Source organism: Paroedura picta, chromosome 8 (assembly GCF_049243985.1).
Source record: "Paroedura picta isolate Pp20150507F chromosome 8, Ppicta_v3.0, whole genome shotgun sequence".
Classification (NCBI taxonomy): domain Eukaryota; kingdom Metazoa; phylum Chordata; class Lepidosauria; order Squamata; family Gekkonidae; genus Paroedura; species Paroedura picta.
In genome coordinates this window covers 45,260,538-45,321,485 of record NC_135376.1, presented here as the reverse complement: position 1 = coordinate 45,321,485, position 60,948 = coordinate 45,260,538, and the positions used below count along the sequence as shown (strand labels likewise).

The 60,948-nt window shown below is 44.2% G+C and overlaps 2 protein-coding genes across 15 annotated transcripts; one reads left to right on the top strand and one right to left on the bottom strand.

Annotated features, from left to right (window-relative positions):
- Positions 1 to 353: 353 nt before the first annotated feature.
- On the bottom strand, positions 354 to 12,663 carry LOC143843455 (proton channel OTOP2-like). 6 transcript variants are annotated; one of them, XM_077349515.1, is made up of 7 exons: positions 10,433 to 12,663; positions 9,124 to 9,427; positions 8,039 to 8,175; positions 7,637 to 7,695; positions 6,897 to 7,024; positions 4,306 to 5,225; positions 354 to 750 (listed from the first exon to the last, which is right to left on the bottom strand). In XM_077349515.1, exons 2-7 carry the CDS (start codon positions 9,371 to 9,373, stop codon positions 496 to 498), a joined length of 1,749 nt encoding a protein of 582 aa, XP_077205630.1. In that variant the 5' UTR covers positions 9,374 to 9,427; positions 10,433 to 12,663; the 3' UTR covers positions 354 to 495. The 6 variants fall into 6 exon arrangements, with proteins under 6 accessions (XP_077205630.1, XP_077205631.1, XP_077205633.1 ...); XM_077349516.1 differs by having other exon boundaries at positions 11,215 to 12,663; XM_077349518.1 differs by having other exon boundaries at positions 11,230 to 12,663.
- Positions 12,664 to 12,862: 199 nt separating this feature from the next.
- Positions 12,863 to 34,810, top strand: SFXN3 (sideroflexin 3). Of its 9 annotated transcripts, none has more exons than XM_077349523.1 (13): positions 12,868 to 13,007; positions 15,966 to 16,006; positions 17,502 to 17,576; positions 18,798 to 18,964; positions 20,308 to 20,478; positions 22,255 to 22,353; positions 23,226 to 23,301; positions 24,524 to 24,609; positions 25,711 to 25,838; positions 26,614 to 26,663; positions 28,202 to 28,251; positions 29,719 to 29,766; positions 31,272 to 34,810. In XM_077349523.1, exons 3-13 carry the CDS (start codon positions 17,508 to 17,510, stop codon positions 31,366 to 31,368), a joined length of 1,041 nt encoding a protein of 346 aa, XP_077205638.1. In that variant the 5' UTR covers positions 12,868 to 13,007; positions 15,966 to 16,006; positions 17,502 to 17,507; the 3' UTR covers positions 31,369 to 34,810. The 9 variants fall into 9 exon arrangements, with proteins under 9 accessions (XP_077205640.1, XP_077205638.1, XP_077205637.1 ...); XM_077349522.1 differs by having other exon boundaries at positions 15,966 to 16,043; XM_077349528.1 differs by lacking the exon at positions 17,502 to 17,576.
- Positions 34,811 to 60,948: the final 26,138 nt, after the last annotated feature.

The window sequence follows — 60,948 nt, the reverse complement described above, 5'->3', positions numbered from 1 at the left end:
ATGCAAAGCAATAATTCTATCTTCACCTGAAACAGTAGGAAGATTGTCCCTGGACTCCATGGAATTCCCATCTCTAGGCCAGCTGTCATCATCAGAGCTACTTGTACACAGAAATTATAAGCACGATCACATTTTCACCACATGTGAAAGAAGTCTGCCTTCTTCTCACTGCAGTACCAACATTTGGTGTTATTATTTTTATGAATTTTGGATAACCTTAAGGGTGTCAGATGCCACCTATGACCCATCTTTAGCAGATTCTCTCTTAATGAAAGGCTAATTGTGAAAGCTGTGTCTTGGGTAAAAATGAAGCTCTTGGGTAAAAAAAAAGAAAAGAAAAAAGGAATCAAATGTTTCTTAGACATACTTGGACCATGCTGCTAAGTTTTGCTTACCAATCAAATGTGCCAGATAACCACCTGATCTAAAAGGTAGACTAGGCTTTAAGTGTGAGGGTGTTATTGCTTGTGGATGGTTAGATGGCATAACAACTCCTTATAAAGAACAGCTCCTTTGGGCATTTCTTGCATGTCCACCTGTGCGTTCCTCCCCTTGAAGCTGTCTTAAGGCTGGAGCTCCACAGGTCTTGCAGTAGACTTCAAAGAGACTGGCTACCGAGTGCATGCGGTAGAAGATGCCCAGTGGCAGGGAGATCTTAACCACAATGGCCCAGAGTGTGAAACCATAGAAAGACTGCTCAATTTGGCTCACGAGGTGTGGGCGGGTCCCATAGGCATAAAGAATCCACACCTAGCCAAACAAGAAGGGGGAAGGGACACAATAATTTTAGTGATTTGCAAAAAAATACTGATGATACAATGAAAAAAATCCATTCACTGATATAACGCACAACATGTTTCATGCATCTGAAAACACACGATACATACAACCAACCTCTAGAACTGCAACTGCATGCAACTGGCATGCATATCCTATATACATATATCCCCTTCATCCGTTACAGCATTCACGGTGGGGGTCAAATGGAAACTAGCCTGAAGGTCTTTTCTTCTCTGAGCTTATGTGCCAATTCCTCTCTATTAGCAACTCCTCCTTTCCTGATAAAAAGGTGCAATTGGCAATGTACCATTTGGGACATTCTCCTACATAGTGCCTTTCCCCAAAATTCTGATAGAAAAATAAGAAGTGTAAGAAGACTAGCTAAGAATCTTTCACAGGGATTGAAGTAGATAAAACTGAAAGGAGAGCTAGAGGAGAGCGACGAAGATGATCTGGGGCCAAGGGACCAAGCCCCATGAAGATAGGTTGAGGGACTTGAGAATGTTCAGCCTAGAGAAAAGGAGGTTGAGAGGGGACATGATAGCCCTCTTTAAGTATTTGAAAGGTTGTCACTTGGAGGAGGGCAGGATGCTGTTTCTGTTGGCTGCAGAGGAGAGGACACGCAGAAATGGGTTTAAACTACAAGTACAACTATATAGGCTAGATATCAGGAAAATATTTTTCACAGTCAGAGTAGTTCAGCAGTGGAATAGGCTGCCTAAGGAAGTGGTGAACTCCCCCTCACTTGCAGTCTTCAAGCAAAGGTTGGATACACACTTTTCTTGGATGCTTTAGGATGGTTAGGGCTGATCCTGCGTTGAGCAGGGGGTTGGACTAGATGGCCTGTAAGGCCCTTCCAACTCTATGATTCTATGATTCTATAATTCTAAGTCTGGCAGTAGCAGATCACTGTGAATAGGTGGAGAATTCAGGTGTGTGAATTTTTCTTCTGATAATGCTTGTAAGTTTTTTTCATGTGCCCTTTCTGGACATGCAAGTTGGCCACATAATTAATAGTGATTGTTAATTCCTGAGTCACAGCTAATTGCTTAAAATTGCCAAGTTTCCAGAATCAGACACACTGAACTATGGAAACTCTCTTTAGCCACACTATTTAGATCTTTGATTATGCCTACAATCTTACAAATTTACATAAGGTAGACTCTGGAATTCCAGTGATATATTTTGAGAAATTCCGTGGAACAAGCACAATATAAGAAGCACATGCTGCAAGTCTGCATCTACTTGCTCAGAAGTAACTTCAATTATCTTAGGACCTGCTCTTCCAGGACCTGGTAGAGAAAAGCAGCATATAGGAACCACCTCCACCTCTTCTTCCTCCTCTTATTCTTTTTCCTGATGAGTAAGTAACTTGTTTCTCAATAGTGCCATTTCAGATTGAACAGGGGGTGAGGTGGGGCTAACATGACTGATTGGTTCCCCACACAAACAATTCTCTGAAGACACAAAGTTAAATATTAGGTGGAAGGGCTTCAAACCCCCCAAGATCTAGATACCTATGTGCTGGAACCCCCCAAGATCTAGATACCTATGTGCTGGAAATTTTTGTTTTGGAAGGGCATTCAGTCTTGTGAGACCCCAACACATTGGCTGGAGCCACACAGTGCAGAAACAGTTCACATCCTAATTTGCTGTTTAGGAGACCTATGGATGTAGGGTTGGACTGCATAGACATTGATGGCTATGTCATTGCTGTGGCATTTCCCAGAGGCAGTTTCCAAATAAAAGAGATCAAAGTTAAACCAAACATGTTACCAGCAGGGATCTAGAGAAAAGCATCTGATTATATCAAAGCTTATCTTAGCTTCTGAAAGCATAATTGGTTAAAAATGCAATTTACTGGGCTAATGTCAAAAGCTAAATATAGGAATTGTTTAAAAGTGCAAGCAGCATCTCCCTTCAGCTGATTCACTTCCACCCTCTACTGGTTACAGAGCACCTAGCACATCCTAACCTTCCCACATGCTGAATCTTAAAAATACACTAGTTGCAGAAGCTATGCAAAAATCTATTTTGCAGAGATGTTATGCTTTCCAAAGGCATGAATCCAACAGGTTAGTATTTTCAGCATTCTTGGGGTGCAGCAATGGGAAACTACACATGTTGAGCTTTTGCCTATTACACATTCTTTTCAGGTTCCCCAGACAAGCCAAACACTTAGCTGTAATGCCAAACATATTGTAAGCATTCCTTGCTTGGCCCTCATCTAAGAAATGCAGTTTTGACATCCAGGGTTATTTAAACATTTATTTATAATATATTTATGTCCTGCAATTTCCCACTAAAATTGATATTCAGGACAGCTTACAACAGAATGTATGAAGCACACCATTAAAGTAACAGAACAAAGTTTGCGTCCAATGTCACCTTTCAGACCAACCAAGTTTGATTAATACAAAATTAAACTTGGTTGGTCTGAAAGGTGCCACTGGAGTCAAACTTCATTCTGCTCCCTCAGACCAACACGGCTGCCCACCTGAATATACCCATTGAAGAAGAATAAGAGACTGTGTATCCCAACCCTTTACATAGTTATTGAAATAAGTCACAAATGGACTTTCTCCTAAATAAACAAACATAGGAATGCAGTCTTAAAAATCTGCCTGTTTCATTTCCTAGTCAAGGACATGCTTCTATTTTTGTTGCTTCTTCTAGTTTCAACTGTCTCATTAAAATCTCTTTTTCCAAGCTGCTTGGCCAATCATACCAACTCAGGAAGGACTGAAGTGCTTTTTTAAAATCCTCGGCTTAAGAATGTCTAGAATGTTTGTTCTTTGTGAAACATACTTTATAAATGAAACAGAATCACACACTGAATGTCTGCATTTTATTTCTCAACTTCCTTTTATCCTACTACTGACCACCAATGAAGGACCAGGCCTAAACATAAAGAAAAGGGATTCTGGGGACTGAGGGTATGTTTATTTCAAAGCAGTGGCCCTGCAAAACACACAACACACCCATAATCCTGCCAGTTTAATACTTGGTTCCTATGACTCCCTCCACTTTTGACCCACATATGGAACATTTTAACTGAAAGCAGAAGTGAAAACTCCATAGCACGTTTGTGCTACTTGAACATATTTTTAGAAACCACTCACACCAAACGTCAGCCAAGCTCTAGCGAGGCCTAATGCATGGAAAATGAAGGTCAGTGATTTGAAGAACCATTTCCAGAGTCTGGCAAGACTCCCATTCCCTAAATCTACAGAACTGGAATTCACTTTTCCCAGACTTTGGCAGCACACAACAGCCAAGCCTGGTGAGAAAGCCTGAAGAGTTTCCAAGGATTTGGAGTTCCACTAGGGTCTGGACTAGCTCTAAACTAGTTGCATGTATAATTTATTGATGACATTTCAGACTAGTGTTTCTCTCATGGTTAATGATGAGACTGGGATCAGGAAGTGTAGAGGAACCCATGTAAGAAATTTGTTCTAAACCTAGAAATCTTCTGTTTGAGCCCCATTAGCTCCTCTCAACTTGACTTGAGCCTAACCAGCTTACCGAGATATTGTAGAAGATTAGGAGAACAGAGATGTTCTGTAGAACCTTCCTCCTAATGCTTGGCTTCTTAGACTCACATTGCATGTGTGAAATATGGAACAGGGATGGGTCGGTACCATAGTCTGTCAAGCACTGTGGTGGTTGATGTTCCAAATTGGCCATGATGTTGGTCAGTTTATTGGTTTTTGAGAAAGGTTGATTGCTATACTGCTCAATGTGGCCTCCAGAGATGGAAAAAATCCAGCTGGTACCATCAGTCTCATTACTGTCTTGGGCTTCTGGCTCATGAGAGAGACTAGAATACAAAGCTTCAGTAATGAAGAGATTCTGCCCTAGGATCTGGATAGTCTTGCAGAGAGAGAAGCAAAAGTCCAGGAGATGGAGGCTGCCATTGACATGAAGGAAGAAGATGGCCACCAAAGAGAAAATGGATACCATAAGTGGACCACAGGAGCTGCCCAGAAGCAATGTGACATCTAAGTTTCTTACCACACTCTTGTCAGAGGAGGGCGTTGTAGCCTTTTTCTTCACTCTATAGGTGATGATGCCAATCAAGGTTGCCAAAAACATAGCAGATAACAACACAGAATTGAAGATGTAGTATGTTCGAAGAGCTTCAGGGATAGTTTTGGGAGACTTAGCAAGCACTCCAAAGGAGATCATCACCCCAAACGTTGCTGAAATGGCCAAGGCTCCTAGTACCAAGCCAACGAAAGCTCCACTGAGATGGAAACGTACCCTCTGAGTATGTAAGGGCTTTTTGTGATGGGCTTCTCGACCAGTGTTCTTCCAGATGATGTACAACATTGTAGAAGAAAAGAGACTGAACTCAATATTGAATGGATGTAGGTATGCAGCTCCTTCTGAAAAGATGTGACAAAGATTGGTGGTACAGACACAGCTGTTACTGTAGAAGTCACCTGTAGTGGAGAATCAGCATGTTCATTTTTAGCTACTGTCAAAACTGTGGCCTACTTCTATGAGCCTGTTTTCTGATGTGCCTTTAAAACTATTTCTCCTAATTAATGCTGTGCCAATTAGTCCTTGGAGCAGACCTGCAACCATGAGCTCAGCTTCAACCCAACCTGGAATGGGCACATGACAATAAGGATTTCTCTCAGCTTTTGCTAATTAACACTGGTCTTGCTGGCATGAGAGTCGGACCTCTTCAATACTGCAGAGCAATCAATCAAAATTTATTTAGGGTCATTCAGACCAAAATTATTGCAGATCAAGTGATGTCAGATTGTTAGCATCTCAGCAAGTCTCTGATTGGGTATTAAAAGTGCCATCTTGTTGCTATGAGTTTAACTGGCTTCCATCTAAATTAACATAACATTTTGATTGGGTTTTTGGTGGGCTGCACACGGGAGATTGTCCATAAGTATTCTCCTACTGCTTAACAATTTTGTCTTACCTTTTGGGGTCTAACTACTCTATGCTGTTATCCTGACCCTCCTGGATGCCATGTTCTTTGTGGGTCAGACCCTCTTGTGTTTTGAACTTTGTCTATGTTCCATGGACATTCCCCTTTTTGTATTGAATATTATAGCCAGATATATTGTATACTTATTATTTTTCACTGAGCAGTATAGTTTGTCTTTTTGTGCACTTTAATAAACATTAATTATTAACCCTTTGTTTGATTCTTAAAGATATTACAGAGACCACCCATGCAGTGTCTTTCTTGGTTACAGCTCCCCAAAGCCTTTTGTTTTGGGGTCTCTCATCCCAGGCTTGGGTCGAGACACCCTGCCTTAGTTCTAGACAGACTTTTGAAGTTGCTCCTGGACCGCCTAGGCCTTGGGACAGACTCAGGGGTGGTGACAGACCATCAAGAAAAATATAAGGGGTGATCCTTGACCTTGAGGCTGTCCTCCTGTATACTACATCACCTGCAGGAATAGCATAAAACTGTGCTAAATATTAGCAGGGCTGAACAAGTAGGATGGCTCCTAGACTTCCAACTAAGGAGATGTTCATCCCAATCCCACCACATGTAGAGTGTGCATACAATTTCGCCAATGCAGCATGGTCCCTAATTATAGCTCTATGCCCTTCAAAATGGCAGGTGTGGGTTAAGTGGCTTTACAGCAACTGCAAAGCTTGAAGTATTGTGGATTTTATACCACCATTTTGGAAGGATAGAAGTTTTCAGTCAGAGGCATGAGATAAAACTTACAAGGAAGCCTAGGGAGCATGGAGACTATGCAGGAAGGGATAACTAAACTGGAATGTACAGAAGGAAACCTAATAGAACAATGCATTGGTAAGGGGAGAAGTTGATCAGGGACAGGATGCAAAGAACAAATAGGTGGCAGGTGCAAGGGACAATGAGCATCTACAGCATAAAGTACCATGGGTCTCTCCATGATACATAGATCAAGCCTATCACCTATATGTTGATCACAAGGGAATAAGTCTGAATTGACTCAACAATAACTGTAGTAAGGAGAAGAGCATCAGGAAAGGCCTGTGCTGTCAGAACACTTCTTAGTTAAGCTCCTGGTCTGACACAGATTTAGCCCTCCTCTCCAAAGTCACTATGCTTAATGTATCCTTCCTAGACAAGAAGACGGAAAAGATTGTACCATGTGAAGTTTGGAGACTCTCTCTTGAGTGAGTATCATAAAACTCTTCTAGCTGCTTCATGGATTCATCCAGCACCACACTCATCCACAGGAGGACATTGGTGGCCAGCGTATGCATCAGCCCAAATCTAGAAGCCACACAGAAAAGGCAGGAATTACTCTGTGAAGAATCACATTGCAGCTCACCCCTTCTCTATCATCCTGGTTCAACAAAGTAAGATAAACTCTCCATAAGCCCCCTTCTCAATAATGATATTATGCCCAGCAGCTTTAGGCATTTTCATACTTGTTCCTTCATTGCTCCATCCTATAATGGCAGGAGTATAATAGACTGTTTGCACTCTGTTCCTATTTTCCCTCCATAGTTACACCATCTGCAACTTTTGACCCTTCCCATGGTTTCTCTTTAGCTTTACATACTCATTTATGCAACTATTCCCACCATATTTGGCATGGTTGCACCACTTCTAGGGGTTCTCAAAGCCTGAAGAATATTTCAGGGGTTTCTCAATGATAAAACAGTCAAGAAAGGCTGTACTAGGGGAAGCATCTGCAGTGCAGAATATGTTGGCAACTCCATTCCTCTGTGGTCTCCTCCCCATGGCCCCTCATACTCCAGAAACCTTGTATGGAGAAGCTTGATGAAATGAGGAAACATTGGCTAGGGGTGATAGTACTAAAGTTCTGCCACTAGGTGACAGACCTGTCTTCTTTTTGCACCGCTCAGAAGACAGTCCTACCTATTTAGATGCTGGTATTCCTGAACACACACCTTAGCATTAAACAGCAACAATGAGACCTGCATGAAGGAAAGAGAATGAGTAGGGGGAAAAGACATTGCATCACTATTAATGGAATAACATATTTCTCAGTCCCTCTGAAATTCTGCCTCATGGTATGTAGTCCTGATGGCAGCCATTGTGCAAGGAGAAAGGTGGACACACCAGATGGAAGGGGGAACCTTACTAAATTTAAGTGTAAGGAACTGGGGAAGTAGGAAGCCATGAAAAATGCTCACTTATTCAGGTACAGCCACCTTGGTGGCCCTGATAAGAGCTAAAAGACAGAGTATAAATTTTGTAGGCAGCTTAATAAAGGTTGTTGGGTATGTATCCCCAGCAAGTATCTGGACCAGAGCTCACCTGGATGATGGTGAAAACAGCTTGCACAATAGGGTATGTGGTAATCAGCATGGAGGCACAGTGCTGCAGCTCATAGTAATATCCCAAGGAGAGGCAGTCCAGCACCAGCGTGGCCAGTGCAAACAGAGACAGACCACCTGTCATGATAAGACACCCCAGTTATCCCAGCCATGACACATGGCACAGCCACTTGATACTTCCCTGATGACTTTTTCAGTTAGCGAAGGGGCAGGAGGGCATCATTTCAAAAGTGTTCATTTTGTAACACAACAAATGGTCATAACATTCCAGCTGAGGGAGGGTCTGCAACCAGACAACCTGTAGCTTCCAACTCTGGAATGTCGGACTCATGTGAGAAATAAACAAGACAGAAAGTAATTACTGGCATAGTAAATAATAATAATAATAATAATAATAATAATAATAATAATAATAGACAAGAATTGAAAAGTATCAACACAAGTGTCCAAGACTGAATGTCCTCTTCCTTCAAAAGGAAATTTACATGGCAGTCGCTCGAATAATAAAAAAGAACTGGAGTTCTCCTTTTCGATTATAGTGCCTGTAAACAATTCATGAGAAAATGGGCTGAAATGGGGCCTGGTTTTACTCAGTTGAAGACCACATGCTTTTCAAGTCTTCTGTCCCAGCCTGGCATCTCTACTTAAAGGATCTCAGGTAGAAGATGCTGGGAAAGATCTTTCTCTAAAGCCCTGACTCTAGAGAGCCAATGGGATTAGACAATCCTGGTTAGACCAATGATAACTGAATAACCCTAACCAAACAGAATAATTCAAGAGTAGAATGTGAGTTAAACTGCAGGTCAGGGTGAGGCATGTTAGCAAAGCTGTAGTCTAGGACTAGAATACCAAGACCATCTGGTTGCATCGTATGCACAGCGGTCGACCCATGTGTATCAGCTGTGTAGGATTACACTGTATACAGTTGAAATGAGTTTTGGAGCCCTTATACTATAGTGGTTGATTCCCTTGGAATCTCAGGTCAGAATGTCTCTTGGTTAGTGATTACCTCCCAAGTTTGTGATTCTATGAATCAAAGGATATGATTTCTGTAGCACCCTGTACCTTTGAGCCAGCTTGCTCCAGCGTGGTAGTCCTGATGCATTTTCAGCTGCCTGTTGCCAGCAGATCGCCATCCAAACCAAAGCATCCAGGTGCAGGAAGAAATCATGAGCATCGCCAGAAAAGCATGGACGTTGTAGCTCAGCAGGCTGTGTTGGTGCATCTCAGCCAGGAGCACAGCACTGCCCACAAATGTCAGCAGGGCCAGATAGAGCAGTGAGAGCAGTGAGCTGGATCGGCCGATTGATGCCATGGGGAGAAGGAGCACTTTACTGGGTGAGGAAATGTGCGGCTCAGAATGCCAGGGCTGTGGACAGAAATGGCCAGAGAGGAAGGCAAAGCATCTATACGCACAAACATGCCTTGCATGAAGTTGACACTATATAATGATGTGCATATAAACCTTTTACAGTATTCACACACAGAAGTCAGTGTCTCAGTTTGAAAAGTAAAATTTTTAACGGTGAAAAAGACATATCTTTGGTTAGCATATTCCAAGTGGTAACTGTGCATACTGTTTCTACAGATGCTTAGCCCATGCTGGTAATTACGGCACTGTTTTATGTGAACTGCCCTGAGCCTTCGGGGAAGGCGGTATACAAATATATAATAAATAAATAAATAATATCATACATTTGAAGCTGGTTTTTAGCATCATACTATATTGCACTGTGTAAAGGTTCCCTAGTATATAAACACCTTTGAGCCATAAAAAGAAGTCAGTGGTCTAGCCTTATGGGAAAGTCCCAGGAGAAAAGGCATACATCTTTCCCCAAGCCCTTAATACAACAATGTCAAATTTGGGACAGGTGAGCTGCTGTCGGGTACATTCTGAGATATTTCAGCTCTTAAAATGCTAGTTTTGTTAATTCACATGTTCCGATCAGCCACAGATTTTTTTGCTTTTGTTGCTCCATCATTTCTCTCACAACCATCCCAGTCTTTTTGACTGACTCTCAGTCTATTCACATAAAAGGTAAAATTCCTCTTATATCTCACTCTACTCTAATTGTGTTCACAAGCATTTATCTTTTTTACCAGGTAGGAAAAGAAATGAGAAATGCATCACCATGAGTGATGATGGCAGAATCCTGATTCCAGTGATGAGAACCATGTTCAGCTGTCACAGACAGGCCAAACATCCACATTTCTTTTTATTATCCCTTTACCAGCAATAAAGAGGTTAAAGCCTGGATGGGCATCTAGCCACCCTCAGCAGTTCTCCAGCCTTCAACGCACCAGCACAGCTTTTGGGCACTAAACTATAAGAAAAAGTTCATCTGCCACCCCCACGGTTAGCAGCCATCCTTACCTTGAACCCAAATGATGAGCTGGGAAGGTAGCCTTCTTTGCACAACTTGGTGAATCACATCCCTCCCCCTTAGTTTGATGGGAACAGGTCAAAGAGGCTGATGACCAAATCTTCCAGCTTTCCATTTGCTCTAACTCACTCTACTTCATTTCCCCCAATACTCTTTTAAATAATCTGACCCCCGTAGAGCCTCTTCTAACCCAAGGGCATATTTTTACATATTGCTTATTAAGCATGAGAATGAAAGTTCTAGCTAAGATGGGACAAACCCTGTCAAAACTGAGAAATGTAGTGAATGCCAATATGGCATCCAGATCGGAGGAATGGGGGGGTGGGGTGGGGATCTAGCAATAATGGGTCATCTTCTAGGACACGCATGTATTTGGTGGGAGTAGTGCTACTCCCTCCTTCCCTGCTAGCTAGGCAAAGGAGTCTGGTCCTGAGACGATAATTCTACAGGGTGGATAACAAACAAAGGAAGCCCTGAATCGGATTGTGCCATAGAAGTAATCACCAGAAGAGATGGATTTTACTCTACAGAATGGATCCTCCCTCCCATAATGCCAAGTATTTCAGTTGTCACTCACCCAAGAAATAACTGGAACTGAAATATTCAGGAGAAGGGAGTAAAAAAGCCTTGTGAAAACTATTTTTGAAACTAGAAAAAAATGACACTCTAACCATCTCATTCCTCCCTTTCTGTAAGAGCTTTGGAGATGGAGTCCTGTCCCCCCGCTCCAATTACAGTGAACACCTTAGAACCCCTGTTTAGATAATAATACCTGGATTTGCAGTACCTGGATTTGCTGCTCCAAGCTCTTTCTCACAACCTCATATTCACAGTCACATTGCTGAGATCTCAAATCCCTCACTCATTCGAGCCAACAGAGAGCTGTGGCCAAATGCCTTGAGGAACTGGAGCAGCGATGCATTAATATACCAGGAATAATGGGCCACTCCCACCAGCATAATCAGAGGCTGAGAGCCCAGGGCTTCCACCCTCGCCTCTTCCTCTCTTTGGCCTTTGCCTAGTTTTCAAGGGCCTCTTTCCCAGGTAATGGCATTTCAACAGCAACATCATTACTTGAGCGATCATCATACATACCTTCGAACATCGTACAGGAAAACAGAAACATATTTTTTGCATTGAGAGAAAAAAGTGTCTCTAGGAACTATGGGAAGCAAGTCAGGTAAGAAAGCAATTTCTACAGCACCCGACTAAAGACATTTTGAAATGCTTGCTCCAGCCTTGATACTGTTTTGCAACCCACAGTTCTCACAGCATTTAGATAGCATGAATGTGTACCTATATTTTTGTCTGGCAGCATCTGGGCCACTGGAAACTAACACCCAGGCTCCCAAGTAGACAAAAAGTGCTGCTCCAATCAGGTCAAGAGGAATAGTAAATAGCAAATAGTAAACACTCTTTCTAGGTAAAAATGTACTGGACACCGGCAATCCATTCCTGTCCCCCAGTCTCAATTTCCTAGCCAGGATTTATGACATTCTAAAGGTGCCATGGGGCTCAAACTTTGTTCCGTTAGTGTGGACTAACAGGGCTGCCCACTTGAACTCCTCTACTGTGTTCTCAAACTCATTCCAGTGGGTTTACTACATTAAGAATCTTATAGAAAGGCCATAGCATCAAGCTGCATAAGAGGCCAGCACGGCGAAGTTGTTAAGAGCAGTGGTCTCCAATCTGGAGAATCCCCATTCCTCCACATGCAGCCAGCTGGGCTAGTCACAATTATCTTAGAGCTGTTTCTGCAGGGCAGTTCTCTCAGAGCTCTCTCAGCCTCACAAGATGTCTCTTGTGGGGAGAGGATGGGAAGGCCACTCTGAGACTCCTTCAGGTAGTGAAAAGCGGGGTATAAAAACCAATCCTCGTCCTTCTGTAGAAGGGAATCAGTATGACAGAATCTACAAAAGTGGACCAAATTGCGGACCACCTTGATAGTGTGGTGTAGTGTCCCACCAAGGTCAGAAGCTCTTGTCCGGACCCCTTCTGCAGCTACAGATCCGCGAGGCGAATTGTGCGGGGGTGGCATATGCACTTGAGAAAGAGGGCCCGGGGGGGGGGGGGGCTCTGGGTCCAGCTACTGACAAGCGGGTTTCGGCACCAGCCAAGCTCTGGGCTTCTGCTGCCTCCTTCACTGGGCTGGACGGTTCCCGGGAGGGAGGGAGGGAGGGAGGGAGGGAGGGAAGGGAAAGCGCTCGCAGGATCTGCCGCTTTCCAGCCTTTGCCACCGAGCCCGTAGCCCCGCTGTGGCCCGAGCGCGCCCCTCTGCGCCGAGAGGCCGGGGCTGAAGCTCGCCTAAGCCGCTCCGTGCCGGCGAGAAGCCCCCCGCCGCCTCGCCTCGCTCCGTGCCTCCCACCCCGGCTAAGGCTCAGAAGAACTTGCTAGGCCCGAGCCCGGCCTCCTTCTCCCTATTGGCTGGCGGCGCCGGGCCAGCTAGCTTGGCCGCCGTGACATGGCAAGGGAAGGGGCTGGGCTTGGGACGCGAGCGAGCGCCGCTGCTTCAGAGCCGCCCAGGGACTGGATTGCCGCCGCCGCCGCCGCCGCCAGTAGAAAGCAGTGAGTGTTCCAGATCACGCCGGCCGGCCGGCCGCCCGGACAGCCAGGCTGCCGGGGGTCCTTTCCCTCCCGGGGTCCCCAAGCCCTTCCATCACTTGCCCTCCGTGCCCCTTCCCGGCAAGGGAACGGCGCTCTCCCGCCCGCTTCTGGCTTCGCAAAGCCCGGGGCGGCTCTGCCTTACTCACTCGTTCCGTCCCCCCCCCCCCCCCTCCTTGTATGAGTCAGGGCGGCGGGGTGGGCGCCAGTCACGGCCGCGCGCACCGCCCGGGGAGTGGGGAGCATCGTGCCCTCGTCCCAGCGGCCCGGGTGGAGGTGATAGGATGCCCGCGCCCCGCAGACCACGGGCCCCGAAAGGCAGCCAGCCAGCCAGGCAGCCCTCTCCCTTCCGCCCCACTCCCGGGAGCCCGGCAGCCCTGGCACGGGCAGAGCGGAGGAAGCCCCGGGTCTGCATTTCTCCGATAGCCTCTGGGGCTGGGGAAAGGCGCGGCGCCGCGCGAGGCTGCCTTCGGCTTGGGCGCGCATTCCCTCTGTGCTTCTTGCCAGGATAGGACAGTTGCAAAGCAGGCTTCATTTTCGGTTATGAAGGATCCTGCCAGAGCCTCACAGAACATCAGGGGGCATCACTTGTAGAGCACAGCCTTAGAACAGCTGCCAGGCCGGGCTGTCAGCAGACTCCTTTTCTTTTTAGAGATGGATCCAGTGCCCCAAAGTCCCACGGAATTCAGAGATTAAATAAACCAAAAGCCCTGTGAAATTAGGGGAAGCAGGAGCCTGGCTGATAGTGAGTCAGACCAATGGTCCCTCTAGTGCCCTGCTCTGCCTTCTCCCATCCTGGGGTGCTCTCCAGGGTGTCAGGCAGAGAAATGTTTCCTGGCACTTTCCAGAGCACTTTGAACTGGAGTTGCCAGGCATTGAACCTGGGGCATTTATGCATGCATGCCCCCCCCCCCGTGGGCTGAAAAGGGTCTGGCTCTAGGAACAGGGCTGCTAACAGGACCCTACCACTTTGTGAACGGAATGGTTTATAAAGCTCACAGGACACCTTGTATGCTGTGTGAGCATACAGATTTTTGAATTTCTTTTGTGGATAGTTCTGAGCTGAAGTTGACTGAATCAGCTGCTGACCCACAGCTGGGAGCATTGATCTTTGTTAACTGGCGTAGGGGGCTCAAAGGCTATAAAGAGGGGTGCGCTTCTGGTCCCTCAGAGACCTAACAGGGCGTAAATGAATAAAGCTTGATATCTAAATTAGATTGCAATTAGCTTACTGGAATCCTCCCCCCCCTAGTGCTGTAGCAATTACTGATTTTTTAAAAAGTCATCAAAATCCTATCTGATGGCACAGCAAGTAAGCAGCCAAGGGGAGGGGGTTGATGGGAGGAAGATGGCACAGATGTGAAATGCATGCCTTCCTAGGCAGACCGTATGGTAACATGGTGGAACTGAACTCTTCTCAAAAAGAATGTAGCCAAGCAGTTTTGGGAAAGAGCCAGCCAAGAGCTTGGAATGGATGAAGCACAATTTGAGCATGATATCAAATAGATGTTCCAAAAAGCAAAAGAGCTACAGTTTGGAAGCCAAAGCAGAGAAAAATCTCTGTGTGAAAGGAGCCCATACCAAACTCAAGGGACAGCCATATTGGCATAGAATAGCCATATAGTGCAGCCAGCACTTGTTGTAAAAGGAGGTAGATAATGAAGATGGAACAGGTGTCAGACATGTTTGCACTGAGATAGACTACAGGGTGAGTAAGCCCATAAAGATAAACTACATCTCTGCTCTCCTTACAACTATGCCTCGCAGCTTATCAAGGAGCCAAGGACACTTCCTTTTTTGCTTCAGGATGAAGACATGCTATAAGCTCTCCATTGGCAGCTGAGGATTTTGGGATCTCAAGGGGAAGGAAACTGTGCTGATACTTAACACAGATTCATAAATCACTTGGTTTATTGCTAACCAAAGTTGTTGAAGCTGTTCGGAGAGATGGTCCAGTTCCATCCAGTTCTGAAATTGTCATAGGCACCAGTGACACTGGGATGGCTGGTATGTTTCTTCAGCTGTAATGGAGACCAAGGCACATAAGAAGAACCATTCAAAGGGTCTATCAAGAGATTCGTCTAGTCCAGTTTTATGCAGTGACCAACCAGGTGCCTTGGAAAGCCAACCAAAAGGGCATAGAGACCAAGATCACGTCCACAGTGTTGCCATTAGAGATTACATTTGTGGGGTTTGCATTTGGTTGTATCTCACTCTACTGGATTCTTCTTGCAAGTAGGTTTGATGTACTAAAATGTTTCTCCTGTCAGCCTCCAGATTGGTGAAGTTTCTTTGGTATTTTACAGATCCTACAGTAAGGAGACCTTCCCACTCCCTCATTTCAGTATCAGTTTATCACAGTTTTGCCCTTTTGACTTATATCAGTACATCAGAGCACCCTCCACTATTCTGGTGGCTCTAAGCCATCTTTGTCAGTAGACACAGGGAGAAATTTGAAAAGCTTGAGCAGAAGAAGGGCAAATGGTAGGGCAATCCCCAATTCTCTTACTTTTTTGCTCTACTAGGGCCTCTGCTACAATTAACAGTTGCTTAAGTTGAAATGGATTCCTGGCAGGTACATACAGGGACTCCATTTCCCTCATCACAGATTATTTTTTAATTAAAATATTAACAGTTAATTAACTTCTACTCAAGTGGGAAACCTTTCTGGGGTCATCAGGAAAGCCCAGAGTTTTTCAAAAACTCCTGTTGAGAACGCAGGGCATGAGCCTGTATTATTATTATGGAAACAGTATTATGCAAACCGATGATTGTAGACTTGCTCCAGATCTACAGGCTGAATTGGTCATCTACTTTTAGCTCAAGTTAAAGTGATCTATCAACTAGCAAGCAGCTGAGAAAGTCTTATTAAATGGAGCTCATTTTCCACCTACCAAATCCATCTCTCTCTTTTCCTTGTAGACCAGCAACAGGCATAGAAATCGGTCATCTTGTTTGAGAAGGTATAAAATTCTCACCTTGCTTGTGAAGTATTTCCAGGTAAACAAGGAAAAGAATGATGACTCCTTGATATGGTTGTTGGGCTCCTTCCCCAATCCCCACCCTTCCCCTAAAACTGACTAATGTGCTTGTTCATGCCACTTTCACCCTGTGACTGGAATAACCTTTAAATCCGTGAAATTGTAGTCTGTATCCTTGCATGACCTTTGTATGCAATCTCTATTGGAGACCTTCCAAGTATTTATTCTAATAATACTGAAGATAAAGGTTTTTTTAAAAGTGCTGCCATTTCACAGGGATTTTATTCAAAAGGATTATCCCTGCTAGTGTGAAAATGTGAAAATTGGAAGCTGACATCTTTCTGTGTTTTAGACAGTATGACATTTGTTGTTTTTCTTATCGCCTGGGTAACATGCTGGACATGAAAAATGGGATTTAAAGGGCAATGCTTCCTCGGAAAATTCCCCCACTGCAGGAGCTGGTTCCCTCTCTTACTGGTGACCTCATTTTGGTTGCTTCTTAAGAAAGCATCAGAGGAAGATACAAATAATTTTGTGTGACTAAAATCATTCCTCCTCTGGGGATATTATATCTGATTTGCTTTCAGTTACTTTGGTTTTCAAGATTACAAACCTTGTATATTGTTGAAGGCTTTGATGGCCAAAGTCAACTGCTTGAGGTGGGTTTTCCAGGCTCTGTGGCAATATAGAAAACTCTATCTAGTTCCTCTTTATTTTAAGGCTCAGTTTCAAGTGTGAAGTAATAGGCAGCTAAAACTACACATCATCTGACATTAGAGGCAATCTTAGTAATTTGGGGGCCTGGGCAAAAGCCCAGGATAGGTCTTTAGAATCCCTACCACCACCTACAGCTCTGCTGCTGGCCAAGCAAGGGACAACCTCCACTCCCATGTGAAGCGGGTGCAAGCCGTTGCAGGAATCTGCCTGCCCAAGCCCCAGATGGAATAGGCACCAGTAACTGCTGTTGAGTGGACTCCCTGGGTGGAGCAAGCCTGAGCTGCTGTTGCTGTGAGTAGGCAGCCCCAGCACTGGGTGTGAGTAATGGTGGTGGGAGTCTGCTCTTTGTCTCCCCCCTCCACTGGGGAGACAGGGTCATGGATGGTCAGCCCCCCCTCCCTACATAGGGGCTGAGGTAGCTGTCCGTGTTGCCCATTGACTAAGAACACTGCTGCTTGGCATGTGTCTGGAATAACTTTTGCTTGACACATTCTTGCCAAAAGTAGGAGGCATGAGAGCTTGGGAATCTTTTCTAGAAGACCAGATAATACTTTGATATTTCAAGAATGAGTACTATAGATATGGAACGTCACCTGTGAACAAAACACCAGATCATCAGATAAGTGGCAGAGGGAGAGAGGAAGTCTCCTTCTCTATGTACATGTAAGAATTGTGCACCCGTGGGGTACAACAGTGGCCTTGTTTAGTTCTGATATTAGAGGAAATCTTATGGCCACCTTCTCTATTTACATGCTGGCAGGGACTCATGGGAATTATAATCCATGGACATCTGAAGAGCTACAGTTTGGCCACCCCTTTACTAGATGGAAGAAAGGTTAGCTTTATTTTTTGTTTTTTCAAACTTTCAACCAATGGGCTTTAGGCAGAGATGGGAAGTGGTCATCAGCCCAGATTCAGAGCGTTTACTTAGAGAAGTTGCTGAGTCGCCTTCATCTAAGGCTTTGAAATTGGTTAAATATCCAATGAGGTTGTTAGATTTAGTGACAATTCCTGCTTCATTAGGAATGGCATTAGATCACTGCTATTCAGTAGTAAATTACAAGGGACGAGTTCGATATGGGAAAGTTAATTGCATGAACTGATAGTTGCCCTGATCTGGATGGCTCAGGCTAGTCTGATCTCAGAAGATAAGTAGGATCGGTCTTGGTTAGTCTTTGGAGACCACCAGGGAAGGCAGGCCATGACACAGAGGCAGGCCATGGCAAACTACATTTAGCCTTGAAAACCCCATGAGGGATTACCATAAGTTGGCTGTGACTTGCCATTCATCAAACAGATAGTTGCATGTAGTTCAAATGTAGCTATGTCAGCCCTTGCCACCAACTGGGGTAAAAAGGACAGTCTATGGGGCAACATAGGGAAGCATTGGAGAACGGGTATTTCTGAGGCACAGTAATAAAGGCATTGTGAGGTTTTTTTAAAAGTCCATTTGTATATCAGGGAGGTATAAAATGGTACAGTGGGCTTTATGCCCCTGAACCTGTGGGATTTGTCCCCATCACAGATCTCCTTTGTACTTTGAGGATCCCTCTATAATCCTAGATTGGAATCAGTCCTAATCCTTTGTATATACTGCATCCTGGACAGTTGTCACTTACTACATTTTGGCATGCAAAAATGTTCTAAGCCAGCTGCTGTCTCCTAAGGAAGACCATATGTGCCTCTACTAGGTGGAAGGAGGATGCAGATGAAGTTATCATGAGCTTCATTCAGTCCCTGGGAATACTCCTGAACCAGATGACCGTTTGTATTTGTAGCAATGGCGGTGTCTACTCTGCGTGTTTCTTCTTGCAGAGAAAGTAAGCAAATTACTGGCAGAAGTATTTGGTGCCTTTCTTGGGAGTCTCCTGATTTGCATCTAGATCCCAAGTCACACTGGCTGGATAGGATGCTGCACAATATGAAATGGCAGAGGCTCCCAAGTGAGTGTGGATTTTGCAGGCTTGATGCCCTTGCATCACTTGCAGATAGGGGTGTGAGTTCCTGTGTTGTCTTGCAGAAATGTAATTTCCTCCCTCTCTTTGGATCCCTGCAGAGGATGTCAGGGGAATTGCCCTTGCACATCAACATCAAGGAGCCACGATGGGACCAGAGTACCTTCACGGGGAGAGCAAAGCATTTCTTCACAGTGACGGATCCCCGCAACCTTCTGCTCTCTGGCAAGACCCTGGAAGAGGCCCGGAGAGTGATTGAGGATTACAGGTTCTCTTGTTAGTCTGGGGGTTACTTTGGTTTTTAGGGGATGTGATGACAAGTGGGATTGCAGATTAGGTGGTAAGTGTGATATCCTGCAAGATATTATGTTGTGAGGGGGAATGTCTTAAAGCACATGGTTTCACTTTGGCTCTCAGCCACCATAGCTGTCCTTCTGGTGCTTTTCATGTCCTCCAGTGGCTGTCTGCCATTCAGCGATGGTTAGCAGAGGAGGCACAGCGAAGCAAACAGAGAGCAGTGAGTGTGTGGGCTGGAAGGACGGGTTGAAAAGGTGAAGCTCAAATGTTGAGAAGGCTTCTGGGGGCTCACCAGACTAGAAGCTGCTGCTGTTAACCACTCCACCACACTGGCAACCCCAGGGGTAACCTCAAGGTCTATCTGGGGACAAAGCAGAGCATCTTAACCCGATCTAGGGAAAATACAAGCAAGAGAAATTTTCATAAATAAGAGTCCACATAGTATAGATGAAGCGCAAGCACAAGAACTCTGACCAGCAAAGTATTTGGCATCCAGGAAAGTTAGACATAGCACAGAATCATCAGACCCCAAAATAAGACAGAGGTAAGACTCATGGGGTAAAAAAAAAAATAAGAAACCAGTGACAAGGACCCTCAAATCAACCTAATTGGCAGGAAACTGCAACACTGATGCCCCAAATATCCCTCTCATCTGTTAGGCTGTTCTTTGTGATCTGTTACATGTTATATATTAGTTTTATTTCCTTGTTTAAATTGGTTGCAAATGTTATAATGTATTTTCCTGTTTCTGCATTCTGTGTACACCACCCTAAGACGTCAAGTGAGCCAAATACACATTCATGCTCACATTTTTCTGGATAATTTCCCAGGTGAGGTCCAATCAAAATGTTCTGTTAAACCAGTTAGAATCTTTGTAACCAGATTTCAGGTCACTCTTGGTGTTCAATCAGGAACCACTGTTCTGGTGTTACCAGTCTGACAAAACTTGACCTGCAGTAACACGAAGATCAACTCTCATGCCTAGCAAGGCCAGAGTTAATTAGAAGACGCTGGCAGAGGTCCTTATCTTCACAGGTCCACTCCAGGGACTGGCTGATGTTGATCTGCAGGTGCATTCCAAGGACATCGGCACCATGGTAATCACAAGCAATAGTTTGAATGACATGCCATAGAATAGGTATACAGGCCAGGCCAGAGCAAAGCCTGAACTAAACTTTTAGCAAAAGGAAAAATGAACATGCTGGTTTTTCACTCTATATCATGAATGGATGCTTCTTGCAGTTAATTCCACAATACGATTATCTCCCCACCCAACCTACTGTCAATCTTCTTTGCTTTTGTGGCTCATTCCAGGGTGGGCAAAGTGTCACCTGGCTTGACCGAGGACCAACTATGGCAGGCAAAATACATCTATGACTCAGCCTTCCATCCAGACACAGGCGAGAAGATGATCCTGATTGGGCGCATGTCTGCACAGGTGCCCATGAACATGACCATCACTGGATGCATGCTCACCTTCTACAGGTATGTACACAAATTCCAGTGTCCACACTGGCATGGGCACAATGCAGGACAAGGGCAAGGGCTCATTGCTAAATCTGAAGATGAGAAGAAATTTTGTGTAAGGGGGTGGAAATGACATTTGCAGGCCTGGACTGATCTAAGCTCAGTTTGTTAAGGCAAGGGGCTCTTTTAGGCTGTATGGTCTAAGATGTTATGACAGCTATATTTGTGTGTTTATGCCTGTGATACTCACTTAGTAGCACGGGAGCTATCTTTGGTCCTTCTGAGCACCATTTCCCAATGTGGACCAGTTAATTTGACTGTGGGAGTTTGCAAGTTTCCACCTTGAAAAAGTGCCAAGGGAACGGATAAGCTGTAAGCCTCCTGGAAGGGCAAGCTTCATGCCTGGGATGGAAGTAAATATGGATCTTTTTATTATAATAATTGTAAATGTGGCTCTCCATGAACCACAGAGTGAGTACCATTGGTATATGCAGGGGCGTGTGTGTCTAGCATATAAAAGCATGACTTTTGCATGTGCAAGTGAACATTACAGAACATATAATTGTGACTGTCCATGCTCAGAACTGCAAGATAATTTTTTAATTCTGAAAAGCTGCATGCATGCATAGTTGTGTAAATTGGCAGAGGGATTTGTGTGCAAAATGTATATTTAGATATAAACATGCAGATAAAGCTAAACCTTATTTAGGTAAATGCAAGAGTAAGCACATTGTTGATGGTGTGTGAAGAAGCCATATGACACAACGTATCGTGATTGTATGTAATACCTTGTATAATGAGAGATTCCTTCCTGCATCCTATTAGAGGATCTGATCTAAACATTTTCCAGGGGATTTGCCTTGGGTAACTGTTTACAGGAGAGTTCTTCAGGATTTATCTATTAAATAATGATTATCAACCTTTAATTCTGATAATACAAAAGAATAAGGGGAGGAATTCTGAAATACCAGCAGTAAATCAGTCAGGCAACCTGTAGATAATCTTTCATTGAGATAAGGAATTGTCCTCTTTATTGGGCAAGACAAAAAAAAGTTACAGGTGTGAGAAAGTTAATCCTAAAAGATTACTGTCAAGATAAATGCTAAAATTATCAAAGTTCCTAGCATTGCTTAGTCATATTATAGCTGGTAATAGTTTAAAAAGCAAACCAGCTTTCAGCTTTTGTTACACTGCTATTAGGGATTATCAAAAAACCCAAGTTACCCACCCAGAAAATCTCACAGTCTTCTCCTGAGACTTCCAATCAAAGGAATTTGATTTGCTTGTCACAGTAGTGCATATTTATAGAAAAATATCAGTATTATCTTTAATCAGTATGAGTGCAAACAAGCCAATCAGCATGTCCATAAGTTACATTTGATATAGCAGGATAAGGAGGCAATTTCAGAATCCCTATTAAAAAGCAGTTGATCTAACTTTTCTGTAACTGCTTCATTGAACTGATCAAGATGAAGATAACTTTAAGCAAACACAGTTAACTGACTGTTGAAAAGTGCTTGAACTCTTGGTTAGCTTTCAAACTCAGCAAGAAAAGGCTTGTGATGTCATAGCTACTGCAACACCTTTGTGCCCAGAGCTGTGTAGAAATGTGAATATGTGGAGAAAGAAATATTAGAGTGTCTTCAGAGCTCTGCAAATGTGAAGCTGAGAATGTAGGAGAACCAAAGAGAACATGAGTGGGCTGGGGCAAGCGCACCCTGAATGATCTCTGTGACAGTGGCCTTTCTTTTTGTCTCTGTGCGTCTGAATCCATAACATTCTCTTTTCTTGCAGAACAACACCTGCTGTGCTATTCTGGCAATGGGTGAACCAGTCATTTAACGCCATTGTCAACTACACCAATCGGAGTGGGGATGCTCCTATCACTGTCAAGTAAGAAGGAACCTAAGTCCTGCCCACTGGGCACAAACTCAAGCATCTCTGTGGCTTTGAAAACTATTTTAGGATTCATGCAGGGAGGCCTCCTGTCTGACCCAGAATGCCCTGGTACCTAACCACAGAACCCTGTGGAGGGGAACTCTGGTCATTCTTATTAATACATTAATTAATTATATCTCTGAGGATTCTGCACAACCCCAGAGAGTTCTGATTGTTTCCTATAGCCCAGAGACAAGCCTGGGCACTAAGAAATTGTGCTTTGCTCCTTTGGTTAGATGCAGAGAAGAACTGTGGCTCAGTAGCAAAGCATCCACTTTGCAAGGAGATGATCCAAGGTTCAGTCCCTGGCATCTTCAGTAAAAAAGGATCAGACAGCAGGTGATGTGACACGGCTCCACTTGTGAACCTGGAGGGCCATTCTCTGTCAGGCAATGCTGACCTTGATAAGCCAGTGGTCTGATTTTGTCTGAGGCATCCTTAAGTGTTCATGTGCCTTTGATAAGCAAGCAGTAATTCTGGGGTTCATGCCCTCAGAGCTGAGAGTCGAGCAAAGGAAGTGATGGGGAGCCATGATGGTGGAAAGCAAGTTAGAAAGCAATACTGGGCCCTGAAGGGTGAAACTACAGTACGCAGAGGCCAGAGAAGAAGGATAGGAGAGGGACAGGTAGAGGAAGGTGGTAGTGCTAGAAAGGGTGTGAAGGAGAGTGGCCATACATCCTCGAGGGAGGGACGGCAGTCTGGGGGTAAGGATGCATTCTGCCCAAAACCTTCCGGTATTTCCCCAGACTAAGGCTGGAGTTGACAGAAAGGTATTTCTGTTGCTAGAAATGTCTTAGGCTTGCTAAGGTGCTCTACTTCGTTTCCAGCCAGCTGGCCACTGCCTACATCAGCGCTACCACTGGAGCTGTAGTGACGGCACTGGGACTCAAGTCCCTCACTAAGGTAAGGTGCTGACCGGATCTGCCTGCCCTGCCACAGAGAAGCATTCTCCCAGGAGGAGACCTAGAGGGAAGCTCTCCAGGGCAGAGTCTGCACTTACTTTTTTTATTCCATTGTAAATCCTGTTGAATTCAGATCGCTTTGAACTCGAGTCTTCCTCTTCCCCCCCTCCCCATTGAAATAGGAAAGTCTTCTGCACGTGGCTAGGGAGGCTCAGAAGAGGGGGGGGCAAATGGGGACTCTTTCTCTGTTTTCTTGAAGGGGGGGAGAGGATCCAAGAAGTCAGAGGAGGGAGGAAAAAAATCCTTTCTTTTCTTGAAGGGGGGGGGGAAACGAAGAAGGCACAAAAAAAATCCAAGGCCGACAGAAGTTGAGAGAAATTAGGGGCTTCTCCTTTGAGGCAGGCTTGTCACATGACCACCTGTAGCCAGTCATGGGTCCTCTACCACGGAGGAGAGCCCAGATTCAAAACAATGTGATTTTCTGAATATATTCAGGATTAGCAGCAGTCTGAGATATCCCACAATAAAGGTAGGGTCACTCCGGATCAGTCCTCCTTGCTGCAGAAGGAAAATTTAAATCGCCCAAAATCCAAATGGAAATCGCATTCTGTGTAGAGGGCAGGGACTGAATCAATCTGGGGTTGGAATAAAAGCTCCGTGCAGTTTACATCCTGGAAGGATTGAGGGACCGTTCGAAGGAGATTTCTGTGCAATTAAGTAGACTTGCTGCCTTATTAGAAATATTGCCTCCCTCCTTGTTGCATCCTCACATAATCTGCCAAGTGGCATTAGTGTACAAGCTCTATTTAATTCAATAATGGGGTCGGTCCTCCTTTGATGAGTGCATGTAAGTTTTGCAATATGCACATTTGTAGATACTGTAGAAGCTTATAATGGAATTCATTTACATATTCCTAGGACAAGTCAATACTTTCAGTCCTTTCTTCATGTGGTCTAGTAGCATGGATGCATTAGTTTATACTGGAGCTGGCAAGGCAGGAGGACTAGGGCTGAGGCTTACTGTATCAGTGGAGAACTGCAGTCAGAAGAGAGGAAGGGACTTTTCCAGAGTTGCACAGGCTATCAGTGGCAAAGATGAAAGTCTGTTCTTGATTGCCAAGGGCTCTGAATATTTGCAAAATGTAATTCTGTTTGCCTCCATGACTGATTCAGTTTATAATATGGATCTTTCTTTCTCATTTTTAAACCTTCCTCCTTGGAAGCATTTGCCACCAATCATTGGACGCTATGTGCCTTTTGCTGCTGTGGCAGCTGCTAACTGCATCAACATCCCATTAATGCGACAGAGGTAAGATGGTGTTTTGAACTGAGCTGGGAGTGTGAGGGGGACACTGCCCCACAGTTCCTGGCAATTTCTCAGTTATACAACAGTTTTTAGAACTGCACCATGTCAGCTTAACAGCACAGTAGCAAAGAGTGTCTTTCCTCTTTGAGGTCAATGGACTTAGGAGGATGCAACTCCTCTTGGGATAACACTGTAGGCTGTGTGTTCACCTGTCAGTTTGCTTGCTCCCACTGCATGTTTAGAGGAATCCATGATGTTTCTTGGACATGTTGGCATGACATGTTCCCACCATGTCCTTGCTATAGTGGTTTAGAGTGGCAGGCTTTAATCTGGTGAGCCAGGTTTGATTCCCCACTCATTTCCTAGAATCATAGAGTTGGCCATCTAGTCCAACCCCCTGCTCAATGCAGGATCAGCCCTAAGCATCCTAAAGCATCCAAGAAAAGTGTGTATCCAACCTTTGCTTGAAGACTGCCAGTGAGGGGGAGCTCCCCACCTCCTTAGGCAGCCTATTCCACTGCTGAACTACTCTGACTGAATTTTTTTTCCCTGATATCTATCCTATATCATTGTTCCTTCTCCTCTGCATGCAGCCAGTTAAGTAACTTTGGACTAGTCATGATTTTCTTAGAGCTATTCTCACAGAGCAGTCCTGTCAGAGCTCTCAGCCCCACCTACCTCAAAGGGTATCTTTTGTGGAGGGAGGAAGGGAAGGCGATTATAAGCGACTTTGAGACTCCTTTGAGTGGTGAAAAGTGGGCTATAAAAACCAACTCTTCTTCTTCTTGTCCCCACACTGGAGCAGTGCATGTAGCCAGGGATGGTGGCATTGTCTGATTGTCTTTGCACCATACTAGTCATGGCCATCTTATTTGTGAAACCAACCAGCAGACATGGCTGAAAGCTTTGGCGAGCTATGTTATTCAGTTATTCTGTGACCTTGCGAGGTGCTTTTGGGTAAATCATGGGATTATACATAATGTATAGCTGTGCACGAGAAAGACAGGAAGAATGGACAACTGGCTCTCAGAAGACTTTTCTGGCAAGAGGGAAAAAATTGACATTAAAGGGCTGTGTTTTTTTCCCCCTGAACCATTTCTACAGGGAGTTAAAGTTTGGTATCCCCATTTTAGACGAGAATGAGAACCGGCTGGGTGAATCCAAGAAGGCAGCTCAGCAAGCCATTGTGCAGGTGGTGGTGTCCCGTATTGGCATGGCTGCACCTGCCATGGGTAAGTGTTCCATCTTGGCATGGTGGCCGTATTGACATGGCTGCACCTGCCCATGGCTTGTGCCAAAACAGATATTTCCAATTTAATTTTTCCCCATTTCCACTGGTCAGGGTTTTGAATGAGATGTTTTGACGCAAAGCTTGAATGGGAGCATTGCACTTTGATTTGCTGGCATCTCCTGAATGCTTTTGATTTTGGTTTTTGATTGTGGTAAAAATGCCAACGGATATAACCTGTCTAGTTCAGTGCTATTTTTACTTGCCAGGCATCAAACAGCCTTGAATCAAACAGCTTGGAGTCTGTAAACTGCCATTTGGGGACCCTGACTTGTTGGCATTTTTTAAATGTAGGAATTGTCTTCAGGCCTTTAGTGAGGCAAAAAGGTATGAGCTTTCATGTGATCGCACATTTCCTCGGATACAATGTCGAGGAATGGAAATAAGCAGTTCATACTTATAGGTAAAGTGTGAGAGTAAATTAACATACAGCATAATGAAAATGGTTAACAGATTCAAAAGATAAATAGGAAAAAACAGCAATTTGGGTTTGTTTATATTCACTCAAGATTGAATTATGTAGGAAACCTTCTGAATACAATACAATTCTATACAAGTCATCCATTATTATGCGAGTTGCATCGAACCCCAGCAAGCCTAAGTGAAAGTAAAAAAGTCTAGATGAATCCAGAAATACAGATCTCTCTTTCTGTCTTCCTTGGGAGACAACCAGATGGGGGAATGTGTTTCATACAATTTTCCCCTTTCCTTCTGCACAGCCATACCCCCTGTGATCATGAATGCGCTAGAGAAGAGAGCTTTTTTGAAGGTAAGTTCTTCTGGGTCTTATATGAACTCACAGATCTCCTGGTGTTTCATCCCATGCCTGCAAGCTTTTCTGTTGCTTCTATTTTTGAAACACTGGGATTGGTTAAACCCATGTAAACAACAACAAAACCACTAAGGGTGTCTTTCTTCCTAATTTGCAAGCAGAGAATCTGAGGTAAAAAGGAAATAAAATCACTGTAATAAACATCATGTTTAGTTTAGTTTATAACATGTTTATAACATGATGTCTGAGGTTGCCATGAGATTAATGTGGCATGCGTATAGGATAACTAACACTTCCCCAGTTCACTTGTGTGGGATGCAGCCTGTAAATATCCAACATCTCTAATGATTCCTTATTTCCTCAAATAATCATTAGTGGGATGTACATTTGTTCAGGTCTTTACTAACCTTCCCTTTTCTTGTATGCCAGGTTGGGATGTCTTTTAATGTCTCTGTCACCCACCAAATATTGATTGTTAAGTGGATCAACACAGATTGTCAATAGCTGCAGGGCAGTTTCCATATATGGGTCACAGAGCAAATCTCTGATGTTGCCTCCAATGTGGGACTTTTGGGCTGGTTTTGGCAGTAGGTGTGGAACTACAGTGTTAACAGCAATTTATCTACTACTGATTTTAAAAAGGCAAAAGCCCCTCTAGTGGTAGGGGGAATGGAGAATTGCAAGGATGAGGGGTGAAGTTTAGAAATCTGCACCTTCCCATCCACATGTGGGAGAGCCTGTTTTGGCTTGCTTCTAGAAGCATAAGCTCAAGGAGAAGATTTGGTTTTTATATGCCGCTTTTTTCTATCAGGAGTCTCAAAGCAGCTTACAATTACCTTCCCTTTCCTCTCACCACAATAGACACCCTGTGAGGGAGGTGAGACTAAAAGAGCCCTGATATTACTGCTCGGTCAAAACAGCTTTATTAATGCTGTGGCGAGCCCAAGGTCACCCAGTAGGTTGCAAGTGGAGGAAGAGTGGGGAATCAAAACCCGGATTGCCAGTCTAGAAGTCAGCGCTCCTAACCACTACACCAAGTTGGATGATTTAGAAACATCAGAAAAAGAGGGGCAGGCAATCATGGAAAGTGATGGGCGGAAGTTGATGTTACGATACTGTGTTTCCCTCCTCCCCACTGAAGTTCACAAGCTGGGACAGAGCAAATCATCTGTGTGGAAGCAGCTTAGTTTCTCCCCTATCGGAAGGGTTCTGGTTTTGAGCAGAAAAGTCCTGAGCAGAAAATCACAGTAATGATTCCTTCATTAAGGGACATCTGAACAACTAACTCAAATAAATGGATGTAAGATTCCACAGGGCTCTTTAACACAGATTCACCATGGAAGTTAACAGTACCTGAAAGTACCAAGGGGACTTTCTTCTGGACATCCTAGGATATTGGGCTCAAAGTCTCCTCAAGAAACATATTAATGTTGTTGCTACATGAATAGATGTCTATGTTCTATGCAGGTGCATTTCTAAAAATCACAAACCAGAACTTCTGTGAGCATAAACATCTCCCTTGTGTTTCTCTTCAGCGGTACCCCTGGCTGAATGCTCCTCTGCAGGTTGGACTGGTGGGCCTGTGGTAAGCAAACTCTCTCCTTCCCGCCCTCCCTCTCTGTGTGGTGCAAGTAGAACTACTCCTTATCTGAAGGAGAGAAAAGGCTTGCAGATAAGATGGGTAGTGTGGGCATGTGTTTGGAACACAGCCAAAGGCCACATGGCTAGCAAGAGCAAAAGTAGGAAGACTGTGGGCCTGGTGCCGTGAGGGATGGCTATAAGAGTTGCTGTGTGTGTGTGTGTGTGTGTGTGTGTGCATGGGGGGAGGGGGGGAGAGGCTTGAGCAAGGCTTCTTCCTGGAGCGGGCCCACCTCCTTGCTGCTTTCCTCTGCCTCAGGGCCCAGTTGGCCCAGATGCATATAGAGAGGGGATGTCTCATTCTCAGTCTTGTCTCAGCTCATACAAATTATTATTATTACTATATTAGATTTATTTCCCGCCACTCCCAAACTGCCTTGTGGCAGATTACATATCATAAAATCCCCACTAAAACCCCCAGTTAAAACATAATCCCCAACATGCTGGAAAACCCCTCCCCATCTCTCGCTATTAGAGGGGGGGGAAGGAGGTAAGATGGATACTCATACCTGGATACTCGTACCTGGAGGGGGGCCGTGGATCTACCTCATCGACCCCAGCCTCAATCATAAACCTGGTGGAAGAGCTCCATTTTACAGGCCGTGAGGAAAGCTGTAAGGTCCTGCATGGCCCGCAGCTCACCCGGGAGCTCATTCCACCAGGTTGGGGCCAGGACCAAAAAGGCCCTGGCCCTGGTCGAGGCTAGGCGTGCTTTCCTGGGACCGGGAACAATCAGTAAACTTTCACATGCAGAGCGTAAAGCAGAGCATAAAGAGGGAAGGTCAAGAGGAGAAGCAACAGGCAGAGGGCATCAAGGGTTGGTAGCGGGGCCCCTGCTGAAACACGGGCCCTGATGAGTGCCCTATAGGCTAACTCTGGTCAGATTTCTGGGTTTTCTGTGGTGGCCATTATGAATTTTCTGTGATTGTGCAGGAGGAGAGATCTGATATGTTTAACATTCAAATCCCACTTTTGAATACTGGTATTTTCAGTTCCCAGTATCTCAATAGGGCCCTTTGGCATGTTCAGCCAAAGTGTGCCCCAACCACATTCTAGCTTCAGTGTGACCCATTTTGCTGCATGCTCTACATACCTACCCAAGGGGGGGTAACTTTGGTGAGTGGGTTGACCCTCAAATTTGACAAGATCAGTACTTCAGCACAGAAGAGGAAGAGCCCGAAAAAGCATTTTGGACTGGAAAGAAGACTTGATTGGGATACAAGGTACCCATATCCATTGTGCATTCCTTATACATCTATATGAGTCCTCTATGTACTCAAAACATACAAATCCACGTGCATAGGGCTTTGTCTCCTGTGGCTGATAAGGATCTTATTTCTCAGAGTCAGGTGCTTCCTAAGTTAGAAGTGACAACTAGACAACTATATCTCCTGTTTTGTCTCTCCTTTTGCAGCTTGGTATTTGCTACTCCTCTTTGCTGTGCACTCTTCCCACAGAAAAGGTGAGTGCTTAGCATGTAATGTCGTCTCATGCATTCCAGAAGGTGTTAGTTCAGGATGCTTTACTAGAAATGTATTTTCTATAGGAAAATTTATGTGTAGGATGCAGCTCCCAAATGTCTTATCCCAATCCAGGCAGTTAAAGCTGTTCTAACAGGTTAATTTCCTCTGCTTCCCTGGACTGTCTTCTCCTTCTTATGTAGCAAGCAGCATCCTCTTGTAATGTCAAGAGGAACCAGAAAACCACCCTGCCTTGGTCATGGCTTTTGTTTCTCAGGTACATGGACAGGGTGACATGGGAGATGGTACATGGAGCATGAATGGAATTTCAGGTTGTATAGCTCAGTTATATTGCAGGTGCAGGTAACTGAATGTTCTGGGTTCAGCTTGGCAATTGGCTCATCTTTTCCAAGTTTGAAAACTAGTTTTATTCCCCATCTAACATTATTTCTATAAAAGAACCAAATCCAGGACTGTGTGTACTTTGTACTGTTTTTTAAAAAAAATACAGATTATTCACCAAGGTCAACCATATTCTGCATCATATATCTACAGAATAAATTGGAATAATTATAATCAAAAAAAGATTCACATCTTTTTACTAGCCAATTGGTTGAATTTTTCTAGTTTCCACTACTCTTCCTGGCTGCTGGATAAAGGCAGGGAATCCCCTCTGCCCATGCTCTGTGGCCACACCCATCCCTAGCCTGCTGGCTGGCAGGGGAAGGCAGGGAAGGCCCACCTCACACACTCCATAGTGACCACCCTGCTTTTCCCAACTGCCAGCAGAGACTGGGGAAGCCGGTTGTGCATCCTCCATCCGTAGAGCCACAGTTTGGACACCCTTGCTCTATACCATACTGACTCTGTTCCAGCACGTCTATGGAGTACTCTTAAATGATTTAGTGTTGCAGATCTCTTCAGCGAGACTCCAGTTTTCCTGTAAGATTGTGTTACCAAATAAGCAGTGATAAGAATGACAATAACAACGATAAAAATGGCTATGTTGTTTATTTAGCCACTTTCATAGCTATGTTGTTTATTTTATAACGTATACTTTCTATTAAGCAGACTTCAAGGCAACTTATGAAAAATGTACCAGTCTGTTGAAATGTATCATTTCAAAAATCAGCAGCAGTGAAATCAAAACACCAAGCCCCAAAAGATCATTATGAAAGGCTGTGTGGACTTAGCCTTGCACCTGAATGAAAGAAATGGCACCAGGCAGTTCTCTGTGTTCTCCAGTTAGAATGAGAATTCTGTGGTCATCTCATAGGAAGGAAGATGTTTGCTGAGTGTCTGTGAAGAATCTCTAAGCTACACGTATAATAAGCTTTCACATTACACCTTGTAACATAATCAAAAACATTTTTCTTTCTTCCAAGTTCCCACTGAATATCGAGAGGTGAAATGCTCAAAGTTCACAGCGGCTGGGTTGGGATTGTGCAAGTGATGGGACTTCAGGAGTGGGCTGTAAACAATGCATCGTTTGTCCTTCTTTTTGCAGCTCAATGAAGGTGAGTCGTCTGGAACCTGAACTCCAAGCTCAGATCAGAGAGAAGAACTCCAGCATTGAGGTTGTGTATTTTAACAAAGGGCTTTAAGAGAGGCTTCTTCATACTACCCTGCTGTGGAGCAGACCGGACACGAGGAAGAATTTGGGATCCGGGGCACCTCATAAGGAAGTTAATCTTTGTAATTGTATAACTCCTTTGAAATGCTGCTTTCTTATTGGCTGTCACATCTTGGCAGGACCTGTGTGTTTGATATAACCTTCCTGGGTTCAGGTGAACCATAGGAATAGATTGTATTGTGGCAGTGTGGTTGTTGCTGTAATGTATCCTCACACTCCTGAACAAAGCAGAAACATTCCAGCCGTGACGCGTTTAGGCGTCCGGGCCAGAAAAGTTAGAGCCTTCAAGCAAACCCAGCCCCCAAATTATACACAGTTCCCAAACAATGTCCATGTGTGTATATAATCCCTATCAACCAATAGACATTATGTTTTTGAGATCATGTCTGGGAGGGGAGAATCCATAGATTGTGTTGAATACCATGAAAATAGGTTACAATGGGAAGGACAACTTGCTTTGGGGGAATATCTTATCTTGAGGGCTAGAAAAATGTTTACAGCATGCACATTACATATTTCTATGATGGCTACATTTTGTACTGATTTTGCTCCAAATAATTTTGATTTTCACAAACAAAATATGCTCATCCAAAAATGGCTGCAGTCTCTTTATACAGAAAATCTTGATACAGGGAATCCTTTAACAGCAAAATCTCTTCTCTGTATGAGCAAAGCACCCATGTACATGATAACTATAAGACTACGCAGCATGAAGTTTAAAGAAACATGCACATCCAAGGTTTTAAAGGGGGTTAAAGTGACCTCAGGCTTTCTGTCTTGCTGGCTGTGAGGAACATTGTGGTTTGAATTAAGTGAGTTTATCTTTGGAGCACTTTTAGATAAAGTACTGTTTGTTGTGTAAAAGATTGGGTCAGATGATTTTTTGGTTACCTCCATTATTATAATATATTCAAGTAAATACACAGATCTAAAAATCATTATTTTAGCTCTGATGAGTGTATAAAGAAAGCCTTAAGGTGTGACCATCTGGCCATCTTTCAAGTGAGTCATGCCTTGTTGATAAGAAGGGCTTTGTCTAAAGAGACATGGGGTGGGCAATACACCTATTTAAGGTTGGGTCATCGTGTGGAAGAGCAAGCCTGGAAGTACTGCTGCTTAAAATGAGAAGGGCAAATGTCTAAAAACATGGAGAGCACTGCTGGATCAGACCAAAGTCCTGTCTTTATCCAACCTCCTGCTTTCGCAGCTGCCAAGCAGATGCCTCCTTAAAGTCCCCAGGCACAGCCCCAAAGAAACTGTAATAACTCCAGTTTAGTATGGGTTGTTATGACTGTTGTGCTTTTGACATATCTCCCACTTGTTAATTTTCTCCTTTAATATGTAAAATATGGCTACAAGATCCAGGTTTTTAAAAAAAAAGTTAGTTTTTTTACAGAATGATTAGGCTTTGTACCAAGATGGATTTAAAGGTTAATAGAGAGATTATATCATAGGTGTTTCAGATGCAAGGGTTCTCAAGTCGTTAAGCTTAGGTGACCTAAAGCAATATGTCTGTGCCAGTGTTCCTCTATTGTACTTCCTTGCATATTTGCCTTGTATTTTCCCCAGTGATTGTGATGAAGCTGTTTGTGTGTTTTCCACAGAGTCTCTTGAAATTGTGCTCTGTTCTTTGGTTTGGGTTTTCATGTTAACAAAAGCTTTACTCCAGAATCATAAAGGTGGGAGATGGTCAGATTCTATAAAAGTATATTGAAGTGACATTAGTGCTTGTTCAATGAAAAAAATCCCAAACTGAGATGCTAATCCGAATAGCTTGTGGAATGAGGGTATGAACTGCCTTAGTAACGTACATTATTTTGAGCTATAATCACATGGAAATGAACAGGAGAAAACCTCCTTAATGTGGCCCTCAGAAAGAATAGGATGGTGAGCTGAGGGCGAGAAAGATCAGTCTGTCTTTGCACAGGCCTCATCTCCTTCTTGATCATATTACTCGGAAGTCACTTTCACACTGAGATAACATGGCTTTGTTGAAAAAGAAGGCATGAGAGAAAATGCACAACTGGAATGGCTTTTTAGTTGAAGATAATTACTGTCAGCTCAGCGTTTTACTCTGGCTTTTCCATGAGTACAGGCAAATGTAGTGGCAGGACTGCCTCTTCCAAAATGAGATAAGAAATCAGTTTAAATTCCCGCTCACACCACACAATCTCCACCAGCACCTATGACTATGAGCACAAATATTGTTGCACATAGAGGGCACATGCTTGTGCAAACATGTGCAGCAAGTAGGATCTCAAGTATTTGTGCATCAGATAGAAAATATGTTAAATTTGTTTTAAGCACAAATAGTCATCTTCATTGCATGTGGCTATGAGCAAACAATGCTCATTTATACCTGCCCTGCAACAACTATGCTCTACCAAAGTCCATTCATGCTGATGGCAGAGCTGAATGGAAGCTTCTGGGTTCCTGCTGCTGCAATGTTTTTGTCGGAACCAGAAGTGGCATGTTCAATATACCCCTCCCTTCCTCCGTATTGATAGAAGGATGTTTGCAATATTGTCCTAGGCTAATAACACTGCATAAATTTTGATCCCACAATTCCTTCTGTCTGCCATATAGACCAATGGCTCAATGCAAGGGTCATCTTATTTGCTATGTGTTATGCAAAGAATCAGTGGATCCATGCTGCAGCAGCAACTTCAGTGGGATCTGCTCTGTTGTACCTTCATGTGCTTTGAAAAAGCAAAACAAACAAAAAAAGTGGTGGGTAGGGATAAAGCATGTTGCTGATGGTTTAAAAGGATAAAGCAGTACAGCTATAGAAGTAAACCTTCTGTATATTATACATCCAAGTTTCTGATATCAGCTAAAAGCTCAGGTACTGTAGCTGAAACGGAGTTTGCCATCACCAGTAGCAGGATTGTTTATTTAAATTCAGCATAACAGTCCTCCCTTCCCCCCTTCCTAAAATCTAAAAACAGCCTGATGTTTTTGATGATGCATTACGTGAGCTTGTAAAATAGGGGTAAGAAACGTAACTGGCCAGTACTGACTTCCCGTGAGACAGCTGAAGGTCAGCAGCTTAATCCTGTTTTCTGTTCTTTTCATCCCTGGAGCAAATTACTTATTTCAATCAGAGCAAACCAGGCTGGGGTTGTTTGTTTGGTTCTTCATAAATGTCATCTTTGCTGGAGGCTCAGGGGTTGCTATGCGCTTTTTATCCTGTTTATTCTTAACAAGACCTCATCCAGCTCTTGGAAGCTTATGATGAATTCTTTAAATTGATTTCTGTACAATATTTTTGGTTGTGTTCAAAGCTTATTTTACCAAATTCAAAACAATGTTACCAAGCAGGAATCCACACTGATTCCATGTCAGACCTCCTGTGCAGCTTTAAATATGACAACATATATTCCAAATAAAGTGTATAATTTCTCTCTCTTGCATATGATGCTGTTTTCTTAGAGAGACAGAACTGATTCTGCTCATAATTGTTTTTACATGGTATGGCACACACTGAAATCAAGTCTTCATATGCCATCTGGCCAGATTTCTTCCTAGCAGGTGGCTATAAGTGACACACAAAAGATGGTGTAGAGCAAGATAAAAACATAGCCCCCAGATTCTCAGCTTCACATTTGAGAGCCCATATTCTAGCCTGCTTTCTTCTTTAAAAATTACAAACATACTAGAGGTTTCCGAGTGGAAAAATTGATGTATTATAGAGCCCCAACGCTAGAATATACTGTAAGATAAAATGTATCCCATGTATATATTGAGTCAATAAAGCATCCAGGGAGTGAAATATACCATAATAGTCATACAGCACAAAGAGTGACCATCATGGTGTATTTTACTCCTTGGATGTTTTACTGGCTCAGTATCATTATGGGATATTTTAATATTTATCTGTGGTATGGGTCAAGGTGTTTCTTATGTTGGACTACATATATTTATCCACTTCGTTACTTCTAATACTTTTACATGTTGGTTTTTTTTAGTGCTTATAGAGGTTTGCCCTTCTCTGTATTCAGAGCCTAATCCTTTCTAAATGTTAGTTCTCTCCCCCAAGTTAATCTGTTGTGCAGAGATTTTAGGTCTTCATAGATGATTATGTTCCCTACCCCCTGCCTAGTCAGTCACTTGAGTGGGCAAACCCTGCCTATTTCAGAGCAGAAACATTTCAGCAGAAAGCACCTAACCCCCTGGAAACTGAGATGCTCTTTCGTATTCCTTTTCGTGTCTGCAAAGAGATGTTCTCAGCTTCCAATATAAACTGAAAAGGGGTTGTTTTGAAGCATCCACATGTCCTTATCTACTTTCTGCATTCCCAACCTCCCCACTTTGCTGTGAACTTTCTCAAACCTGGTCTGGTCTGATTCTTTTGCGTAAGATGGTAGTCAGAGGACCTTTGCACATTGTGGGGCAGGGAAGGCATACATTTTTATCGGTCCTTCTCCAATGCATTCCCCAGAGAGCACCATGCTCAGCTAACACCAATCTGTTGACAATCTCTGGCCAACTGTATGACTGAAGGAGACATTTACCCTATTTGCTGGCGTATAAGACTACTTTCCCCCCTGAAAAACATGCCTCCAAGTGGGGGGGGGGCGTCCTATAAGCCGGGTGCACTTCAGTTGGGATAGACATAGCTGCCCATAGTGGCCCTCCGATGCCCGCCCACCTCATTCTACATACCATCCAGTACCGCACGGTATCCAGTGTGGCTGCGGCGGGTCATCAGCATGGCTGTGGTGAGCATCAGCAGCGAGACAGGGGTGCCAGCCTTTTCGGCGTGACCAGCCTGTTCTGCTTGATGGGAAGCAGCGGCGCTCTGGCCCGCCCCTTGTCTATGCAGAGCTCGCACATGCGCACTTGCACACTAGTGCCGGTAACAGGGAGATGCAAGGGCGGGCCAGAGGCGCTGCGGTCGCGCTGCGGCCGTACAATGGTGACAAACTCTATATTTTGAGTGGAAATGTTGGGGGGTCGTCTTATACGCCCAGTCGTCTTATACGCCGGCAAATACGGTACTTGGGCTCAGTGCTTAGCCACAAAGATTCCTGATTCACTTTGGTAGTCACTGTCTTTCATTATAACTTGCCTTGTAGGGTCATTGTGTAATTATTAGGCACTTTATACACTTCACAGTACTATGGAAAAGATTCATATCAACTAGGTGTCCCATGTCTGGGCTTTGCAAATAGTCCTAGCACCCAAGACAAAAATGTATTTGTGCCTAGGAGATGTTCACTCACAAAATTTGCCTTGACATTTGGGAGAAAAGAATGAAGCCCATTGCTAAAATATGAGGGCTGGGGTAGCCTAGCACTCATCCTCATCTGCTTGCCATGTGAGCCTTCTGTCCCTCCCCTCCCACCTCTTCCAGTTTAGCATATTGCAAGGATGGATCGAGGATGAGCCATCAATCAATGGCTGATAAATAATGTAGGAGCCTGCCGTGCAATAAGACTTGTCAATTGCAATGCTGCCCTCATAAATTAAAGATGAAAAGGTACAAGGCTCTTGCCAGAAAAATGAAGACAAATTTTTAATAGCTTGCCAAGATGTTGTGAGATGGAATACTCTAGCAAAATGAATTACATTTTTATTATGTGTTTTATTATGCTGTAATGAAGGGGATTTGTTGAGAATACAATATATTTCTAATGCAGCTGAGTGGAGGGAGAACCTCATGCATACACACTCGTGGGCTCCCTCCCCTTCTGTCCTTGGGTGAAAGATCGGAGCCTGTTATAGGAAGAAAACTTAGCCTGGTACAGGAGAAACTCATAGAAAAATGAAGACGAGGCATTGTTTTTGATAGGGGATCAGCAGGGGTGGGAAGTAGAAGGTAGACTAAAATGTACCCAAGTGACAAGATAGTACACCAGTAAATTAGGGCAGAAAATGGAGGAATCAATATTTGTAGAATGAGATGAACAGATGCCTAAATCAGGCCTGCAGTCAAAGCTTTGATTAGGTATTTAAAATTAATATATGAAACTTCAGTCTATTTCCCCCTTGGTACCATTCTTCTTTACTCATTTTATTTCCAAATTTTAATTCACATCTCAGATTTCACTTCCCCTCATTATCCCAGATCGTTTCCTACCACCCTGACAAGATTTCCTACCCCCTTCCCTGGTCCTCTCTACAATCTGAGCAGCTCAGCCAGTGGTAGCCAGAGATTTGTACCATCTCTCTCCATCATTAAGGCAATTTAGCCAATCCATGCAAAGAGGTTCATCCCCTTCATCTCCTTGACAAAAGATACACTCTTCACATTCTCTCCTGATGTCACAGTGTCTGACAAGAGTATTTACTAGAAGTGTAGTTGTAAAATGTTAATTGCATTGTATAGCGTAAGGGATTTTTTCAGAATACTTTATCTGGAGTTTTGCTGGACTTCTCTTAAGCAGCTGCAATCTTTCTAAAGGAAGTTGCACAAGGCAATACTTTGAAAGAAGAACCATAGACACTGATGGCTAGATAATCTCCATTCTTTCAAATGGTTTGGAATCAGAACCAGCCAACAGAGACGGCATTCCCCAGGGGGTATAATACTAACATTCTCATTGCAACAGGTTGGATAGATTATGGGAAACCATCATGGAATTGTTGAAGTGGCTTCTGAGGTGGCAAATGCAGATTATAAGTCTTCTAAGCAAACTCATGTCACATAAAAAGTGACATGTCACATGGTGCTGGCATGTAGACAAAGCTGTAGTGGTAAAATATTGGTACACGGAGATTTCTAGTACACAGAATACAACCCCCCCCCCGCACTCCCTGGGCACATACCTTCAGTTTTATAGTCACTCAAAGACAAGTCATGTTATAAGATGCCATCAGGTTCATTATATTTTTTAGGAATGACACCAATTGGTATTTTTCCCATAGTGCTTCAGAGAAGGCCAGCTGATAGAAGAGAGCACAATGCACAGGTGAAAGACTGATTGGTGGCTAATTTATGTGCTTGTTAAAGGAATCCTTACAGTATCACAATGCACAAAAATTTGCAGACAGCATCACAAATAAAACTACTAGTATTTAATTACAATTAATCATGTTGCATAAGATGGCCCATTAGAATACATACAATACTATTGAATTAATCAGGTGGGTAGCCATGTTGTCCTGAAGCAGTTTTATTCAAGGTATAAACTTTCAACATGAACCTTGAATAAAACTGTATTGGTATTTTTTTATTTTTTAACCACTTCCCCCCGAAGGGTCGAGGCGGGTTACACGTAAAGGTGCCACTGGACTAAAACTTAGTTTAAGTGAATTAATAGTATTTAATGCAAACCATCTGATGGCACATCAAGTCAGGTCATTACTTTACAATGCTGAGGAATTATTATTATTATTATTATTATTATTATTATATTTATATTTATACCCCGCCTCCCCCCGAAGGCTCGAGGCGGCTTACATAAACCCGTCCCCTAAAACCATAAAATGACAATAAAAACCAATGATTTACAATAATTGTAACAGCGATGGCGTAGCCTACTCATTTGCTCTCCGCATCCTCATCTACGGTGGGGGGTGACGCTCTCTACCACCAGTTTGTGAGGGGGGGGCTGATCTTCTTTCCGCCCGGCCTCAGTTATAAGCCTGGCGGAAGAGCTCCGTCTTACAGGCCCTGCGGAATGCTGGTAATTCCCGCAGGGCCCTCAGCTCTTCCGGGAGCTCATTCCACCAGGTTGGGGCCAGGACCGAAAAGGCCCTGGCCCTAGTCGAGGCCAGGCGGGCTTCCTTGGGGCCGGGAACGACCAGTAGGTTAGCCCCCGCAGAGCGTAAAGTCCTGCGGGGGATATAGGGCAAAAGGCGGTCCCTCATATATGCTGGGCCTAGACCACGGATGGCCTTGAAGGTCAAAACCAAAACCTTGAACCTGATCCGGAAGGCGACCGGTAACCAATGCAGCTGCCTCAGAACTGGCTGGATGTGAGCCCTCCATGGTGTAGCTGTGAGGACTCTAGCAGCCGCATTTTGGACGAGTTGCAGTTTCCGGATCAAGCCCAGAGGCAGGCCGGTGTAGAGCGAGTTACAGAAATCTAGTCTAGAGGTGACCGTCGCATGGATCACTGTGGCCAGTTGTTCAGTGGACAGATAGGGCGCTAGTAGCCGAGCCTGGCGAAGATGGAAAAATGCCCGGCTAGCTACCTGTTTAACCTGTGCCTCGAGTGTTAGTGAGGCATCGATGGTCACCCCTAAATTCCTGGCCTGAGATGCGATATTAAGTTGCGTCCCGGCCAGAAAGGGTAAGCGCGCTTCCTGATCTGCCCCCCTACGGCCCAACCACAGAACCTCCGTCTTGGAGGGGTTGAGTTTCAGGCGACTCTGCTCGAGCCATCCAGCTACAGCTTCCAAACATTTGGCAAATGGATCTGGGGGGGAGTCCGGGTGGCCATCCATGAGGAGAAAGAGCTGGGTGTCATCAGCGTACTGGTGGCAACCCAGCCCATAGCTCCGTACCAGTTGAGCCAGAGGGTGCATAAAGATGTTAAATAATGTAGGAGAGAGCACCGAGCCCTGTGGGACCCCACAAGGGAGCCGGTAAGGGCCCGATACTTCCTCTCCCACGGCTACCCTCTGTGTCCGGTTTTGGAGGAAGGAGCGTATCCAGCGTAACGCTGTACCCCTTATCCCCGTACCGGCAAGGCGGCTCGCTAGCAGCTCGTGATCGACCACGTCAAACGCGGCCGACAGATCTAAAAGAACTAGCACAGCAGAGCCACCTCGGTCAAGCTGGCGACGAAGGTCATCCAACAAGGAGACCAACACAGTCTCCACCCCATGACCAGGGCGGAAGCCAGACTGGTATGGATCGAGTGCCGAAGTATCTTCCAGGAACGCTAGGAGCTGGTCCGCCGCAGCCCTTTCCACCACCTTACCCAGGAACGCTAGATGCGCTACTGGGCGGTAGCTTGCAGGGTCATGTGGGTCCAGGGATGGCTTCTTGAGGAGAGGGCACACCATCGCCTCCTTCAGCACCTCAGGAAACTCCCCCAACTGGAGAGAGCAGTTAACAATATCCCTGAGCTGCTCACCTATCCGTCCATCCCTCCCCTTAAGGAGCCAAGACGGACAGGGATCAAGGGGGCAGGTGGTTGCCCTCATCCTCCCCAGCAACCCGTCCACTTCGGATAAATTAATGCTATTGGTAGCCACACCTTCACCCAGACTATGCAGAACAGCACATAATATAATTAAGCCATGCTTATACAGAACACTGAGCCTCTTTTTCTATTTAGGAATTGAGCACTAAATAGAGGGTCAGGATGAGCAGATAATTCAGGGCAAGGGAAAATTTTGCTTTTCAATTATATGAAACACTAACATAAAATGCTATTATTGGAGAAGTGAAAAGAATGAATGAAAACACAGAGACAGAGGTTATAGAGAGTAAAACAAAGAGGCCCAAATATTCACGCACAAAGAACAAGGAACCCACTTAAATTCTGAAGAACTATAATGTCATAGGAATCTACATGAGACAAACAACATCACTTATCTCAGAGGTCCCTCACCTTTTCTAGCTGGCAGGCACCTTTTGAATTCTGACACAGGAAGTTGGGCACAATCACAAAATGGTTACCACAGCAGGTGGAGCCATTCATTAAATGGCTGCCACAGGAAGCAGAACCAACTAGAAAATGTCAGGAAGTGAGGTTATATGTAATTCTGACAGCAACTTTTCAACGTTTCAGGCAGAAGTTCTGTTTAACATGATAATTCACACAGCAAAACAAAATTTCTGCAGGGCTAAAATCCCATCTAGCCCTGCCCACTTCCTAAAAACACTTGATAAGTTCTCCATGGGCACCTTGGTTCCACAAGCACCGTGTTGGGGACACTTACCTTGGCATATTATTTCGATAAAATGTTTCAGGTCACTGTGTAGGGTAGTTCCACAAGCCTAAAAAAATATTTTGAGAATTCCCTGAATGCTTTACAAATCACTCAGAATTCTTCTTGTGCACAGCTAGTGTCACTTCAAGAGAAAGTTCATCAACTTTTCTTTCCGGCTTGCCCCATTCCTCCCCTCCATACACCCCCCCCCACCTCATTAGTGGGTTTTCTTTCTCACCTGCTCTAATCTATTACTTCCTTCTCCTTGCCTCTCCCAGGGATCCCAGTGCTTGGTTATGATTAAGCAGGCCATTAAGTGGAGAGTGTTTTTACCTTTAGGGCTGGATTGTCTGCTATCTTACTTCTCAATTAGTATTTTGGAAAACGTCAACCAAGATTAATAGTTGCATTGCTCCGGGACACGGCAAATGAAGAATGGGAAAGGCAGGTTGCAACTGGCAGAGATGGGGCTGGCATGGAGGTGAGCTCCTGCCAAGGTAGGCGAAAGGTTCAGGTTTGGCAAGCCAGAAGCCGTTTGGCAAGAGCCACAGCAATTGCCGATGTATGCATGATGAACCTTGATGGTTAAAGAGCAGGTTGGGAGCAGAATCTCCAGGAATTTTGGGTTACATAATATTTGTGAACTATGGGGTGCATTAAATAAAATACCAGTGAATACCTACCCAGTCTCCTACTTTTACAATTTAAAAAAGTTGCTACATCTTTTTAAAAAGGCCTTTTCAAGATGGAAAGTTTTGTATATGAAGCAATATGTGTGTACTGACGCAATGTTATGTATACACTGAAACAATGATACATATATGGAGCAATGATACATATGGGTCTGAGTTGAGCCAGGACCTGGCTGCTCACTCCTCTCTTGTGATCCATCAGAATGTATCAAACAGCCAATCGGCTGACTGTTTTAAGAGCCAGTTCCAAGGGTGCATTACTGGCCAATGGTGTGGCCTGAAACAGTTGGAAATGTATATAAAGTCTAAATGCTCTCCCTGTTGCTGTTCAGTTTTCCTGCTGGTCAATAAAAAGTTTCTTCATGTTAGAGCTGAAGCATTGGCATCCTGACAACCCACAGATCTAATAGAAGGGCCATGCAAAAGTTAACAGAAGTTGGCAAAACAATTCAAGCACCAACCATCTTCCTGTCTTTTATGGCATTTTCCAGCAGAACACTTAAGGGATTTACAGCAATGTTGACACATGCTGGGCAACTAGATGCTGTTTCCTCTTGAGGATTTAGGAGTATAGTGTCTTATAGTGTCTTTGTTGTATCTCTGTGTATTTACACTTCTATTTGGATAGGGTTTTCTTTTAAAGGAGATAAAAATAGGTCCATGATTTAAAGGCAGTAGTGTTAATTGTTTGTTCTGCCTTCACAACATGCTATCTCCAATAAAGAGAAACATTTTCAGGTCTAACAGCTAGGATAATTGCTAAAGGAGAACTGCTTGCTAGTACATCTTTCTATGTCTCCTCATCCAGTACAGAACAGCGCATGTGAACAAGAATGAGTAGGAAAGGGGTGGAGCTAACTGTGAGCCTCCCTCCCTGAAATCTCAATTGTCAGAAATTTAATCCCTTTCAGACTATGAATGCTCAGCACGACTCCCTATGGATTGTTGAAAGTGAAATGTGCATAAATGGATGTCTGCAGCAGATGTTCTCAAAGGAAAGGAAATCTCAGGCGGCATGACTCCTGCTATTCAGGCTCAGTTTCCATCGAAATGGGAAATAACTTTCTGGGTTATACCACTAGATTCAGACTGTAGGTACGGCTCACATAATTCAGTATTCCTCCAGACTGGAAAGAAAAATCCTGCACAAAACAAGCAAGCGTGTCAGAAAAGCAGCTGGAACCTGTCTGTCTAACACCCAGGATTTTATATTTTTGTATGATAGTGATATGAAGGTGTCATGTGAGCCATTCCTTCAAAATGCCTGAAGTACTATAGCTACAAATTTAGGCACAGCTAGGCCTCATGCACACGAAACTAATATTCAGATAGCTAGTTGCTTAGTCCCTAATAGAAGAAGAAGAAGAAGAAGAAGAAGAAGAGTTGATTCTTATATGCCGCTTTTCTCTACCTGAAGGAGGCTCAAAGTGGCTTACAGTTGCCTTCCCTTTCCTCTCCCCACAATAGACACCCCGTGAGCTGGTGAGGTTGAGAGAGCCTGACATCACTGCTCAGCCAGAACAGCTCTATCAGTGCCATGGCGAGCCCAAGGTCACCCAGCTGGCTGCATGTGTGGGAGTGCAGAATCAAACCCGGTTTGCCAGATTAGAAGTCCACACTCCTAACCACTCCACCAAACTGCCTCTCAATCACCAGTAATAGTCACCAGTATAGATTGTGAAAATATTGTCTGTGGAAAACCACATCAATCAAGGGATATCAGACCTTTCTTCCCTGTCCCCTAGAAAAGTATGAGGGTTTCTTACTATATATATATTTGTACACTGGTATATTACAATATATTTGAATCTATCACTTCCCCAGATTCTAGTAGAGGCCTCACTGAATGTAAACAGCTATAGTATTCAGAAAAGTTCACCAAATGTCCTGCCTGCCACCATCACGATAAGACTCCAGCTGAAGGAATGACTGCAGATCGAAAAGATAAAAACAGTATGGTCAACAACTGTGGGAAACAGGATGTGGAAGTAGATGGACCCTTTGTCTGACCCAACTGGACTCTTTCTAATGTTTTGATGACAAATTGAATATTGTTGCATCTTGAAAGATGTCATATAAACAAGCCTCAAGCCTTTCAAACGTTCAAAGCTAGTATAGTGGCATACAGAATGAAGTTCTTACTGAAGTCCCTGTACAAGATGGTACTTTCAAGCAGCATCATTTGTGGATGCCATATCCCAGGGAAGTTCATACAGGTAAGAAATTCCCTAAAATAATATCCCAGATTATTGTTGAGCTTTATAAAGATAAATCAGTATCCATAGCTGTATTACATTATTTTTGTTGCATTGTTTGTAGTGCGTATTATACACTTTTTATTGCATTGTCTTCTATTTCCATATAATTTGTCTTAATTCTCAACAACAAAGGAAGAATATAAATAAAGTTAGTAAGCCCTGAAACAAACTGGCAGCCAATGCAGCTGCTGTCTCAGTGCAAATATAGGTGTGTAATCTATTGGAGTTCTACACATTTATGTTGGTCAACTGGATAGTATTTTTAGAGGTCTCATACACAAATGTTCCGTTGATATATTTGAGAATTACCAAATAAAGGAAAATGAACACAGTCCATCACTAGAATGAAAAAGAAAGGCAACACTGGACTTGTAAGCACTGGTATTTATACTCAAACATCTAATCAGTCAGAGAGCCAGCTTGGTGTAGTGGTTAGGAGTGCGGACTTCCAATCTGGCGAGCCAGGTCTGATTCCCTGCGCCCCCACATGCAGCCAGCTGGCTGACCTTGGGCTCACCACAGCACTGATAGAGCTATTCTGACCAAGCAGAAATATTAGGGTTCTCTCAGCCTCATGTACTTCTCAGGGTGTCTGTTGTGGGGAGAGGAAATGGAAGACAATTGTAAGCCGCTTTGAGACTTCTTCGGGTAGAGAAAACTGGCATATAAGAACCAGCTCTTCTTCTTCTTCTTCTTCTTCTTCTTCTTCTTCTTCTTCTTCTTCTTCTTCTTCTTCTTCTTCTTCTTCTTCTTCTTCTTCTTCTTCTTCTTCTTCTTCTTCTTCTTCTTCTTCTTCTTCTTCTTCTTCTTCTTCTTCTTCTGTGTTGCCTTCTGTATCTGGCAGCTACTGAGTATGAAACTCTCACAGAAAATCCTTTTACAGTACCTGTTCTGGGAGATCTTTTAACTAGACATGGCAAGAACTCAACCAAGGATTTCCACCACATCAGAATGCTCTATTGCTAAACCAAAATTCCTTCTCAAAATTAATGCACAATTTTGAAACAATTGTTTTTTGGGGGGTGTCCAAATATATATGGCAGCAGCTCCTAAGTTAGTTCTAATTAGTGGAAAGTTTGGTTTGTTGTCACATAATGTGACTGGAACTAGGGGTGAAAGACAAGGATCAGAATGTGCTTTCTATGTGGAAGAATCAGGACCATACTTTATAGATCAATTCAAACTAACACCAAGTTAGGGTCAGAAGGCTTCAAATGGGGTGGATCCATTCAGGACTGTATGGGAAAGCTCAGTTCCTTCCTACATCCTCCTTTCCTCTGCAACTCAGGCAAGACGGCTGGCAGCTTCACCAGAACCTCCATGCTGCCATCATTTGTAGTTTCCTGCTCAATACTCATTCAACACCCTGATATCCTCTGCTTGGACTACAGGACACAGAGAGAGGGAGCCAAGGCTCTGCCATCTCATCATTGGAGAGCAATTCTAGAGAGACCCCTGGGAAAGGGAGGGGCAGAAATCGATCTATCTCGGGGATATTTAATGAGGAGCCCCCGACCGCAGACTTTAACCTTGCAGATAATGGGGTGAGCGCTGGTAATTCCTATCGACAGAGGCGGCTCCCCCGTCCTTAATGAGCTAATCAATACTTGTTCTCAGCTTAATTTCCATCTAATTGCTCTTTAACGACGCCTGATAATGGCCAGTCTCCTGTGAGGGCTCAGGAGAGGAGGGAGATGTTTTAGGGTAGAGTTGTCATGGGAGGATGGTGAATCCTCTCATCCTCCCCCCACCTTACAATCACCGGGTGGAGGAAGCACTGCCACTTTCCAAAAAGAGTAGGAATTAGGAGTCCCTTTCTTCCTACTTTCCTTGCAATGGCTTTGCTCTACTGGATCTAGGCTGAAGATCAATTCGGATTTGAAAGAGAGCCTTTTTAATGCATCGCAGCTTTCCCCAAACCATTTAGGCCCCGGGTAAATAATAAAAGGAATTAATGTGCTCAAGCAATTGACAGGATTTCACCCTGACAGCCACAGCATCACCTATGTGGCCTCAATTCTTCACATCCACTGCCATAGTTGAAATCCCCATTGGCCTGGCTATGGGGAGACTTGAAACATGTGCTGACCACAAATGCTCTTGGAAATGATTTTCCGTGCGAATAGCAAAATAACCAATGTGCACATATAGATTTTATGCTTGTTAGATTTTGCTTTTGATTCTCTTTCCTTCAGAGATCTCAAGGGGGCGTGAACAGATTTCCCAGGCATTGACCATCAGAGTATCACTGGGACCTTTACTGCATGATAGTCTCTGCGCCATACTGTGGGGCAGCAGGGGCCTTTCTTTCTTTGTTTAACAATGTGGTATTGTGCATCAATGCAATACCATATTTTTAAAAAATGCCCCAGATGGGTCCACCATGCTGCATAGCATGGCAGAGACACTTGGGGCATTAAAAAATAATAATACTTTTTTTTGTCCCTTCCAGGATGCCGTACCTCGGCGAGGATGGGGAGGAACCAGGCTAGGATGGCCCAACTCTTCCCTTCCAGACTGCCCTGGCCCAACATAGGCCTCATTGACCTCCAGGCTAAAAAGGGAACATGGATATATACATATTCCCTTGCCATGGGGCAAATAAGAGCCTGGGTCAGGACAGGCCTGGGATAACCCCAGGCTGGTGCCAACATCATGCGGAGCTGGGGATTTGATCTGTTATTGGATGAACAGTGAGTCTGGGCAAATTCCTGGTGCGGAAAAATCCTGGGAGGGTTTTTCACAATACAAATTTGTAGGGGAGGGCGGGAACAGTGAGTCAGGGCAAATTTCTGGTGCAGAAAAGTCCTGGGAGGGTTTTTCACAATTCAAATTTGTAGGGGAGGGCAGGAACAACAAAAATAGAGTTTCAAAAATGCCCCAAGCACTGTGGGGTGGAAGGGGAGTGGAGAATGAGAGTGTTGCTCAGCATAGGCATGGTCCAGGAGGCCTGCACACTGGCATATTGCCTGGGTCCATGTGCTGAAGAGCACAGTATTCCAATTCTTTTCACTCCTCTTTATTCCCAGTCCGTAACAACCCTGCTATTTGAACTCTTTTTTATCCCCAGATAAGCCATGAAAATTTGCAACAGTTTCTTCCAGTTTCTTCCATGCCTTGATGGCCAGTTTGATTTAAACCCAGTAGCACCTTTTCTGCACATGTTGGATAACTCACTTTCATTGTGCTTTTGCAGCTGGGTTTTCCTGTGCAAAACAAATTTACTTCTAAAGTCCATTGAAAGTGCATTATCCAATATGTGCGGAATGTGTAAGGATGAACAAGATTTTATGGGTTGGAGTTCTGGACAAAGGGAACATTGACTCTTGACCCCGAAAATCTTGTTGGTCTCTTAAGATGCTGCTGGGTTTGAACTGAGCATCTCTACTTCAGACCAGCACAGGTACTTTCCGAAACTCTTCATTCAATTTACTCCTTTCAGCATGAGCCGTTTAAATTTCAAAAAGGAATCAGCAGAGGGCGCCATGTTTACTTAGTGCAGAGAGTTTTGGTTAATCCAGGCCGGAACATCTTTCTAAACAATTGTCTGACAACTCTTGCTAAAGTGAGTTTGCAGACTGGGCTTGGTTTGGCCCTACCAAATAGACCCTCGTGTATTTTCGAGCCGAATGCTGAGGATGAGAAGTTAGAAGATATCTCAAAGACACTTGAAAAGAACATTTCCCTTTGAGAATCCTGCAAGCTTTTTCTGTCGCCTCTCCTTAAATTGAACAAAATGCCTTGAATAAAACTTTGTTGGTCTTAAGAGTGCCACTGGACTCCAACTTTGTTCTGCTGCTTCAGACCAACATGGCTGCTCACCTGAATCTCTCTTTAAATTGTGAGAGCTTGCCAGATTTGGAGAGGTTTGATCTGTGACTGGTTCAGGATACAAGTGTTGGCCTGAATTGTGTGAAGGAGTTCAAGCCATATTGTGATGCACATTCTTGCCAAGTTGGGGTTTAAATAATGGGTGCAATTAGGATGACTGCTTAGGAGAATAGCACTGCATCATGCTGAGGCTCCTCCCTGCCCCTATCCCTGCCTTCCCCCAGTCTCACCCTGAAACCCAGAGCTGACAATCCTAGATCACATTTTAAGGTTCTTTTTTAAAAGTTGTAATCATCCATTATATTCTCTCCTAAGCTTTTGGTTCCTGAATGGCCTCCAGTTCGTATGAATAAGTGAATGGAATCCTGTTGTTGTTAGATTAGCTAGATAAATGAAAGCACGGGGAAACAAATGTGTCTAATGAGTCATGTGTATTTCATCATTGCTTCTCTAGGGCTCAGACTTTGGTTCTGTGACTCAGGCTTTGAGACCTAAGGATGGCAACTCCATCTAGGGTTTCATTGACAGGCAGGTAATATTATCAAAGCTCACCATGTCAATGGGATCCATTCAAAGTTTCTGAGGGCCCTTAAGGATGAAGCTGGGCCATCTTATGTCTGTATCTGGTTGGGACTTTGCCACACCAGATGCATATCTGCATGAAATCAGGGGCAGCCAAAGCATATAGGCAGCTCCCTCGGGCAGCACACGTCCAAAGGGAACTGGCTTGGCAGAAGCAACACACAAGCATTGCTTTGCCACAGTTGGCTCCCACAAAGAAGGGTGATGTGCCCCAGAATTTTCTATGCCATTGAGATGGTTTGCTCTGCCAAGAGTGGCAAAGCTTGAATTACAGTTCTACAATTGTACATCACAGAGTTCAAATCTCACATTTCATTGTGACTTGAGTCAAAGCTTCCTGCTGCAAGAAGTATTGCTAAATTCTACAAATCTTGTGATGCACCACAATCTGTCTATCTGCCAGTCTGTCTACCTGTTGATATGTATACCTGTATAGGGTATATACCCTATATTTTAAACCCCCAACCTGGTATTTTTTGGGTTGGGTCTATTCCTGAAAAGTCCTGGATTCCAATACCAGTATGATATTTGGATCTGGGATTTTTCAGAAATCCTGAATTTTTCCAGTTCCAAAGCAGCCTGCTCCCTGCCAGCACAGTTGATCCTTGGGCCGACCTCTGCAGTCCCTTTAGACTTTGAAGTAGAATCTTGATAAACAACTGAGAGGCATGAACAATCTTCTCCCTCCTGTTTTTCAGATACACCTGGTAATTCCCAAATATATCTGGGATTTCTGGGGGGATTCTTAAATATACCTGGAAAATACCTATAAGGTATTTTGAGTATTTTGAATATAAGGTACATCTGAACGCACACCCCTGTATCTGTATGTTTATGTACAATATGACGTATTAAGTCTTTCTTTGGAAATTTTTAAACAGAGGCTGGATCCATCTGACGGAGAGGCTGATGCTGTGAAGGCTCAAGGGGGCGGGCAGGTTACAGTAGATGAGCAATAGGGATGTGAGTGTCCTGCATAGTGCAGGGGGTTGGACTAGATGACCCAGGAGGTCCCTTCCGATTCTATTATTCTATGATTGTATGAAGTTAATTTGCCAGTGACCTTAATATGCTGACTTCAATGTGCAGGAAGTGGAATGGATTTTGCAAAGGATGTTGAGTCCATCGCCTACTTATATATTGGAAAGAGGTGCCATCAACTTGGGCTGGGAGTTACTTTGCTGGAAGTGCCTCTGCTTCCCCAGGATCAGTTTGCATCCAAGTCCAGTTTGCTTCTTGCCCTTCTGGTGCACACTCCTGGGACTCTTCTTTTGTTCAGAATGTTCTGACTCAGTCCAGTTTACATCACAGAGAGTTAATTAACAACAGGAATAGCTCAAAGACCCTCCCCCTCTAATCCCTGCCAAGCTACAGAATGGGCTTTGCAACCCTTCTCGTGTTTGGGAAACCAGATGTTTGATTATCAGAGACCCTGCTGTAGTCATCCCTGGGAGCCAAGCACACCACTCTGCCAGATGTTGGGAATGAGGCCAATCTGGATGTCTTCCTGTCCCGGCTGGTTCTGCTGAGTGTGTTGCTTGTCTGGTTAAGTAATGAGGCATTTGGGTTGGATGACAGGGAAATAAATGGTTGGTATAGCTGCGTGATGGTCAGTGACTGACCAGCCATTTGTGAATCTGACTGCTACTTAGCTCTTTTAAAAACCTGCCCAACAGGGTTTTCCCAACTGGTTTTGGCTATTTGCCTTTAAGTTTCATCTTAGGCAATGGGCTATACAATGTGCATGTTTAAATGAATAATGAAACCGGGAAGAGGTAGCAAGCCTATTTAGGTTGCTGCTGCAAGTAAGCACAGGATGCTGATAAGAATATTTGTGAAATACAGAGTGGACGCCTGGGCCAGTTGAGGGCACTGTGGCTCCTGGTTCAGACAGGGCTGCCTTCTCCTTGTGTGAGAGGGCTACAAAGATGATGAACTGTCAGCAGGCCAAAACTGCTTCTCTCAAGTTCACTCAGGCCAAAAGTCTGTCCTACCAAAACAAAGGAGTTACTAGTTTCTCCAATAATTTAGCCAGGAGGACTTGGGCAGGTGGGACACTGTGGGCTTTCCAAGAAATCCATCTGCTCAGGCCATGGGAGACTGAGAGTTTCACCAAAAAAAAATCCATCAATAGTTCTTGGCTTCATCTGCTCATCTCTTGCTAAGTTGGTTGCGAAAACACACACCACAATGCAACCACATATCTCAGGAGGGATATTGGACTCAGGGCTCTTCAGAGGATGTTTGTGTCTATCCTTTACATGACCATTTTATAAATCTTGAGGTCCTCTTAATGTATACAAGGGACTTCATTCAAGGCTGTGTCAGTATATGGCAGTCAAGTATTGATCATACAGCCAATGCTATAAACGTATGTCAATGCAATGGATTCCAGGGGCATGTCCAGGCATGTAAGGGCATGTAAGGGCTTGTCTCTAGTTGTCAGCCTGAGTCTCCATAGGAATGCATTGGGATGATGCAATAAGGTGTTGCACCTGTGGCTAATTACCTGAGTGAGTCAGCACTGTTGTGATTGGCTGTTAAACTGTATATATGACATATGCACTGTGTTTATTCTGTCTGCCTTCTTCATTGAGAGCTAAGCAGGACATTCTGAAACTCCGCTGAATGTATTGCTGGATGCTGGATGTAAATAAATCACTGTAAATAATTTGCAACAACTTGGCTGTGTTGGTGAGTGATCTCTTCTCTACTGGTGGTTGGACCTCTGTCCAAGTAAACAGCGCAAACTCGCAACAGGGTTATGGGCCCAGCACGCTGCGCTAGCGGCCGGAGGCACCACCACTGAGGCTGGAAGAGAACTCAGTTGCCTGGAGTTGGACGAAGGTCTGTGGCTACCGAGAGTGACTTGGAGGACGTGCAGAACGCAGGGAAGTCCAGTGAGTCTGAGGATAGCACAGCGGACCAGGCAAGCAGCAGCGGCTCTCAGGAAAAGGCCGAGGAGGTGAGCAAAGAGGGAATCCAGGCGTCTTGGCTAGACGACAGCATGGCATACATGGTGAATGCTCAGCTGGTGGATAAGCTCACCTCAACAAACTATAGTGTGTGGGCACTCCGGATGGAGCACTATCTCACACGAGAGGCTCTGTGGGAGTGTGTGTCAGCTCCTCCAGCAGCCCCCACACCAGAAGACGTCAACAAGGACCGGAAAGCCCTGGCGAATATCGTTCTGAGTGTTGCAGATGACCAGCTGATCTTCGTGACTGGCTGTACGACGGCGAAGGCAGCGTGGGACAGCTTGCAGTCGGTATATGTGAGGAGAACGGCAGGGTCCAAGATAGCAACAACAAGGAGGATGTACCGTCTCCGGTTATCTAAGGGAGAGTCGGTGAGAAATCACATCAACACATTGACAGCCTGTTTTCAGCAGCTAGAGAAACAAGGCAAGACGCTCCCAGACGAAGATAAAGTTTACATTCTTCTTTCCTCGTTAAGCGATGATTACAACGTGATTATCACTTCCTTGGAAAGTCTCGACGCAGACAAGCTGACTCTTGTTTATGTGACGGGTCGTTTGCTCGAGGAACAGGCACGGCAGGACGAGTTAAGAACGGTTTCCCCTGGCACCGGAGGTGTTAAAAGCGAGCAGCAGAGAATCAACGGCTGCGACAGCGTTCCAGAGTTTAGCTCTGGGAGAAAACAACGGCAGAGCCAGGAACAATGTGTTTACAAGGTCCGACGTTGTTATGGTTGTGGCTCTAAGGAACATTTAAAAGCGAATTGCCCGAACAATAGCAAAAAGGCTAAGGGTAAGGATTGTTTGAAGAGGCAGGGAGCATCTTTGGTGGTAACTGGGGGTAGTGGTGTTGCTGGGATTTGGTTACTTGATTCAGGCGCCAGCCAGCATTTCTGTGCAGACAAAAAGCTCTTAAAGTCTGTACAGCCTTCCACTCTCAAACATGTAAACTTAGCGGACGGCAGCAGTTCTATAGTCAGCTGCCAGGGTAGTGTAGAATTTTCTGCCCTGGGGTGTGTGTTTGATCACGTTATGCATGTACCCTCGCTTGAAAATAACCTTCTTAGTGTATCCTCATTGGCTAAGCAGGGTTTCACTGTTCAGTTCTTTGGGGACAGGTGTACCATAAGCAAGGGTGATAAAACTCTGGTGCAAGGAGAGATGCATAATGATGTTTACAGGATTGTAAATGAGTCTGCCAAAGCACAAGCGGTCCTGAACAAAAATCCCCATGAAAATTGTATCCACCTTCTTCATAGGCGCCTAGGCCACGCCAGTTTCAATGTCATAAACAAAACACTGGCTATGTTAGGCAGGGATGATGTACAAAAATGTGATGCGTTTTTAGACTGTGACATCTGTAAACAAACCAAATCTAAAGCTTTCCCGGTAGCCAAAAAGAGCTCTAGAATGACTGTAAGAGCCTTGGAACTAGTGCACTGTGACGTTATCGGCCCTTATCAGCCTAGTTTATCAAAAAACCGTTTCGCGGTCATTTACACAGATGACTATAGTAGATTCAGCTGGGTGTATATATTGAAACATAAATCCGAGGTGTTTCAGACCACCAAATATTGGCTTAAAAGGGTTGAAAAGCAACTGGGTTTGGAAATGGCTGCATTCCAAACAGACATGGGAGGCGAATTTATGTCACTAGAGTTCACAAAGTGGCTTAAGGTCAAAGGCATAGAGCATAGGGTGGCAAATGTAGCAACCCCACAGGAAAACGGGCTGGCTGAGAGACGTGGGGCAGTCCTACAAACCATGATGTTATCAATGATAAAGGACTCAGGGTTAAACATGGGGTATTGGGCTGAAGCATTAAAAAATGCATGCTATGTGGTAAACCGTCTATGGACGAGCAGTATACAAAATATACCGTACAGGGTTTTATACTCCAAAAACCCAGACCTAGACCATCTGCGGGTGTTTGGCACTAAAGCCTGGGTAAATGTACCACTAACAAAACGTAGAAAAGGGAAGGACAGAGCTCAGAAGCTAACCTTTCTGGGTTACCAAAACAGTATGAAAAGCTATCGGTTTCTAAACCAAAATAATTCCTTGAGCTTCAGTCGCTCAGCTGGTTTTTGTGAGAGTGAGGGCTGGCCAAGGATTCATGCAAATGATTTCCCTGGTAAGGTATCTCTCCCACTAACAGATGGCTCTGAAGGCCAAACTGAAATCAAGCAAGAGGCTACTCCCTCGTCTCCTGCTGACAGGCAAGATTCTGCTCAAGCAGAAGGAGGTGAAAGAGTGCTTCCTAGGGTGTCAGAGCGTACCACAAAAGGAAAACCACCTCAGAGGTACGGTTATATCAATAACGTCTATGCTGAACCAGAGAATTATGAAGCAGTCATGTCTCTGGACAAGTCTGAGAGAGAGGCCTGGGTTCAGGCAATGGAGACTGAGTACAAATCTTTAATTGAAAATGAAGTGTTTACTTCTATGTGTTTGCCAGCAGGGGAAAAGGTGATATCTTGTAGATGGATTTACAAGCTCAAACGGTTAGCAGACGGCACAATCCTAAGAAAAGCCCGTCTGGTCGCTCGTGGTTTTAGTCAATGTAAACACTTAGACTATGACCAGACATTTGCCAGCACATTACGTGCAGAAACGCTAAGAGTGGCATTGCTAAAGGCAAGCCAAAATCGAATGAGAATACACCATGCAGATTTTGTTACTGCTTACTTGAATGCAAGGGTAACAGAAAACTTATTTATGACCCAGATCCCTGGTTTTGAAGGGGAAGACAAACACAAGGTCTTAAAAATAAACAAGGCGTTGTATGGACTTCATCAATCAGCATTTTTATGGAGAAAATGTCTTGATGAGGCACTACTCAGTGTTGGTTTCAAACAATGGATAGGTGACGTATGCATGTATAAAATACAGTTGTTTGGGTCTAATTGCTATTTGCTGTGTTTCGTGGATGATTTAGCATTTCTGTACAACACAGAGCAACAAGTTGATTGGTTTGTGAAAACAACAGAACAACTGTTTAAGGTCAAGCATCTGGGCGATGTGGAGCATTACCTAGGTGTTGACATATCCCAGGATGGCCAGGGTGGCTATGAAATGTTCCAAGGGAAGAAAATACTAAAGTTACTGGAGAGGTTTAACATGTTGGAAGCGAAGGCTGTAAATTCTCCAATAACCACTAGCTATCTAAAAGACCCAGAGGGTGCGATGTTGGAAGATGTGACAACCTTCCAATCGCTTGTGGGATCTTTGCTATATATAGCTACTTGGTGTAGGCCAGATATATACTATGCCACTCATTTGTTGTGTCAGCGATGTTCCTGTCCAACAATGAGAGACTGGGTAGCAGCAAAACGCATACTTAGATATCTTAAAGGTACGGTACACCTTAAGCTATCTCTAAGTGTGGATAATAATCCAAGGGTGTGGGCATTTAGTGATGCAAGTTGGGGTGACCTCAATGGAAAATCCACATCAGGGATTGCAATTTATGTGTCTGGTGCTCTAATAATTTGGAAAGCATTGAAACAATCACATGTGGCCACAAGTACATGTGAGGCTGAGTTTTCTGCTTTAAGTGAATTGTGCTTACAGGTTGAATGGTTAAATCAAGTCTTAACAGATTTTGACATTAATGCACCATTGCCAATAAAGGTGTATTGTGACAGTACGGCAGCAACCCAGCTGGCTGTTGACAAAGGGATAAAATCCCGCAGTAAACATATAACCATTCGTTACCAGAATGTAAGAGAAGCTGTAAAGAAGAACTTAGTAACATTGGAACATTGTAAATCAGAAAACAATGTAGCAGATATCTTTACAAAGGCGCTAAGTGTGGATAGATTTATCCAACTGTGCAAAGCCTTGCGCATGGTGGCTGAAGGGGAAAGTGACACATCCAGGAATGATCAATACATGCCTGAGGAGGTGTGTCAGTATATGGCAGTCAAGTATTGATCATACAGCCAATGCTATAAACGTATGTCAATGCAATGGATTCCAGGGGCATGTCCAGGCATGTAAGGGCATGTAAGGGCTTGTCTCTAGTTGTCAGCCTGAGTCTCCATAGGAATGCATTGGGATGATGCAATAAGGTGTTGCACCTGTGGCTAATTACCTGAGTGAGTCAGCACTGTTGTGATTGGCTGTTAAACTGTATATATGACATATGCACTGTGTTATTCTGTCTGCCTTCTTCATTGAGAGCTAAGCAGGACATTCTGAAACTCCGCTGAATGTATTGCTGGATGCTGGATGTAAATAAATCACTGTAAATAATTTGCAACAACTTGGCTGTGTTGGTGAGTGATCTCTTCTCTACTGGTGGTTGGACCTCTGTCCAAGTAAACAGCGCAAACTCGCAACAGGCTGTTCTTACTGCATTTGAAGAATTCTACGTAACCCATTCCAGGTGTTTAGGCGGCTAAAAGTTAAGTGCAAGATTATAATTACCGCTACTTGACCATTTTTAAATTTGTCTGACTGGATTTTCCCTCCAGTATGGAACATTTCCCACTTTTATTTTATCTCAATATTAAATAATAGGCAATCTGGACACTTTAAAATAGGATAAAGTGAAGTTGGATAAAATCTGATAAAGTGTTAATAGATGCAAATGATCAGTGATACATTTTTTTAAAAAGTTTAGGAGAGCCAGTTGGTGTGAGGTGTCAAGAGTGCTGGACTAGGATCTGAGAGACACAGATTTGAATCTCCACTCTACCATGGAAAATGGTTGTGTGACTTGGAGCCATTCACCGTCTCAGTCTAATTTGACTCACAGGATTGTTGTTCCGAATATAAAATGGACAGGGCAGGGGGAAGCAGGGTATAAATCTCTAATAAAAATACAGTAAATAAATGTCTTCCAGGCGAGGTGGACTTGAGGAGTCCATGTTCTAGGGTGTTCTACAAGTTCCAGTCAGGCCCTGCATCAACAAGGAACCAAGTCACATCCCACAGATAATGGGAAACTAGGAGCCAAGCTATTCATCCGGGATTTTAACAAAGTAAATCCGGGTTCCCCATGTGAACTATTCTGTAGATGTTGAGCAGCAAAAATGGGGAAAAACAGCTGAGGTGGGCAAGTGCCCTTTCTTCCCAGGATGAATTAAAAATGGGCTGAACAAAAAGGGGGAAATGCCAGGTGATAGATGATTGATTTTTTAAATTGTACAAAGTTCCTGTGTGTTTCACCATGCAGACTTTGTCAGGGGGAATCAGTGCATTCACCTAGTGCTGGAACTGTCCACAGCAATTAAAAGAACTTAATTGTTCTGTTGGCCATTCCTTCCTCCCAAAAGCATCCCAAGCCTCTTTGAGCACTCCTTTATTTAAAAAAAAACATTCCCTGCATCTGCTGCATTGTTGCAGGAAACCCGAGTTGGGGAACCAGATCCAACTTGTTTAAAACTCAAATGTGTTGTAAGGCTCTTAGGTTGCTGCAGTTCAACTCTGATGGGCCTGGATGGCAAGAATATGGAAGCTAAGCAGGATTGGCCCTAGTTACTACTTGGATGGGAGACCACCAAGGAAATCCAGGGTTGCTACACAGAGGCAGATGGTGGCAGACCACTTCTAAACTTCTTTTGACTTGAAAACTCTAGAGCAGGGGTAGTCAACCTGTGGTCCTCCAGATATTCATGGACTACAATTCTCATGAGTCCCTACCAGCGTTTGCTGGCAGGGGCTCAGGGGAATTGTAGTCCATGGACATCTGGAGGACCACAGGTTGACTACCCCTGCTCTAGAGGGTTACCATACATGGGCTGTGACTTGATGGTGCTTTCCTCCACTACCACTTCTTCATTCAAGTATTAAATTAAGCCACAAAGCAAGATCTCTTCTTCAGCTTGAAGTGCCATTAGCAAAGGATTGTGACCCTTACATCTCAACAAGAAGAAAAACATCCCCAGGAATGGCCTAGCTGTGAAATCAGGGTTATCACATGTTTTGTAGAAGTCCCTTCTCCCTTCTTACTTGGTTCACTTAAAAGAGGGATGGATGTCTTGCTCCTGTGGGAATCTCTGGCAAGTAAACAGAATACTTGCTGTAGGCTCTTGGAGCTCATCCATTCCCCAAATTCTGGAGGTGCTGAGGAGATTTTCAGTTATCTTCCTCCTGCCTCCTTGTCCTCCACTTGTCCTATCCCACTGGACTTCCTACTTCTCTATATACCTACAATTGATGAGTGGCTAGGATTGATTGTGTCCTATCCCTTGTGTCCTATCCCACTGGACTTCCTGCTCCTTTATATATCCACAATTGATAGGTGGGTGGGATTACCAATCTCCATGTGAGGCCTGAAGATCTACCAGAATTACAACCAATCTCTAGACTGCAGAGATTAGTCCTCAAGGAGAAAATTGTACTTTCAGAGGGCTCATTTAAAGCTAAACAATAGAGCTGTCCACTGTCTTGAACAAAAATATCCTTTGTGTCATCACATCTCTGCTGAGCTGCTTCCCAAGGGTTAACTCTGGGTTATAAAATCCTTGGACAGTTGAGGGTGGAGCATGGGGAGGCTGGGGCTTGGGGAGGGGAGGGAGGAGATGCCATAGAATCCATCCTCCAAAACAGCAATTTTCTTACAGAAGAACTAATCTCAGTACTCTGGAGATCCGTTGTAATTTTAGGAGGTTGCCAGGCCTCACCAATCCTTTCGCTTCCCCAACAGTGTCTACGCAAGGCTCTGCCCCCAAGTTTCCAGGCATTTCCCAACTGAACTTGGCATCCCTACCAGTGGCAGAAGTGCTGGACAGCATTTCATAGATATAAAGCACCAGCAGACATGTGGTTGAAGGAGAGAACGGTGTTGGATGTTTTGATTTTGCAGCCGTCCCTCACAACCAGCTATACAGTGAAGGAGAAAACCTTTCCTAATATTTCCTGCCCAGATACTTCCTGGTCCTTCTCTCAATTGCTTCCCATCTTGGAACTTGGATCTGCCCTCAGAGCCATTACAATGCAGATGAAAACATTATCACATGGTCTTTTTGTTGAGATAAGCTGCCTAGGGAATTATTTTATAACAGAAAATAAGCACATAAAACCAAATGTGAACAGGTAGACATGGGGGGCCAAGCAGAGTTTTCTTCTACTTTGCTTGCAGGACTGGTTCCTCTGAATCAGGCTGTGCAATCTGGCCCAAGGCTGAGGTCATCAGCAGGTGACATCATTCTTCCCATGTTTCTCTTGCAAAGCCAAGCTTGGGCTTGTTCCTCTGGCTGCTGAGGAATGGCTGCTTCTGCACTGTTGACTGCTGGCCCAGAGAAGATCAGAGGAACCAGATGCAGCATTCTCTGTTTTAGTTCTGGAAGGGCCTCCGGTAGCTTAAGGCTGCTGGAGTAGGGAAGAGATGCTGGGCCCTATAGCACACCCAGTCTCCTAGGGGTTTGGACTGCCATCTGTGTGCCTTCGCACAACAGTAAATCTGTCACCAGCTCTCTCTTTGGTTGGTTCAGCACTGACCTCAGAGCGATGGGCAAAATCTTTGATTAAGATCATGATAAATCAAAACTTTGATGTTAATTTCTTCCCTGAGAATTACTGCAGTGCGCAAGCTCTTTGCTGGAGCTCTGCTTATTTTCTGTATTGCCCTCAGAAATTTTCCCGATTTTTATGGAAACCCACAAGCCACACTTCCTTGCAGCAGACAATGGCTCTATATACTGTCTCCCTTCTCTTTGGAGAGAATGGATGGGAACAGGAGGACTATGGAAAGGGTCTTAGAACAGCTCCTGTAACAGGCCCCTTCCCTCCAAGTACTAATGTTTTTAGCAGCAGCAATTGTAGAGGGACTGAGGATCAAAATGCCAAAGATGTGGTCTCGCCAGCAGCTGGCTGGGTTCCTGAATCAGCATTTCTGCACCATTGTGTTAACCAGAGAGCCACAAAACCCATTTGTCTTCTCAGAAATACGCAGATCTCCTTGTATATAATAGTTCCAAGCTGGTTTGGTTTGGATAATTCCTGTGAAAGACAGTATGCCTAAGGATAAATGAAATCATTGCATACAAGTTGCTGTCAGTTGTAGATCACTCTATGCTGACTGATGACACAGGAGTCAAGTAATACCATCATGAAAGCTTGACTGCATGTAAAAATCTTAAAAATACAATGTAAAGGAGTAATGAAGTAGTGATGGTAGTGGGAAGTGTCATCAAGTCACAGCCGACTTATGGTAACCCCCATGGAATTTTCTGAGCATGGTTGTTAATGTTAATTCATAGGGTCCCCATAGTCAGAAGCGACAGCAGTTCCCACACACACACGGTTTAAGGCAAGAGACATTCAGAACTAATTTGCCATAGTCTGCCGTTGTGTAGCTACCCTAGGCTTTCTTGGTGGTCTCCCATGCAAATACTGATCAGGGGTGATCCTGCTTTGCCAACTTCCAGGTGAAGTCTGGAGAAATCCCAGAATTACAACTGATCTCTAAACTGTTGGCAAAGTTTAAATTTGCAAAGGCGAGTCAAGCATCAGGCTGTTTAAAGAGCAAGTTTTATTTAGAAGAGAAACAACTTTGTGAATAGGCAAGGAGAGAGAGCAGTTAGGATTTGCTGGCGTGTTTTCACCCCATTGGATTCTAAATGTAGACTCTGAATGAGCATCTGGCATTCTGCATCTGTGGCTTTTTCCTGTCACTGGACAGGACTTCAGTTGTGGCATGTGTTTTACATTTTCTTGGGAGAGTGAGCAGTCCTGCCTCTCAGTATGCCCCCCCCCCCTTTTTTTTGGTCTGAGCATGTGCAATAATGCACTCAACCAAACATTTAAAAAATTGCACTTCCCATCCCTTGATTCCCATGGCACTTGAATCACCCAAGCAAGGGGGGAGGGGTTCTTGTGTGCTCAATCACCCTGCATGCATGAAGACAAAGCACATTGGCCACCAGAACACAACTGATTTTCTGCACAAAAGTTCCAAAGTGCCCCATTGCACCTTGAAGCATAAAATGGGTTTAGATGCTGGAGGAGAAAATGGGGAATGTGGATTCCTCGTTTCTGATGTTTAACTTTTTGGAGTGTCCCCAGAAAGCAGGTGCTATGGTTATTGCTAATTTTCATTGTAACACAATCATGTTCACATTTTTAAAAAATATATGGAGGGGAGGGGTGTGGGGAAGGCAGGAATGGAGGAGGAAACAGACTCGAATCCCAAGCTTCCTCATTGGATAACCACAAATTTCCTCCCAGGGGAGGGGGAGAAATCACGTTTTCCAAGGATTCTCAGACGACATGGCAAACAGGGATTGCATTTGGATCTGCTCCTTAAGAGCCCGTTTTTTGTGTGAAAGATTCGTTATTCTGCATGACTTTAGAGAGGCCATTGTAGCATTTCCGTGGCTTTTGAAGCATTCAAACTGTTCTGTTCTGTTCAGTCAGTCTATTGTGGAGGC

What these genes read in the sequence shown, in the direction of transcription:
- LOC143843455 (XM_077349515.1), bottom strand. Translation starts at nt 9,373, where the DNA reads ATGGCATCAATCGGCCGATCCAGCTCACTGCTCTCACTGCTCTATCTG. An exon ending in TGGAGCAAGCTGGCTCAAAG is followed by an intron (nt 8,176 to 9,123) that starts GTACAGGGTGCT and finishes TTATCATGACAG; the next exon opens with GTGGTCTGTCTCTGTTTGCA. An exon ending in GAATACCAGCATCTAAATAG is followed by an intron (nt 7,025 to 7,636) that starts GTAGGACTGTCT and finishes TGTGGCTTCTAG; the next exon opens with ATTTGGGCTGATGCATACGC.
- SFXN3 (XM_077349523.1), top strand. Translation starts at nt 17,508, where the DNA reads ATGGGAATTATAATCCATGGACATCTGAAGAGCTACAGTTTGGCCACC. An exon ending in AGAGTGATTGAGGATTACAG is followed by an intron (nt 18,965 to 20,307) that starts GTTCTCTTGTTA and finishes GGCTCATTCCAG; the next exon opens with GGTGGGCAAAGTGTCACCTG. An exon ending in GACTCAAGTCCCTCACTAAG is followed by an intron (nt 23,302 to 24,523) that starts GTAAGGTGCTGA and finishes CCTCCTTGGAAG; the next exon opens with CATTTGCCACCAATCATTGG.